The sequence below is a fragment of the Thalassophryne amazonica genome, chromosome 1, assembly GCF_902500255.1.
Source record: "Thalassophryne amazonica chromosome 1, fThaAma1.1, whole genome shotgun sequence".
In the NCBI taxonomy this organism is placed as follows: Eukaryota; Metazoa; Chordata; class Actinopteri; order Batrachoidiformes; family Batrachoididae; genus Thalassophryne; species Thalassophryne amazonica.
The window spans coordinates 57118795-57190883 of NC_047103.1; the positions used below are offsets into that span (position 1 = coordinate 57118795).

General features: G+C 41.3%; 2 protein-coding genes across 2 annotated transcripts; one reads left to right on the forward strand and one right to left on the reverse strand.

Annotated features, from left to right (window-relative positions):
* Window positions 1-14535: 14535 nt before the first annotated feature.
* On the reverse strand, window positions 14536-17404 carry cbln2b (cerebellin 2b precursor). The gene is made up of 4 exons (XM_034170412.1): window positions 17035-17404; window positions 16115-16653; window positions 15726-15845; window positions 14536-15615 (listed from the first exon to the last, which is right to left on the reverse strand). Exons 2-4 carry the CDS (start codon window positions 16400-16402, stop codon window positions 15418-15420), a joined length of 606 nt encoding a protein of 201 aa, XP_034026303.1. The 5' UTR covers window positions 16403-16653; window positions 17035-17404; the 3' UTR covers window positions 14536-15417.
* Window positions 17405-22207: 4803 nt separating this feature from the next.
* Window positions 22208-48920, forward strand: fbxo15 (F-box protein 15). Its single transcript, XM_034159668.1, has 9 exons — window positions 22208-22308; window positions 23527-23631; window positions 23834-24028; window positions 35916-36113; window positions 36213-36342; window positions 36433-36515; window positions 37831-37976; window positions 44207-44331; window positions 48654-48920. Exons 1-9 carry the CDS (start codon window positions 22208-22210, stop codon window positions 48918-48920), a joined length of 1350 nt encoding a protein of 449 aa, XP_034015559.1.
* Window positions 48921-72089: the final 23169 nt, after the last annotated feature.

Below are 72089 nucleotides of genomic sequence, written 5' to 3' on the forward strand. Positions count from 1 at the left end.
AAAGAAATTTGTCTAAGTTCCCCACAAGTGTGGCTTTGGTGTGTTCGCTGAGAACTGACAGGAGATGTGGCTATGACAGAAGCAGCTGTAGTGATCTGTCATTCTGGACATTCCAGCTGGACAACACCTACTGTGTTTGGACAGACATAGACTAACAACTGTCCACTGTGAGGCGCGTGTGTCTGATTGCTGTACTTACGTGGACATAAATAAAAACATACATCACCGTGGTGACAAGCTGCAGCGAGCGAGTGTGGGCACGGAGCAGACACAGCCTGCCAGGTTGAAACGGACTGTCAGATCAGAACACATAGTGGGCGATCTGACGTCACATCACCCACATGAGCTCTGTTCCACATGATGTGGTGTCTGTGCTGTGGCGTGCTGTCCACAAGACATGCATGTCGGACAGAACACGCACACGGCCGACTGGACGCACCGGACCAGTAGATGTGGACATCAGAGCACACTGCTTCTCATTTATGTCATTTCATTACTGTATGTCTGTGACCATGGGTCATCTACAGAGGAACAGACACATCATATTTGTATTGCTCGCTTGATAAATGATGTGCTTTTATTTGGTGTGTGATTTTTATTTTTAATACTTCCATGTCCTTACAGACATGAGGCAGATTCCCGCAGCTTTCAAAGAACAACTCCATTGCTCAGTGGTAAAGTTGCTGGTAATCAGAGCTTTTGGAAGGCGTGGGTTTGACTCCAGTGGGTGGTATGTGTTTTTCTTTTTTTTTAATTTATTCCATATAAGCGGTGCGATGTGGTCCCACAGGTACTGGCTGTTTTTTTTTTTTTTTTATTCTACATAAGCACGCGATGTGGTACACCTCGCACTGTTCCTGCTTGAAAGACACCATCATGTGCATAAGCTCTCGCACCAGGATTGTGCACGCCTTCCCATCAGCGCGATGTTTCGTGGTGCGCAAATTCGAAATGTTTCACGCTGTTTCGCCGTATTTGTCCAAATGTCTAAACTGTGTGTGAAGGGGTTTTACCAATTGAAACAACTTTTTAAGTTGGTTCTTTTTTCAGTGTTGGATTTTTTTTTTTCTTTTCGAGTTGAGCAACCAACCAAGTTATGTCACACTGTCCTCATGCTGCCTTCACTGGCAGCTGCTGTGTCACATTCCACAGCATTTTCATAAAATACATATCTATTTTGGCCCCGTCTAGCTGGTGATGTAGGGACCACATGTCTCTTGTTGCCGTAAAATGCCCATACTGATTGAACATGAATGACAGCTGCTCACTTTGCCTCTGTCTGTGATGTTTCATGTGCTTTGAAACCCTAAATCACTGAAGAAGAAAACTAATGTGTGCAATGTTTTGAATCACTTTCTAATGTTGGTGGTTCACAAAGCACACAAACACACACAAGCTTTACTTCTGCTGCCAAATACTTCAAATGGGGTATACGTTTGAAATGGCTTCATTTAGCTACTTGCATGTCAGTATGTCTCGGTTAATAGTGGTTAAAGTAGACAAAAACAACACCTGGTTTTCAATTGGCTCTTACAGTGACTTAAAAAAGTTGTGGCTTGTGTGAGATTACGTAAGCAACACTTGGATTATCTGCCATCAGACGTCTCCTATTTCCTGTTCCAAACATGGCAAAGATAACTTTTTTAAACTCACTGTAAGTCTAAAGTGATCCAGAGCAGAATGCACACTTCCACCTGGAACAATGTTCTCATTACCTGCTCTGTGAGTTGTGCATACAGTCGGCTTCATAGTTTTGTGTGTATCAGCTCTTTGAGCTGAGGTGCTGTTTTTCCGGCATTAATAACCGTGCTTAAATTGATTAAGTGTCGGATCTGAGAAGGCTGAATCAAACATGTACACAGACGCTGTCACATCATGGAGCCGTTGAAAGGAGGTGTGTAAGCTATGGGTGCTGAGGGGTGGGCTTGGACATGCTTGTATTTCCTCTGGGGAACGGCGTGTTTCAGCATTATGGATATCTCTGACTGTGGCAGAAAGAATAAATAGGCTCTTTCTTTCTCATATTTGCTCCTGTTTCTTCAGGGATGGCCCTGCTCACATAGGCAGTTCTGTGATTGATGTTTGTCTGCGTTATATGTGTCTATTATTTGTTAGCCAAACAAATGCATTATTAACAAGTCAGTGCCAATGTTATCCTCCTGCTGTATTCTCCATTTGCATCATTGTCTTTATGCTCAAGTGCAAATTAGTCAAGTTAACCCTAACCCTAACCCTAACCTTCTACAGGTACATATTGCTTGGGTTTTGGGCTCCAGAAAAAAATAAATAAATAAATAACATTCGCAGTGATGCTCATTTCAAGTAAATATAATTAAATGTCTTGAGCAAAACGTCCTGCCGAATGACACCAATAATGACAAAGTGAACTCCTGTTCCCGTGTGCTGCCACCACAGATACGGTTTCCAGCCAGACAGCTCACACTGGATAAACAGAACATAAACAATAACAGCGACTGATGCTATAATTCACATTGCAGCAACAGCAGCATCACATCCAAGACACCAAATTAATACCTGCTCATGGTAAGTACTATACAACATTACAAGTACCTAGAAGGATCTAATGCCAAAAAAACTCTGTCTCACTCACTCGCACCATTTGACTGTCTTTCTGTACTTTTAGCAGATGGCATTTTCAAACAAAAACAAAATATACAAGAATGATAGGCTAAAGGATCAGAATGCTGCAATGTCAGAAAATTCCATTCATATTCTGTGAATGCAGCTCAAGATGCACTACAAAACATGTTTCAACTGTAACAGCTGCCAATAAACACTGCAGCTGTTTTATCACAACCATTTCACAACATATTGTCAAACATGTTGTCCTGAATAAAACACATCCACAGCAAAAATAATTGTCATTATACGAGGGCTGTCAATAAAGTAACAGTCCTTTTTATTTTTTTCAAAAACTATATGGATTTCATTCATATGTTTTTACGTCAGACATGCTTGAACCCTCGTGCGCATGCGTGAGTTTTTCCACGCCTGTCAGTGACGTCATTCGCCTGTGAGCACTCCTTGTGGGAGGAGTCGTCCAGCCCCTCGTCGGAATTCCTTTGTCTGAGAAGTTGCTGAGAGACTGGCGCGTTGTTTGATCAAAATTTTTTCTAAACCTGTGAGACACATCGAAGTGGACATGGTTCGAAAAATTAAGCTGGTTTTCAGTGAAAATTTTAACAGCTGATGAGAGATTTTGAGGTGATTCTGTCGCTTTAAGGACTTTTCACGGTGCGAGACGTCACTCAGCGCTCTCAGGCGGCGTCATCAGCCTGTTCAAGCTGAAAACCTCCACATTTCAGGCTCTGTTGATCCAGGACGTCGTGAGAGAACAGAGAAGTTTCAGAAGAAGTCGGTTTCAGCATTTTATCCGGATATTCCACTGTTAAAGGAGATTTTTTTAATGAAAGACGTGCGGACGGATCCGCGGTCGGGACGCAGCCGACGCGGTGCGGCGGCACAGGAAAAACACCTCTGTGTTGATAACCATTTGTAAAATCCAGGCGGCTTTTGATGGCTTTCAGTGGAGTGAGTATATGAGAAATTGTTTAACAGGCAGGACATGTTCCAACTTGTCCTTAAGGCTTTCAACAGAGGTGTTTTTCCTGTGGCGGAGCGCCGCGGCGGCTGCGTCCCGACGCGCGGACCCGTCCGCACGTCTTTCATTAAAAAAATCTCCTTTAACAGTGGAATATCCGGATAAAATGCTGAAACCGACTTCTTCTGAAACTTCTCTGTTCTCTCACGACGTCCTGGATCAATAGAGCCTGAAATGTGGAGGTTTTCAGCTTGAACAGGCTGACGACGGCGGCTGAGAGCGCTGCGCGACGTCTCGCACCGTGAAAAGTCCTTAAAGCGACAGTCTCACCTCAAAATCTCTCATCAGCCGTTAAAATTTTCACTGAAAACCAGCTTAATATTTCGAACCGTGTCCACTTCGATGTGTCTCACAGGTTTAGAAAAAATTTTGATCAAACAACGCGCCAGTCTCTCAGCAACTTCTCAGACAAAGGAATTCCGACGAGGGGCTGGACGACTCCTCCCACAAGGAGTGCTCACAGGCGAATGACGTCACCGACAGGCGTGGAAAAACTCACGCATGCGCACGAGGGTTCAAGCATGTCTGACGTAAAAACATATGAATGAAATCCATATAGTTTTTGAAAAAAATAAAAAGGACCGTAACTTTATTGACAGCCCTCGTAAAAGAGAGACCGGGTGCATGGTGGGGTGGAGGTCAAAAAGTGACAAAATGTCTGCACTAAGTAATTAATAATTGCTAGATAGATTACAAGTTGTCTACGACAGCAGACAAGCTAAGATGTGATTACTTCCATTCGCTCTTCCCTTCTCCTTCTCAGACACACGTGAGCCAGCGGGTGCACTCTGCACTGCTTGATATTGCATTATGTAGCGTAAATTACAGCATTGGTGGAATGTTTTCTTGATGTTCCAGTGTCTATCCTCTTCAGAAATGTGGATTAAAGAAGAAAACTGTGGTGCTCTGTGATTTGTCCTTGTCTTGTTATTGTGTTGTCCTTGACTTCTTCTCTTTTGTCTGTTAATTGTTGTTGTTTCTGGTGGTTTTGTGACAATTTTTCATGTGTTTTATTCTTTAGCCATTTTTGAGTTCCTCTTTAGTTTCTCTTCATGAGTCTTGTGTTAGTAATTCATTTTTGGTTTAAGTTACAGTAACTCTGGGTTATTCATAGATTGATGTTTTATTCTGCGTGTCAGTCTGTTTCTGTGTGTGTTTGTAGGCGTGGCCCCATCACCCCATGTACCTCAATAGCTGTTCTACATCACAATCACGACGCCTGTGGCTGTTTTCCTCATTACATGTCACTAGTTCAGCTTGCCACAGTGCTTATTTCATTGCTGGATGTGTTCTGTCTCTCAATGATGTGTCATTGAAGGTTCTTTTCACTTGTTAGTTATTGTGTCTTAACACGTATTGCTGATGACACCTTTCCACACTTCACATGTGGCTGACTGTTGGCATTTTGGGTTCTATATAGCACAAATCATACAAAATATACTGCACTTCAATTGTATGGATCCATCACAGCTCAGAGCCATTAGCTTTTTTTCTGCAGGCCAGGTTTGTGTTGTTAAACACTGCATGCTTTTGCTGGCTGGGTGTTGAGGATTGACTCTCATGACAGGTCAGATCTGTGTGGGTGTTTAAAAAAAACCTGATCGGCGCATCATGGCAACAGGAAAGATAAGGAAAAGCACACACACACACACACACACACAAACACACACACACACTTAAAGAAGGGAGATGTTTGCCTTACTTTATTTAAAGAAAAGCTCACATCACAAACGGGTTAATCACAGTTGTTCACATCTGCTGTCATTTGCTGAACAGTTGGTATAAATGAATAATCCACCTTAATCATGCTGATATCTGCTGTCATCATCTTCATAGTCACTTTTTACTCAAGATTTTCAGAAAACTCTGTATTTACATCTGCTGTCATTCATCAAACAGCTGGAAAAAAAAATAATAATCCTGTGTTTTCACTACTTGGTGCTAAGCTGCACTTGATATATTCTTGATGTTTTCTTTCTGACCTGTTTAACTTTTTTCCTTCAGTATAATTTATGTTGATAAAAACAGTCATGTATAGAAGTCCGAAGTCCCCATCTGTTGCTCAGAAGAAAATGATACAGCTGATTTTTACATCTTATGCAGGTTATGCCTCCGTATCATTTGTCAAGAAAATGCAACCATGGCCATTGCCTGTGAAATAATCAGGGGCCAATTTGTAACGAAATCTATTGAAGATGGATTTAAAATGACACAAAGAGATCTGAACTTTCCAAACCGGTGATAAATTGTGACATTTAGTATGCATTTCCTTTTAGCTTGCAGCCACATTAGATATGAGACTGAGTGGGTCCCTAAGTGTCATCTCACACCCAAAAGGATCTGCCTGTAGCTTTGCCTGGGAACAGCTTGAATAAAAATAATGGTGCGAAAAGCGTATTCACACTCAAATTCACACTTAAGGCAATTTCAGCCATAACAGAGACTGTATAGTAGAAAATGAATCTATAGCAAAAGGCACATTTTCTCTGGGTTTTTACCTCTCTCATGCATATCAATGTATTTAGCTCAACTGCACTATAAAAGGAAAGTTGGAAACTTCAGTTGGGTTTCTTTGTGATGGAATTGCATGTTCAGGAAATATAACGCGCATTTGGAAATCATTCCATCTTGTCAAAGAAATTAATGAAATACAAATCAAAGCATAACTTACAGTAATTAGTGCTACTGACACGTTTTGGGATAAAATCTTACAACAATCATATTATGCATGTTTTCAACAAGGTAATATTGACTATTACATAGAAAAAAAACAAATGATTAAAAATCCCGTTTCTGTTTCTTTAAATGGAAAGGAGCTGCAGGTAGACATGCCCCCACTCAGAAGACAGGGAAAGCAGACGCATCATAATGGTTATTTATTTATTTATTTTATTTTATTTTTTATTTTTTGATACCATAATGAATTGTGTCACATTTTCATGATACAGTCAAGTTTACTTCATTATTTTGAACCCTAACCCTAATCATAACCATAACCCTAACCACAACCACTGCACCCTCCTGCATCACCCCAAATTCTGTGATACCATCACAAAATAATTTTATGATACATCATAAAAATATAACATATTTTGTGACTGTATCTCAAACTAATAGATTAAATCACTTTCTGTGATGCCATCATAAACAGATGTGAACACATGCCATATTATGGGTATTTTAGAGTGCTGGTGGTGTGTGTGTGTGTGTGTGTGTGTGTGTGTGTGTGTGTGTGTGTGTGGTGTGTGTGTGTGTGTGGGGGGGGGGGGGGGGGGGTGTCCTCATTGGAGGGATTTTCTACATGCAGACATAGAATTTAAAGATATTCAGCAAACGTTCTCCAACATGTTCAGCTGCAACAACCCCTTTAACACTTTTTTCTGTTTGATTGATATCTAAACATTTCAAAGGTCAAACTCTGTATCGCATTTCTTGTCTCACACTGAAATTCTGTATTTGGCATGCAAGAGAAGCCACATGCCAGCAACATGTCTCTGTGACCTTAAATGTCTGAATGAACTAAATGCTGTGTTTGACTTTGGAGGTGTGTAAGAAGACCTCCTCCTCAGTGAAAAAGAAAGTAAATATGCTGCATGGGAGACACAGAGATCTCAGAAAAAAACAAAAAAACAAATACAAAAATAAAACCTGTCAATAAAGCATGATACACAGGAAATAAATACATCTATAAAATAATAATTTTATTATTATATGGTATGTGATTTTGCCAACTTCTAATTGGCCCATTCGCCACCTTCTGAGCTGTACCACATGCCGAGTTGACCGCTGGTAGAGCCGAGTACACCTTGCGTGCAGAGTAGTGCTAGCCAATCGAGCAACGCCTTCTATCGATAAAGACCAATCAGATAACACGATACAACACCTACTTTGGCCCACTTCGAGTTGCATCGTGCGTCGTCATGACGACGCTGTGTACACAATGCAGTAAAAACTAAGGGCACAGGAAAAAAAAAAAAAAAAAAACGCTGCTGGCTGCAGCAGCTCCTCGGTTTCTCTCACAAATGTGTTTAAATACAGTCCATAAAAGTCCTGCTCACAGACTGATTGACAGGACATGTCCATATCAAGTATAACTCCAGACATCTCCACATTTACTCACAGACGGTTTGTTCGCGTGCGTGCGCATGCGCATCTTGCGGTCAAAGTAGGAAAGATAAACTATAACAGAACTCAGAGCGCAGACCTGCAGCTCAGCACAAATATAAACGAAGATAAATCAGAGTGCACAGTCTGTCTGCAGCCAAACTGCACTCTGATTCTTCTGTGCAGAGAACCCGCAGGCTGGGTTCTCACCTTCTCTCTGTCCCCTGCTGCGTGCACCTGACGCAGACGTTCCTGCGTCGTCATGACACCACAGGAAGCTCAAGGCAGCCCCGGTGTGAAAGGGGCTTTAGAGATTGTGCTCATGAAGTATTTTGGACCTGTTGGTGCAGTATGACAGTAATAATAAAGAGCTGAAACCTGATATTGATTTTTCAGTTTTAGTATGTTTAACAAACTCCCAATTTTCTTGTTTACCATATAATAAAACAGTTATAGACTTTAAATTTCAGTGTACCCGTGATTATGCAGACCTGGTCAGGATGAGGTTCACCTAAGGCCTCGGTGAACCCCATCCTGACCAGGTCCACATAATCACGGGTACACTGAAATCAAAAGTCTATAATTGTATACGAGGTCTGTCCATAAAGTATCGTACCTTTTTATTTTTTTTTAAACTATATGGATTTGATTCATATGTTTTCACGTCAGACAAGCTTGAACCCTCGTGCACATGCGTGAGTTTTTCCACACCTGTCGGTGATGTCATTCGCCTGTGAGCACGCCTTGTGGAAGGAGTGGTCCCGCCCCGTCGTCAGATTTTCATTGTCTGGAAATGGCGGAATGATTTGGGGTTTTTTACCATCAGAATTTTTTTCAGAAGCTGTTAGAGACTGGCACCTGGAATCCATTCAGAAAATTTATCTGGCAGTGAAAATTTATCTTCGGTGAAAATTTTACGGGCTTCACAGAGATTAAGGTCTGTTAGTACAGCTTTAAGGACCCCTTTAAGGACGCTCGGCGCACCGCGCTCCGAGCTGCGATGATGCGGCACAAGCCACCGGACCATTTCTAAACGGATGGCTCTGTGGATACGAGACCGTCGTGTACTCTTTCTCTGGTTATCACAAGAGCTGGACATCAGCCATTTTCCAGCAGATTTCACTTTTAACAAGAGATTTTGTCATGGAAAGCCGCGCAGAGGCTTTGTGCATCACGACGGATTCGCTTTTGGAAGCGAGACAAAGGAACACCTCCGTTTCGGCGTGTCAGAGGACAAGTTTGAACATGTCTATCTTGGCTTTCAATGCTTACCAGTCCAGTAAGTATCAGTGAAATTGTGGAGAGCTGGACATGTCCAAACCGCGTTGTCGCAGCTCGGAGCGCGGTGCGCTGAGCATCCTTAAAGGTGTCCTTAAAGCTGTACTAACAGACCTTATTCTCTGTGAAGCCCGTAAAATCTTCACTGAAAGCCATATAAATTTTTCGAATGGTTTCCAGGTGCCAGTCTCTAACAGCTTCTGAAAAAATTCTGATGGAAAAAAAACCCAATCATTCCGCCATTTCCAGACAATGAAAATCCGACGACGGGGCGGGACCACTCCTTCCACAAGGCGTGCTCACAGGCGAATGACGTCACCGACAGGCGTGGAAAAACTCATGCATGCGCACAAGGGTTCAAGCTTGTCTGATGTGAAAACATATGAATCAAATCCATATAGTTAAAAAAAATAAAAAGGTACGATACTTTATGGACAGACCTCGTATAATAATGAACTGAATGTTACAACAAGCCTTAATACAAGTTTTAGTTATTTGACACTATAGAATTTGTTAAAATAACAAGATAAATAAGTCCTAATATCATGGCACAAAAGCTGATGAACATGCTTCATAAAGATCTAAATGATGATGAATATGGTTTATTTTGAATGTTTTGTTATTATTCTTCACTAAAACTAAATAAACTGTAACGATGGTTTGATATGACCATTTGGAGGAGCGCGGAATTCATCTTGTTTGCAAAAATCACAAATTAATTTTCTTTGTTACATTATTGTAGGTGGGGGTGGGGGGTGCGGCAATAAAAGATGACACTTTACCAGCCAAGTATCATCCTTTCCAAAAATGAACAAATCGCCCACTGAAGATGGGTGGTGTAATTGAATGTTTAGATATATTTAGAGTGTTTGCAGGAACATCAACGCTTTCTTGACCTTCAGCTTTCAAGCTTTAATAATTGCAGCTTTTTTTTTTTTTAAACAGCAGATCAGAGCTCTTATACTGTATGTTTGCAGATATGAGCATCATAGCTCAAGGCTGAATGAGCAAACACTGTGCCTGTAATGCGCATGTGCACAACAGTTTAAATGCAAATATACATCTGTGTAAATTATGTGCACGTGTGGGCCTGGATTGGCGTTCATGCGCACAAACAGCATCATTAATGACAAACTGACACGCTCTATGAGAGTTTGAAAAACGCTGATGACATCTGTCTGATGAGCATGTTACATAATGCAGACTGTAACGCATTAAGCAGGGCTGCACTTGGTTCCCGCGAGGGCCCGCCATCACGCCACCCCCCTCATCTGAATATACGTGTTCTCTTATGCTCAAAGCCACGGTGATTTCCATTTTCAAACGCAGCATAGATTCAAACTGCAGCAATGCGAACTAAAAGAGGGACATCACAAAGTAGGTGTTAGAATATAATCTTAAAAATTAAAGAAACACTCTGTGGAGAGCACACCTTTCTGAATAGCACACAGCTCCGTCAACCATATTACCAGGTCATATATGAAGCAACAAACTCTTTCAAAGGTAAAATTAGCTGCCTCACTCATACTGCTTCATGACAAATGTGACATCTTTTATAAACCATTTCTTAACAACTAGCTTTCAGAAATAATTAAAGGAATAATCCTGTATCGACCTTTGTAATGGATCTGCTACAAAATTGAAAACTTTCTTCAACTAAGGAGCTTGCACAAAAATAAGCCAACAAAAAACACAAGTGAAAAGTAAAGTTTGTGATGGAGGTAAGAAAAAGAGTGCTCACAGAAGGACAAATGTTACTCTAAAAAAGTTTTTTTTTAGTGCATCTCTTAGTTCTGTAATTACATATCCATGGCCCCCACTAGACAGTATAATGCCATCTGCACTTACATAAAAATGCCCCAATAGGGCATTAATTTGAAGAATGAATGCACTTTTGGGGGTGAACAAATTGCAAGTTTGTGCTGCGTTATTGATGGTGTTGGTGACTCTTTATAGGGCTGCTAACAAAAAACATCAAGTCAGCTTCCGTGTGCAGTGAAAGTCACATTATTTCTTTTTTATTTTTTTAAATATATGTTGCTCACATCTCATTGCAGTCTCTAATTTTCCTTCATCATCAGCTTTACTATCCCATACAATTTGGAAATAGAAAAAGATACAATAAGTGTCATTTAATTGGACACAATAACCCTCTAAAAACATTCTTTTCCCGCTTCTGATTTGGTCTGTGCAGTGACTATTTTTATTTATTTATTTATTTATTTTTGACTATCTTAATTATGTGAAGGTATAATCTGAACACAGACCTTTCAATCCATTATAGGCACAATTTGTGCTTTACATGCCAACTTAGTACACTCTCCAAAACACTGGTTTTGCTGGCACTTCTTGCTGCTTTGTGCAGAGCTGTCATTGGCAATGGTGTGCCATCAGCAGGTCTATTTCTTTGTTCCCTGCTGCTGCTTTCAGTCATACACTCACACATCACAACGGTATTACAGGGTGGAAGTAGCTATGTACATAGAAGAAACAAGCAGGCAAGGATTCCAGATGCTCGTGTATAGTGTTTCAATTACAAATGCTGTGTTTTTTTTTATTATTATTATCATTATTATTACTATTAGTTCCAGCAGCTGTTGGTTTCCAGCAGCTGTTGGTTTCCATTCTTATGTTTTGCTGTTTGAACCTGTAGTCAGTTTAGTGGCATCACAATGCATGACATCCAATGCTTCTGGCTCATTTTCATGACAACATACTGTTCATTCATCAGAGAATTGTGATGTTGCACTGAACCCACATTCTGTTTTGCAAGATCACATATCTTCATCAATTCAGTCAAGAGCCAACCAGACTGAAAAAAGCAACGAACTATGAAGTTTTTAGTGCTTTAGATTGTAGTTTCTGTTTCCACCAAAACTAAATCTACAGCTTGACCATTTGTCGATCCATAATTTCCTCTCAAGTAATATCGAATTTGTTCTTAGTACAGGAGTAACCAACTTTAGCATTTAACAGTTCACAGATTGGAGACAACATATCAGTTTATTTTCCGGTATCAGTGTAATTTCACACTGCTCCCCTTCTAGATGATATTGAGTCATTGTGTAAGTGAGAAAGTGAGAAAATGTAAAATTTCAAATGAAGCATATGTGATGTCTGTATTTTCATTTAACAAAACTCCATGTCCAATCCATTTGATAGACAATCCTGTACTTATTTTAGGTCATGTTGTGGCAATTCATAGCATTAACTCTCTCTCTGTCTCTCTCTCTCCTCTCTCTCTCTCTCTCTCTCTCTCTCTCACACACCCACACACACACACACACACACACACACACGCACCCACGCGTCTTTCTTCACAAGCTCAAAGGTTGCCTTTTTGACTTTTCTTTAACTGCTTAATCCACTATTTACAACATACAGGGTGGGCCAATAAAATGTTACCACTTTTTGATGATACACAAGTTTTTGAAATGAGAACTTATTCGAAAATTTTATTTACAGACTTGTAACAGAAGGATCAAATTAACATTTATTAGCAAAGGTTTCCCACTCTATCTCTTGTTTTCCACACAGTTCAATAACTGATGACATGTTTAATCTACGCTCCTCTTCTTTGGATTACAGATGCAACAACGCACACTGAAGTTTGTGATGACACTGCCACACATCTCAAGAGGGATTCTCCGAATTTCTTGACGGATGCTGATCTTCAGGCCTCAGTGGTCTGTGGGTTGTTGTGGTACACTCTCTAATTGTACGAATTAAAAAAGTGGTAACATTTTATTGGCCCACCCTGTACATACATTACTTTGCAAAAGCATGAGTGGCACAGTGGCACAAACAGTTAGTGTCTCCTGAAAGGTCCCCTAGTCTGAGGGACCCTGAGCTGATCAACTTCTTATGTACAAGGATCATCATCCTTGTACATAAGAAGTTGCATCATGATGGGTATCTTGTTTAATGCCAAATCAACTTACAGATCCATAGTGAATCTGTGACCCCGAGCAAAACTGAGAAAATCCAGAAAAAAAAAAGCAAACACTAAAAACACGACAGAACTGTGCTAAAGATGTGCTAATTGTTGCCCCACCACCATCACTGGGTCAACTGAAAATCCAGTTTGATTTGCACAAAATATTCCAATTAAAAAAAGAAGTCAAATATAAGATTGTTTTTAAATGCCATTAAAAAAAACAATTATCAAGTTACAAAACTCATTTTCACCTTTTAAAAATAAATAAATTTATTTTAATGAAATTAAAGAGAGAAATTGGATATTTCTAGGAGAACTGGTCTGTATATGGCAACACAAAGTTGCCATTGATCATTGAATAATAAAGTATATTAAAAAACACTAGACACCAGAAACAAATTATGACCTATTATCACTTAACATAAACTGTGTTTAAAAATGTATATATCTCTTCATTATTATGAGATACTGCACATTTGTTTTTATTTCTTAACAATTTAGGCACCTGAAATGTGCCTCAAACATTTACACATTAATGCAGATATTTTGAAATCTGACAATTTTGACATGAATTAATGTAGACAAATTGGATATTAAATTATAAAGTAGAATAAAGGTGTAAAACAGGAGTACACCTTATTGTGTTGCAACCCACTGTGTTCCATCCACATCACACTTTACCCAAAACAGATTTCCACACTCATATGTCACAAAATATAACAATCAATATCAATAAGGTCACAAATCATCCACTTATATTCTTCTCACCACTGCATGTCATAAAAGCAAGATATTTTTGTGCATTTGTAATACAAACCTGTTGTTTTTTTTTGTTTTTGTTTTTTTTACTCCTCTGTACCTCATTTTTTTTTTCTTTTGAGAGCAGCATTCAGAAAGAATCATTCAATATAAAACTGACCAGGAGTGCCCTGGTCAATTTATATTGATGATTCTTTCTGAATCTGACAAGGTGAGGTCACTTTTTTTGTTGTTATAGTCTCCTGAATCATGTTTATTTGGATGTGGCCTTGAATTTATCATTGTGAGTGGTGTGTGTGTGGAAGGGGAACTTCTTTGGGGGGTGGGCGAATTGAAGGAGAGAGGTCAAGAGGCAGAGGGAGGGGAATTGTGGTGTCTCTGAGCAAAATATCCTCCAAAATTTGTTTTGTTTCTCCTCCTAATATTTTTCCCAGATTGTGTTATGTAGAAAAAAAGGCACTGCATCCAGTCTACAGTGTAGGAGCTTCCTAATTTTAATCACAACCATAATTATCAAATGTGTTTGATCATTTCTCTGTGGATTCTATTGGCCTGCGCAAAATGCAGCTTTTTTGCGACCTACTGTACACTGACGCATTAACAAATCTCATTAACATTATTTACAAATCAGCTGACAAACATTAAAAAACATATTCAGTCATTAGTTTAACTCTGATAACGTAGTTTCCAGTTGCAATGTCACTTTTTAATCGACACAGAGTGCTGCTGGAGGACAGTATATTTCAGCACCACGGACAGCGCCGTGAATCTCACTTAACGTACAAACACGTATCACTCCCAAAGCTGCATGAATAAAAAGTGAAAGACGCGCTTAGCCTATACAATACAATATATTTTATTAAGCGGGACATATAGGGATTCTTCTATTATTTTTCACAATGTACATTTGGTGAGCAACGTCACTGAACATTAAATCAGTCAAAGCTACGCAGATCCGAAATGTAGAACACACAATAATGTGAATATGTACTTTATAAATTGGATAATTATCTTTTTTTTTTAATAAAATGGATTTAGAAGTGGTCTCCGGTGGCTGAGATATGTCGTCTTTTTTTCCTTTGTCTCTTTTCATAAAGTCGTCTACGCCCTACAGTTTGGCGTTTTTTCAACATGTTCAGCATCCAAACGCAACACCATTGACAGCACAAAACAGAAAGAAAAATCGTCCATTCGTGCAAAAAAAGAGGAAAAAAAAAATAATGTCTTGGGTGTAAAAGCACTTCTTCTCTTCATGTCCATAATTCCATATAATTCATTTGAAACCACATAAACTCTTTAAGGCTATACAAACATAAATAGAGCTTTACGCACGCGGCCATGTCCAAGGCTTCAGTTCTTCCACGTGTCAACTCCTCCCTTGTCTATTTTTTTCCACCTGATAGTCTGATGGCAAAGTTTGTTTCCCCAAACAAGAAAGAAAAAAAATCCAAATACCCGACAAGCACTCACCATTAGCCGATCAATACGTTTAATCATCCAGATTGCGTAAAAGTTGATTGATGGTTTTGAATATGTGGAACTCCAAGGAAACGTTCATATTTGACTAGATAGTAGACGAGTGTAGATATACAGATATTCGTCGGCTTCCTTGGCTGACAGTTATTAATGTTGAAAATATTATTATCATCATTTATTATTATTTTCTTTTGTTCCTCAACCTAAAAGCAGAGTCCAGTGCGACGTGGATCGGCGCAGATTATAGAGGAAAGACTAGAAAGCCTGAGAAGGTGGAGTATTTCCATCCGCCCATTAGGGTGCCTCGTTCCAGCTTCAGGTAGACCCGGTCGTCCCGTTCGACCATCAGCAGTACTCCGTTACTGGCAGCCTCTCTCGTTACGTCCTGGTCGCCGGCGAATGCCGATATAACCGGATAATCGTTCTGCATCAGGTTCACCTGCGGGGTGTGGCGGAGAGGTGGAGGGGGGAGAGGAGAGAGAGTTTTAACATTTGGCGCAGAGACTTTTTTTTTTGTGGGGGGGAAATTGTGATGGCAGAGCTGCTCACCTGTATGGTTTGTCTGTTGTAGACTTTCACCACGTGAAAGCTGAAGCTATAAATCCCCCTCCGAGGTGCCTGGAAAACGCTTGCCTTGAGATCGAAATGGTTGCCGATGTTCACTAATACCTGTGGAGAGGAGGAGAAAGCGCACGTTGCAGATGAAATGTTTTGGATGTTTTCTAGTTTTGATGAACGTATGGTGATGTAAACATCAACACAATGTAGTGAATTCTGCTGAGGCCTGTGATACTGTATATGCGCATGCATGGATGGCCATTCCTTTTGGAAGCGCAAATTACGCACAGTAAATGACCCGTTCCGCTTTAGCAACTTTTTGCGCAAATTGTTGCAATGAATAGAGTTAGTATCTGATTAAACACTCGTCGTGAGCTGACCTGGTCGAAGTAGATGGTCATGGACGTGTTGCTCATCTCTGACGGCTCGTGGTTGGTTCCGCGCACGGCGGAAAAAGCCACCTTTGCGCCAGCGGAGCGCACGGATATGCCGAGTGAGGAGGTGACGGCTCCGTCCGAAGAAGGGTTCGAGTCGCACACCACCAGACACTTTCCTTCGAGTACGATGGGTTCCGTATCGTTCTGGCCAAGACAAAACGCCACGCCGCATCCCAAGAGGAGGTTGAGCGCTAGCATGGCACAGGGTGCCGGACAGCGCGCTGGCGCCATGGTCGAACCGCTGATCCTTTTTGCGCGCTGATATAACCCAAAGCCCCTTGGAGGTTTGGTAGCAGTCGATCACCTGGTCCAGACTTACTCCTTTCTTTCTCCACTCTCTCTCTCCTCTTCTATCTGAGATGCTCCCTCACTCTTCCGAACACCCTCTGACACACAGGCGCACCCAGATTCTCCGGCTCCCCTCCCTCCTGCGCGTCTTAGTTGATTTAGGAAGATAATTCAGGCAACTGTTGTTGTAAATCCTGATGATATCAGAGAGAAAAAAGAAAGTAGTTATATCAGTTAGTAACGGAATACCTCATTCACACAGTTAAGTATTAAAAGTTGAGCGTATAGCGTGTGCGTAAAAGTGCATCGCGCGCGTAAAATGAAAATCAACGGTAAATATTAAAGTTGTGGACACTCATGTTTATTTTCCACGCGTGTGTTACTGTTTAAGCACTCCACGCGGGCTATTGGTGTCGTGTTTCATAACAAAATAAACCCCGAAACACTTCGATCCAAAAGATAATTCCATGGAATATAAATGTATTCATCCTGCGCTCTTCTTCAAGTTACCAGTTACCTTGAAACAAGCACTCTACGGGGATATTTGCAGAGAAAAACATAAATCAGGACCTTACCTGTGCAATCCATCCCGCCGGTATGTTCGATCAAGACTGAAGTGAGCAAGATCGTGAGCGCCAAAGGAAAAAAAAAGGAAAAAAAAAAAAAAAAAAAAACAGTTCTTGGTTCCCTTTTATGGGCAACTTCTGCGCATTCTTTTTTTCGATACAGTGCAATAAAACGCATTCAAATGTATCCCATCCTTTAGAGCACAGGCGTGGATTAATGTCAGTGTTTACATATTAATCAACTCGGTACTGTGAGCTCGTGGCCCCTCAGGACGGCGGAAATCACTTGCTCTCAATGTCTGTCTTTTATACGCTGTGGGTTTCTCATGATTAATGTGCAATGAAGGGGAGCTGCCACGGACAATCTTGCAGTTGTATGGCAGATTCAGCATGCATGTATATGTCACTAATGTGAGTCTTAAAGCGGCATTTTTTAGGAGTCCAATACAGATACTTGTGCGCCATCCAGTGGCAGACAGGTCTCACAGTGCTATTATGTTGGTGCTGCCTTTCAGAGATCCACACAAATGGTAATCCCGCTGTTGGGCAAACTCAGTATATTTTATGAAACCTCATGAGTGGAAGACAGGTGCCTGAAAAATATTCACTTCAGCCACAGCTTTAACATCACGGCCTTTCTTTTTAGTTCCTGACCTGTCATGTTTCTTTGAAGAGGTTCTGATCAGTGGCTCCACACCTCTGAAGACTCTGAGCCTCAGAAGTGCTCAACCCTAATATTAAACATTTAATGAAATGTCATTCTCCTTGACTTAAAGATATGCAAACCAGCTTAATTAAGCATGGTGCTCACACTCAGACAAAGGGAAGTCAGCTTCAAGTGCTTCAGGAAGTAGATGGTGACTGTGTGGCTTAAATACTCATCCATCCATCCATCCATTTTCTTCCGCTTTATCCAGAGTCAGGTCGCGGGGGCAGCAGCTCAAGCAAAGCCGTCCAGACCTCCTGATCCACACACACCTCCCCCAGCTCCTCCGGGGGAACCCCAAGGCGTTCCCAAGCCAGCTGAGAGATGTAGTCCCTCCAGCGTGTACTGGGTCCCTGGGGCCTCCTCCCAATGGGACGTGCCCGGAACACCTCTCCAGCGAGGTGTCCAGGGGGCATCCGGAAAAGATGCCCGAGCCACCTCAACTGGCTCCTTTTGACGTGGAGGAGCAGTGGCTCGATTCCGAGCTCCTCCCAAGTGACCGAGCTCCTCACCCTATCTCTAAGGGAGTGCCCAGCCACCCTGTGGAGGAAACTCATCTCGGCCGCTTGTACTCGCGATCGGCCCCACCCTGGCCTGGGGTTGCGGCTCGCGAGGGCCTGGTGGTCGGGCCTTAGCCCATGGGGCCCGGCCGGGCTCAGCCCGAAAGAGCGACGTGGACCCACCCTCCTGTGGGTTCACAACCTGCAGAGGGAGCCATGGGGGTCGGGTGCAGAGAGGATTGGGTGGCGGTCAAGGGCGGGCGGCCCGGCGGCCCGGTCCATGCTCACAGCCCCTGGCTGTTGGGATGCTTAAATAATCAAATTGCTTAAATGCAATCATATGCATATATAGAGGTGGGTTTAAGCCCATTGCCCATCTGCCAAATGATTGAATGAATGAATGCTTCAGAATACACAAACAGCAAATGAAACAATTGCTTCAGATAATAATTCACGGTTTTGAAATGCACAAAACACCAAATGAAGCAATGACTTTTAAAAAATACTTAAAATGCTGTAACTGGAAGATCTAGAAGAGCATTTCTGATGGTTGCAAAATTGATTTGTCATTTCTCGGGATGTCCAGATCCAATCAGTATCGACCTGACCAAGACATTTTATGCACGTTCCCTGTGATTTGCTTTCAAAGCTGGATGCCAGCGCAAATGGACCCCTGCTTGCGGCTTCACTACAGAGCCATGGTGTATGTTTTAAAAGCAAATTAATTCTCTTTCACTACCAACAAGCCTATTTTATTCACACAGATCATCATTGAGCATCAGTCTGCCTCTGTTTTAGTGCTCACTACTGCCATGGTGACAGTTTCAAAAACCCATTTCACATCATTTCAGATACACACCAAGTCTGTTTCTGATGGACAGCGAGTGTGATATGATCTCCTTACCATCAGGCAGATAGCGATGAGTTTTTCTGCATGGTCATAACTCTTTAACTCCTGTTTAGACATTAGAGGCACATAGCCAAAGGAGTGAGTTGAAAGGCCCCACCTCTCTCCACCCCATGCTATAGTGTTAATGTCTACTTTTGAAGACAATTTTTTACATACAACAATGATGATGATGAATGCATTTTTAAGAATCAGTTACTATTACCCTGAGTGTCCTAATTTTACTACTATAATTTTGCACTTAGTGGAATTGATGTGACATTTAAAAATCAGTTTACTTAAAGAAACATAAACAAATACAAACATTAAGAAGAAAGTGGTTCACTGTTATGAAATGCAGAATGAGCCAAATGCTTTAGAAAATGAGAATGTGTTTTGAAGCAGCTGAAACACAATGACTGTAATGACCTCCCCAAAAAAAGAAAATGTTTTACTGAGCCCATCAACACACTGTGCACTTTTATGAGCCACATCTTTCTGTACAAGTAGATGATTTTAGATCGAATCATAGTGTTTCTTCCTTCTTTTTTCAACCTTTTGCTCTGTCGGAGATGACTGACAAACCATGTGGAAGAGTGACATCAGGTATCCAAGAGCTATGCCTGACCACAGCTGGGCCATCAGAAGGACACATAGCAACAGAAAATATCAAATGTCAAATAAAAGGGACTTGCAAGTTAAAGGGAAGTGGCTTACATGGCATGGACATACCAGGGGCCGCCGTCCCCTTAAACAGGATAACAGTTCCATCAGGCAAGCTGATACGCTTATGTTCCCTGACAGCTAGCAAAGCCTACTGGCTCCCAGGAACAGGGAGGTCGATTATGTTATGGTCTTGAAGCGAGCCATCTGCTTTTGTAGAGAAAAGGACAGTTTGCTCAGCTTTGTTATTATTTGCACACATCACATCAAGCAAGAAGCACTAATTGCATAAATGTACTAATCTTACAATTTCTGTAATGAGCTGTTGTGGAGCTAAACCTTTTCCTTCTAACTGTTCATCCACATTGCAATACGAGGTCTGTTAGAAAAGTAACGGACCTTTTTATTTTTTTCAAAAACTATATGGATTTGATTCATATGTTTTTACGTCAGCCAAGCTTGAACCTTCGTGCGCATGCGTGAGTTTTTCCACGCCTTTCGGTTGCGTCATTCACCTGTGGGCAGGCTTTGAGTGCTTACCAGTCGAGTGAGTATGAGAGAAATTGTGGAGAGCTGGGCATTTCCCAACTTGTCCTCTGGCACTCCGAAACGGAGGTGTTCCTTTGTCTCGCTTCATCAGTGAATCGGTTGTGACGCGCGAAGCCTCCGCGCGGCTTTCCATGACAAAATCTCTTGTTAAAAGTGAAATCTGCCGGAAAATGGCTGATGTCCAGCTCTCGTGATAACCAGAGAAATTGCACACGACGGTCCCGGCTCCACACAGCGATCCATTTAGAAATGATGTGGTGGTTTCTGCCTCTCGATGGCGGCTCAGAGTGCGGCGCGCCATGCGCCATTGTGGGCCGTCCTTAAAGCTGTAGTAACACTCCTTATTCTCTGTGAAGCCCGTAAAATTTTCACCGAAAGCCAAATAAATTTTTCGAATGGTTTCCAGCTACCTGTCTCTAACAGTTTCTGAAAAAATTCGGATGCAAAAAAAGCCCAAATCATTCCTCCATTTCCTCGCAATGAAACAACGACGAGAGGGGTGGACCAGTGCTCACTCAAAGCCTGCCCACAGGCGAATGAAGCAACCGACAGCCGTGGAAAAACTCACGCATGCGCACGAAGGTTCAAGCTTGGCTGACATAAAAACATATGAATCAAATCCATATAGTTTTTGAAAAAATAGAAAGGTACGATACTTTTCTAACAGACCTTGTACACAGGAAGAAGTCACACTTGTGCGTGGAGTATCTCCTATTGGTAATTTGTACTACAGTGATCAAATGACATAGTTTTGGCTTGATCCCTTTTCAAGATAAATTATGAGATAATCAATGAAGCATGTTTGTTTTTTTGTGTTATGATACTGTATTTGAAAATTAAAACTACAGCCAGCTGTGTTGCTGACCTAACCATATCACACTGGGGTTCACTTAGAATATTAGCATTCCTGCTTTCAAAATTTAAACCTGGAAGGGCTAAAATTTATACAGGCTAAATACAGACGTGTTATAGATGTAAGTATATGACTAAGAGCTAGTGGATAGCATTAATAAAGCAAAGGCTAATGGGTGATAAAAATTTCATTTATTAATACTTTGTTCTGTAAAGTAGGTGGTCCTTTGCGGGTCTTAAAATTGATCATGCTCACATTTGAATGCACATGAGATACTTTAATTTGAGATGTACAGTTCAAATTTGGTGAAAGTCAGAGACATATTGTTCAAGTTATCATGTACACAAGAAAGTGTGACTCACGTACAATACTCAACACTGTTCAGTAAAGTGGGCATTCCTTAGAGGGCCTTGGTGAAACCTGATCATGCTTAGATTCAAAGTCGTCTCAAAAATACATGTTAATAAAGTAATCATGTAACTAAAAATTATGCTTGACAAATGCACTGGTGGACAGATGAGTGTCAATTTTATGTCCACCTTCTGGGCCTTATAATTGGCAGGGGAATCCTACACATTTACACACCTCTACTGTTGTAAAAATGCAAGAAACATCTTAAAAATCACAGGAGTATTTTGGCAACGAGTCCACCCCATGGGTACTCATTCCACCATATGGCATGTGAGGTCTAAAATACCCGCTTTAAAAGTTTTTTTTTTCTTTTTTTAATTGCATATCTATGTGTCTGCTCATCTGTGTGCTCATCCATCTGTGTTTGGCTGCTCTCTAAATGTGTGAGTGTATGTCTGAAATAAGGTCATTCAGAGGTTCTGTCACTTCATCTCTTAGCAATAGATAGATAGATAGATAGAGCCTAGAAATGATTAATGATTGTTCTGCATTATGGTATAAATGTTGACTGGTCTCTCAGACAACACTTTAGACTTATGACCTTAAAACACCTTGAAAATATAAATTATGTTGTATCTGTCTCATTGTAGCCTGGGTCAAGACCAGTGAAATCAATGCCAGTATCAAAGCCAGCTACTTTCAGCAGGTGGGCAGTGAGAATGTCCAGAAGAGCTGACAAATCATCTTCAGCATCCCCTCAGAGCTGTCTGGAAAGGTAACGTGTCAGATGGTGCTCATATTTTATCCATGTGGAACTCAACACCTCACTCAGACAATGTTCACAAACTGTGCCAAGTCAAGGCTTTATGGTTCTATAAGTGAAAGATTTATGGAGAGCATAGAAAAAGAAAATAAAACACAAAATAAATCAAGTCACACTTAAGACACTTTACTACGTGTTCAGGATGTGCAATCTGATTACAACAAATTCTGCTTTCTCTCACTTTTGAATGAAGGAACTAAAGGCACTGAGGAAACTGCGACAACAGCACTCATTTACCTTCCTCACTTTATAACAAATATAAAATCAGATAATATATTGCATCCTTAACCAAGTTCAGTTTTCACAGGGGGCAGACCTTTAAGCATTGTTTGTGAAGGTACACTGCTGTCAGTACATCAGTAACAGCCTTTTGCTTTTACACAAAAACACAGTTCAAACATTGCTCATACAGTCCAGTGTTAACAGAAAAAAGAACAACTCACTCAACGTATGTAAATCAGAGCACAGAATGCACAGAGTGAACAGTTCTTACCTTACAAGTAATAGTGCTGCTGCGACGTGTTAGTGTGGACATGTTGTTTGTAATCCTTCCATTAATTCAATCAATGCATGGTGGTTGGTGAATAATCTTCAGCTCAGCTACTGTGGATACAGGGGTCAGTGCATTTTGAGAGCCGCTCCCAATTCTAGATAAAATGAGGAGGGTAGCATCAGGAACAGCCCAGTCTCACACTTTGTTTTCCTGCTTCGGTCATACAATGAGTCACAACTATTTTTAACCCTACCCCTTCCCCAACCCCAACATCACTTCACATTTTGTAATATGTAACAAAATTAATTTGTGGCACCTTCATGAAAATGTGACACATTCCATGACAGTATCTTGAACCAATACTTTAATTCATTTTTCATGATGTCATCACAAATTTTAACCAAGTGTCGTTACGACAATCTTGACTGTGATTGGCGCATAAGAAAGGTTTATTTCACATTTACATTTTAAAAAATAATGAAATGAATAGTTATTTTGTTGAAAATCTGCAACCTGATGAGTTTGATGTGGATTGTTTTGCATTTTAAACTGTATGGTAAGAGCCCAACGACAGTACGTTTGTCTGGTAATGGAAACAAATGCACGCTTCAACAACAGGTAGCATGAAAACATCGGTGACACTTCCTTCCAGTGATGTGTAATTTCCTTCTGTGCAGACTGCCATCTGAGATCCTCATTAAGATACTGTCATACCTGGATGCTGGCGCTCTTTTCAGTATCAGCCACGTTAATAAACGCTTGTATCATCTTGCCAGTGATAAGTGAGTATGATTACAGGCTTGTTAATGCGACATAAACATTACGTTACACTGACAACAAGATAAAAAAACAAAAAAAGAAACAAGTCCAGTGTGAAAGAAAGGACAGTTTTTATGTATTTAGAGTATGAATTTAAAAACTACATGCATTTTTCTATGCACAGTACTGCTGTTACTCTAAGTACTGTCTTGCTTTTCACTGTAGTAATCTGTGGAAAGAAATATACAACACAGAGTTTGGGAGGCACAGGAAACTAAATCCCAAAGATCAGAGGGTGAGCTGCTGGAAGCTGAAGTACATGAGGACTGTGGCTCTATGTGACCTCAACAACTGGGACATGCATCTTCGACACATCAGCCGTTACACCGGGCTGCCTGCAGACACCGAGATGATCCTCAGGTAAGAGACACAACCCTTCTAACCAGTGGTGGAATGTAACGAAGTACAAATATTTCGTTACTATACTTAAGTACATTTTTTCCCATAACTGTACTGTACTTAAGTAGAATCAATACTGCATACTTTAGACTTTTATTCAGTTGCATTTTGCAACAGGTATTTGTACTTTCTACTTTGCTCCATCTCTACAGTACATTCCGTTAAACCCCGGTCACATGGCACTAATGAAGGACAACAAAGCCCAAACAAAACAAGAAATCAGGACTTTTGTTGGCTTTCGGAGGCATCGTTTAACCTTCATCCAGCTTCGTTCCTGTAGCTTTGTTTCATTCATTTTTCTCGCTATTGATTCGCAGGCTTCTCAGTGATGGGAAAGGTGCAGGATCTTTCCTCCACCTTTTCTTGATGATTTGTGATTTTTTTTTTTTACTTTTTATCCTTCGTCCAGCTATCATCATGTGGCCGGGCCCTTACGCAGTGTGAGACCATCCTGCTCTGAACCAGTCAAGTATGATCCTTCCAACAGCACCATTGGGTGATAGCGCCTATAGGCTAGTTCAAGCGGCAACAGCTTGCACTCGCTCATAGCAGACATGTCTGAAGCAACTGAATCAATGAACCACCCATGGCCCTATTTACAGTGGTGGGCACAGCTAACCAAAAAGTTAGCTTCGATAATATTTAATCCATTAACTGAAAAGTTATCTTTTATAAAGCTAAACTGATAAACCCCTAAAAAAAATTTAGCAGAAGTTACAGATAAAAGCTAAACTGATAACTTTCATTATTGATTTCAGTACACTAGCAGCTACTGACATAACAACGAGCCAGGGCTTCTGTGTCAGATTAGCTTTCTGTCAGCTGACCGAGGAGGAGGAATAATAAAGACAATTTCTCTTTATACCATACAGACTCAACAGTATATCACACAAGTCATCAACAGGCATACAGTTTTAACTTATGGTTAAAATTTTAACCAAACTAATTCTAGACAAGTTATTTAAATTAACGTCACGGCTGACGTTTTATAAAGTGAAAATATCAGCTATATGTTTTAGTTTTAAAATAATGCACTAATTTTGAAGGTTTTAGTGTTTGGACATACACACATGCTGCAGTGCATTATGGGTAAAGTTTCAGGACAGGAGAAATGCATTGAGACACTCTGATCAATCAATCAATCAACAGCTTTATTAATCCCACAAGGGGCAATTTCATTTGAGCAGTCTGTTAAAAAAATAATAATAATAATATATAACAACAGTAAAACTAATAAAAACAAATAAAACAGACTTAAGAAGTTAAAATGAATAGCAAGAATAAATAAATAAAATGTCAGGCTGGACTTTAAATGCTGCACATGGACAACAGCATTAAACTCTTTGTATATTGTGCCTAAAATGCTTGTGAATATATTCTCTGGGTTTATAGATGTTGTTATTGTGTTTGATTTATGTAAACATGCCATAAACCCAGGTTATGTGAGCTGTGATCGTTTCCTGTTCATGTAATTCTGGGGGAACGTGAAGTTTGCTCTTTAACACCCTGTTTATTGTCCTTTACAACACTGTTTGTCCTCTTTGTTCCAGAGTAATATATATAAGATGTCTGAAATTCGGTCTGCGTTTATTAAATTCCACGCAGATTAAACGTAGCAGATACGGATTATTTGGAATATTTGTTTTAGCAAGTTTTCAGGGTCTCTACTGCCATCTACTGGCCAGATCACAGATCACATAACCTGAGCTTCCTTCTGCTCTGAAGCGGTGTTTCACCAGAATTGGTGAAACACCGCTTCAGAGTAGATCAAATCCCACTGGTGTCACTTTACACCAGGAAGCAGTTCTGTTTGGCACCATGGAAACTCTTTCCCTATTTGTGCTTAATGCTGGAAAGTAAAACTTTCCAGATCTCCCCCGGCTGTGAAGACACTTTAAGGTTAGACACTGGAGGGCAGGTCAAGCTGCTCGCAATCACAAACAAAGCATGGTTTGTTTTTCATATTGCACTTAATGACACTTATTAAAGGTGAGAAAGGAGGCGTCTGTTTGCATGATGTGCTCAGGGGGATGCCGGCACACAGGAGAAAGCACCCTCACTGTCTCTGCCAGTTTCTGCTGTGATTTTATAACCTCTGATTAGAGACTGTGAAGTACAGTACTCAATTTTGAGTTGTGTGTCAGCTGCTGTGGTAGAGACAGGAAGTAGAAATAATTGTGTTCCTTGCAGAGCCTGTCAGAATTGTTGAAATAAATTACTTAGCTCCCACAAGCCCCCATCCGTACCAAACATGCACAGCACCCTTCTCCTCTTAATTCCCTGTGGGTGTTTGTATGTTAGAAACCCTCAGATGCATGCAGTTTATACCTTAGTACTAATCATTTCACAAGACATCAGACACACAGACAATGCAGTGATGTCCCTTTGGTCATGTGGGGCTTCCTTGGGCTGCTCTAAATTTTAGCTAGTTTCCCCTGCTTAATTGATATTGGATGGTCAGGCTGCTTCCATCACAGCTGGGGCATCCCTGAATCACAGTCCTGAATCACAGTTTCGACAGAACTGGATCAAGAGACTTATCACGGAAGCTGTGGATTCATTTCATTCTGTGCATATCATTTCATTATCAAGAACAGTTAACAGGAGTCACCGTGCAGCTGTCACAATAAAGGCAGAGACACTAAATCCACAGTTTGCATGACTTAAGGACTAAGGATGTACCATAAGAAACCCTCCAATTACTGTATTTGTCTTGATTTGACTTCAAATAAATGCTTGGAGTTTTGTTTTAGAACTGCCACATGGTGTCCCGATGTGGCTGAATATTAAATGTGCTGTTTCCCAATTTAAAAGGTTGAGGACCTGTTGATTTCAGCTTTGCAGGTCATGAATTATCTGCTGGGGAAGAGTTCTCCTTCTCCTCTTCATCCTCCTTTCACCATTCCTACATAACTGAAAGCCTGGAATCAGATGGTATAAACATGATGCAAAATGTCAAAAACAGTTTCTAATTGTGGTTGTTGGTTCAAAAACAGCAATGCTCAAGAAAATTTGCAGATGCCCTTATTTTCATGGGACTCACTCACATGAAGAGGTTTAGTGGAATAAGGAGTTGGGCAAACAGTTATGTAGATGTGGATTTGATTCATGGTCACATTACCTCTCTATGTCCTTGGACAAGACACTCTAGCTGTATTGTTTCAGTCCACCCAGGTGTAATTGGGTACCAGCCTTGGCTGGAGAAGTAACCCATGATGGACTGGTGTCCTGTCCACAGGGAGTTGTAGACTATCATGTTTGGAAAACAATACAGTGTGACATCACTTTTTTTAAGTAAAAAAAAAATCTCAAACACTCATAATGTTCTCCAATGCAATTATACTTAACTACTTTTATTTCCACTCAACATTGGGACATGGTTGGTTATCTAATTATTTTTTCTGCATATAATGCAGAAAGTCTGGCATCACAAACATTTCTATTTAACAACAGTAACTTAAAAAGCACAGGTGCATCTGTTGTTCTGTACAAACTCAAAATCTGTAACCTCGTCGAATGAATTTCGAACAAAGAAAACACAAAAAAGAAAAAAAATCCACAAGAGAAATATGTCAACCAAGAAACGGTGCTCGAAAAAGAGCACCTAGTTTCCCTCATTCACATGGAGGTGCATATAGTGTCACATATATAGCGTAAAAATACATCTCATTTGAGTCAATGTGATGCTCACACATCAGGCGACAATGCGCGTCAGCATATGGTAATGTGTGTTGACATCTCTGCAGTATTTTCACGCCATCAACACAATGCTACACCTGTGGCATGGAGGTTTCAAATATCATTGACAGTGAGTTCAGGATGTGTATGCAACAGTAGAAATTTGTTTCAACTGAAGTGAAACAAGTAAAAATGATTTTGAATCAACAGCCCAAAATTCACCTCAGATAAACTGTTAAGAGTTCCTCAGCACTGATTCCCTCCCTCATATTAGTACCCATCCTGGATATAATGGCAACATTCTGTGTAGTATTTGCAGATTTTACTTAAACCGCAGGATACTGAATGCATCTCATGAGCACAGTTCATTGCTACCACTATACCACATGGTGTCCTGCAGAGTGCGAACTCCCTATACAGCTAACGTAATGCTGCCGTGCCTACATGGGTATGGCAGCATACCCATGCCTACACCAGGACGGGCCTCAGAGTGAATGAGGCCTATCTATTACAGTTTGTGCCAACTGCTTACACCCAAAAAGCAAATGCTTAGACTAAAACTTCAAATCCAAAACTTCTTGTAACAGTAGCTAAAACACAATGTGACAATACCTTAAACACATTTTCTGCTTTGTACTTTGCTTGCAATTCTTCAACACAGTTGTTGCAGAACATTACACACAATTTCCTACATTAGACACTGAACTCAAAGATAAAATGCCTTTAATAAAAATGCAAAAGACATCTGGTAACTGGAAAAACTTATGCACACATCTGAAAACACTCACACAGAAAACTCACCACCAATCAGCCTGACATTTGGTACAACTAATAGAGCTCAGGTAAAAGATTTAGTTAAATTTGCAATCATGGAGGCCATAAGACCCAGAGAAAGAGGCAGAGGAAGACAAAAATAAACAGATATACATGGACAAGGACAAAGACAAAGAAGACCAAGAAGGAGAAATGTTTCAGATGAAATTCTAGCAACTTTGGTGGACCATGTGATGAACATACTGAGGGAAGCTGCACTCTAAAAAAGGTGCTGCCTCAATGAGAAAAATTGATGTAACAATTTGCATATATTTTTTCTTTTGTGATTTCAATTTAGTTATTTCATTTTAATGCCACAAGACTTCTCTAGTTACATAAGTTGAAATAACTTTACGTAGTGAAGTTATAGTAAAATAACTTAAGAAAATCTATGCAAATTCTTACATCACTTTTTGTCATTGAGACAGCGGTTCATTTTTTAGTGTGTGGACAAAGGGTCAACTCAAACCTCAGCCAGCACACAGTGGGTAGTACTGTCAAGTGCAATATCATTTTGATGTTACCGTGCCATGTATGTAAACTACAGTACTGTAAACACTTGTTTTCATTGTTTTGATTTGTGTTTTGAATGTGAACTGTGCAGCACTCTATCTTTTGTTAGGTATTTGTAAGAAATTTCTATTTCTTTATAAAAAAAAAAAAACAGGGAAATAACACTTTTGTTGCTAAATACTGTAGCTTTCAGCTCATTTCAGAAAAAAGTAAATAAAAATATACAGTTGTATGTAAAAGTTTGGGCACCCTGATGATTTCTGTGATTTTCCTTTATAAAGCATTCGTTGTTTGGATCAGCAGTTTCAGTTAAATATATCATTCGAGGTCTGTTAGAAAAGTAACGGACCTGTTTATTTTATGCAAAAAAATATATGGATTTGATTCATATGTTTTTACATCAACCAAGCTTGAACCTTCGTGCGCATGCGTGAGTTTTTTCACGCCTGTCGGTTGCGTCATTCACCTGTGGGCAGGCTTTGAGTGAGCACTGGTCCACCCCTCTCATCGTTTTTTCATTGCGAGGAAATGGCGGAATGATTTGGGCTTTGATCCATCAGAATTTTTTCAGAAACTGGTAGAGACAGGCAGCTGGAAACCATTCGGAAAATTCATTTGGCTTTCGGTGAAAATTTTTTGGGCTTCACAGAGATTAAGGAGTGTTACTACCGCTTTAAGGACGGCCCACAATGGCGCACGGCGCGCCGCGCTCCGAGCCACGATCGACAGGCAGAAATGACCATTTCATTTCTAAACAGATGGCTGTATGGCTCCGGGACCATCGTCTGAAATTTCTCTGGTTATCACAAGAGCTGGACATCAGCCATTTTCAAAATCTCTTGTTAAAAGTGAAATCTGCCGGAAAATGTCTGATGTCCAGCTCTTGTGATAACCAGAGAAATTGCACACGATGGTCCCGGAGCCATACAGCCATCCATTTAGAAATGAAATGGTCGTTTCTGCCTGTCGATCGCGGCTCGGAGCGCGGCACGCCGTGTGCCATTGTGGGCCATCCTTAGGGCCCTGTCCCACTGCCGTGTAGGAGGATTCGCGCATGAAATGAGGAGACAAAAGCTGAGCGTCCGCAACAAAGGTGGGCGGAAATGACAGATGTCCCGGGGTGGGTCAGCGACTACATGAGGAAGAAAAGCAGATATAACAGGGAACAGAAGTGGAGGCGCCCACATGAGGGGCACAGCGGCCGTGATGCACTCCCGTTCACTCTCGGCTCCCGAGTCCCGTTCACGCGCACGATTGTAAGCAATAACAATAATAATAAATTAAACTCTGCTGCCTGCTGTGGTACTGCTCCTCGCTCTTCCTCCCAAAACTCTGTCATAATTGTGTTTATAAACAAGTCACCATTTGTGTTGTTATACATCTGTGTAGTTAATTACTAAAATATTCTCCACAGACGAACTCGCTCTCGCACGTACGTAAAAAAAAACTCCTCTCCCCCTGCTGTGGTGCTGCCGCTCGCTCCAAAAACTCTCTCATAATTGTGAAATAAAGGACAAAAGAGACATAGGCCCTGTCCCACTGGCGTGGGCCCTGTCCCACTGGCGTTTAGGAGGATTTGTGGATGGAATGTGCACAAAAGTGGCCCACGTCCGCCAAACAACCGCACGCATGTCTGCAGCACGCATGTCCGCAGCAGGATTTTGAGCAGCTCAAAAATCCTGCTGCGGATGAGATCCGCATCACTGCCTGAACACATACTGAAGATATATGCAGGACATATACAACCAACGCGCCACATATCTCCTGTCATCCGCTGATATCCGCAACCAACGGGTTGGCGCAGCTTGGCGGCGGACCGGGACAGCGTGCAAAACAGATATGACGCGTGCCCAGCACGGCCACATCACGGTCACAAATGGTATGTCGCGCATGCAGACGTATGTCTCTTTTGTCCTTTATTTCACAATTGTGAGAGAGTTTTTGGAGTGAGCAGCAGCACCACAGCAGGGGGAGAGGAGTTTTTTTCTACGTGCGCGCGAGAGCGAGTTCGTCTGTGGAGAATATTTTATTAATTAACTACACAGATGTATAATAAAACAAATGGTGACTGGTTTATAAACACAATTATGACAGAGTTTTGGTGGGAAGAGCGAGGAGCAGTACCACAGCGGGCAGCTGAGGTTCTTTTTTTATTATTATTATTGCTTACATGCGCGCACGTGAACGGGACTCGGGAGCCGAGAGTGAACGGGAGTGCATCATGGCCGCTGTGCCCCTCATGTGGGCGCCTCCGCGGTCGCCTTCGCTTCTGTTCCCTGTTATATCCGCTTTTCCTCCTCATGTAGTTGCTGACCCACACCAGGACATCTGTCATTTCCGCCCACCTTTGTTGCGGACGCTCAGCTTTTGTCTCCTCATTTCATGCGCGAATCCTCCTTAACGGCAGTGGGACAGGGCCCTGATGCGGATCTCATCCGCAGCAGGATTTTTGAGCTGCTCAAACATCCTGGCTGCGGACATGCGTGCCTCTGCGGATGATCCCGGATGTGTTCAGATGGCGGCCAACTCATACAGAAATGTTACACGGTTATCGCGGTTGTTTGGCGGATGTGGGCTGCTTTTGTGCACATTCCATGCGCAAATCCCCCTAAACGGCAGTGGGACAAGGCCCTTAAAGCGGTAGTAACACTCCTTAATCTCTGTGAAGCCCAAAAAATTTTTACAGAAAGCCAAATGAATTTTCCGAATGGTTTCCAGCTGCCTGTCTCTAACAGTTTCTGAAAAAATTCTGATGGAGCAAAGCCCAAATCATTCCGCCATTTCCTCGCAATGAAAAAACGACGAGAGGGGTGGACCAGTGCTCACTCAAAGCCTGCCCACAGGCGAATGACGCAACCGACAGGCATGAAAAAACTCACGCATGCGCACGAAGGTTCAAGCTTGGCTGAAGTAAAAACATATGAATCAAATCCATATATTTTTTGCATAAAATAAAAAGGTCCGTTACTTTTCTAACAGACCTCGTATAGCAGACAAACACAGTAATATTTGAGAAGTGAAATTAAGTTTATAGGATTTACAGAAAGTGTGCAATAATTCTTTAAACAAAATTAGGCAGATGCATAAATTTGTGTACCCCAACAGAAAAAAATACATCAATATTTAGTAGATACTCCTTTTGCAGAAATAACAGCTTCTAAATGCTTCCAATGAGAGTCTGGATTCTGGTTGAAGGTATTTTGGCCCATTCTTCTTTACAAAACATCTCAGGTTTGTTGGTTTCCGAGCATGGACAGCCCGCTTAAAATCACACCACAGATTTTCAATAATATTCAGGTCTGGGGACTGAGATGGCCATTCCAGAACATTATACTTTTTCCTCTGCATGAATGTCTTAGGAGATTTTGAGCAGTTTAGGTTCGTTGTCTTGTTGAAAGATCCAGTCCCAACGCAACCTCACTTTGTCACTGATTCATGAATATTGTCCTCAAGAATCTGCTGATATTGACTGGAATCCATGTGACCCTCAACTTTAACAAGATTCCCAGTACTGGCACTGGCCACACAGCCCCACATCATGACAGAACCACTTCCAAATTTTACTGTTGGTAGCAAGTGTTTTTCTTGGAATGCTGTGTTCTTTTTCAGCCATGCATACCACCCCTTGTTGTGTCCAAATAACTCAATTTTAGTTTATCAGTTCACAACACCTTATTCCAAAATGAAGCTGGCTTGTCTAAATGTGCTTTAGCATACCTCAAGCGACTCTGTTTGTGGCGTGTACGCAGAAAAGGCTTCCTCTGCATTACAGCATCATACAGCATCTCTTTGTGCAAAGTGCGCTGTATAGTTGAATGATGCACAGAGACACTATCTGCAGCAAGATCATGTTGTAGGTCTTTGGAGCAGGTCTGGGGGTTGACTATGACTGTTCTCACCATCCTTCACTTCAGCTTATCTGAGATATTTCTTTTCCTGCCACTTTGGGCCTTAACTAGTACGGTGCCTCCGGTCTTCCATTTCCTCACTATGTTCCTCACAGTGGAAACTGACATCTGAAATCTCTGAGATAGCTTTTTGTATCCTTCCCCTAAACCATGATGCTGAATAATCTTTGTTTTCAGGTCATTTGAGAGTTGTTTAGAGGCTCCCATGTTGGCACTCATTAGAAGAGATGCAAAGAGGGGAAACATTTGCAAATGACCACCTTAAATACCCTTTCTCATGATTGGATTCACCTGTGTAAGGAGGTCAAGGGTCAGTGAGCTTACTAAACCAATTTTGTGTTCAAATAATTAGTGCTAAATGTATTTAAATCAATAAAATGACAAGGGTGCCCAAATTTATGCACCTGCCTAATTTTGTTCAAATAATTATTGCACACTTTCTGTAAATACTAGGAACTTCATTTCACTGCTCAAGTATCAGTGTGTTCGTGTGCTAGATGATATATTTAACTGAAATCTCTGATCCAGACAACCAATGATTTATAAAGGAAAATCAAGGAAATTATCAGGGGTGCCCACAGTTTTGCATACAACTGTACCGACTTCAGTGTTTTGTGTAAAACACATCAGTGTGCTGCTGTTGATTTGAAAGTGTTTCACAATGGTGCATGTGTGTATCATTTTGTTGCTAGAATGACATTTTTAGAAGAGATTGTTAGGTTTTGACTGTAGGGTTTCATTTTGACAGAGCTGTGAGGTGTTTTACACCAAGTGTTGTGTCTTATCTTGCTTGTGTGTAGGGTTTGGACAGTGAGCCAAATTTTGCAAAATGTCTGTAAGCAGTTGGCAAAAACTGTAATATTAGCAACAGGTTGATTGTCATTGGTGGTGTGCCACAGCAGCCTATACTCAGTGTTCTTGAAATGAAAGAATATTTCCAGCTGGCGGATATTAACCATTAATGCAGTTTTGTCTTGTAAATTCTGTTCCAAATATAGAATGTACCTTGTAACTAGAGTTGTCAATAAATACCTCTTAATCTATCGCTCTGACTACCTATCTATCTTATATTTATGTTAAAAATACCTAAACTGTTCTGAACAACTGACTGCAGAATTTCAAATTTGGCACTTCTCACTGAAATTCTGTTATTATAATCCCCAACTAGAGCACCACGCCCATAGAGTGCAAACCTCCGCCGACACTAGTTTCCAGTTTCACACATTTTTACCTTGGAAAAATGTTTTAAGGTCAAAGTCCTATTAGAAGTGACTTTTCGTAAGCTAAAATATAATACAAAATATAGGTCAAAAGAGCTTTTCAATGTTAATATCAAATATCCGCTATATATCAGCAGTACGGATCAGATGCGGATCAAACTTAGTCTATTCATTGAGAGTGCCAGCATGCACCTCATTTTCACAAATGAGAGTGATTGAGGCACTTTTGATTGAAATATAATGCAAAAATGGGCACCAAATGGGCTTTTCAATATTAAATTCAAATGTCCATAAAATCCACAATCCAGATCCGATCTGCATCAAACTTTGTCAGGTGACAGTGAGTGCCAGTCTACACCTCACTTTCAAATATGAGAGTGATTGGGGCATGGTTGATTAAGCTATAATGTAAAATATACATTAAAAAGGGTTTTCAATGATAAATTTAAATGGCCACAAAATCTGTAATCTGGATCAAATACAGATCAAACTTTGTCAGTTGAGTAAGGACAGCATCCTACATAACACTTTCAAATACAAAAGAAATTTGATCTTTTGTTAAGATCGATGTTAAAGATAGGGATTTTTTCCAAATTTCCAACATTTTTCCTGACTTTGCCCATTGACCTGTGACCTTGAAAGTTGAATCACTTCTTGTCTATTAAGATATGAATCTTCAGTAAAAATTTCATAATGATATATGAAAAATTGTGGACTCCAAACTGTTCACAAACAGACAAAAGCTGTTGTGTGGGCCGCTGAAGAGGAGGTACTGCTGGCCCACTACCACCAGAGGGCGCCCTGCTTGGAGTGCGGGCTCCAAGCACGAGAGGGCGCCAGACCCAGAGGAAGTGACAGCTGTCACTCATCCTCTGCACCAGCTGTCACTCGTTTATCATCACCACCATATAAGCCGGACTGCAACTCCACCTCCCCGCCGAGAAATCGACTACCAGTACTAAGGTAATTTCTCTGCTGAATTTAAACTGTGACTTACGTCTGATATGTTTGCAGCCGTTGTCCTGTGGTGCCCTTTCAACTGGGTTGGCGGTCAGTGAGAGAAGCGACGTCTTCGCCTCTCACTCCATCCAGATAAGTGGTTACAGGAGCTGCTAGTGTGTTCCTAGTTTGGAGGTGGAGGAGCTCCCTCCTAACTGTGTTTGGACTGCGAATTACTGAGTGTGCGGACTCACACTCACACATCATCTTTCTGCTTTCTGCCAGCAGTACCAGGGTCGACAGCCGAAGACAGAGGCCACCTGGGGACTCGGGACTTGGCGGCTCCGGTGTTCTTCAGGCCGTTGGTGGTGGAAGCCGTGTGGGACGCGGCTTCTCTCTCGTCGGGCGTCTTCTATCTTCGAGCCTGCCCACACGTCACCTGGTGTTTATTGACTGTGAAAATTAAGACACGTTTCGTTGTGTAATATCACAACATTAAATTGTTACCGTTTGGCTTACTCATTGTCCGTTCATTTGCGCCCCCTGTTGTGGGTCCGTGTTACGACACCTTCCCAACAAAAAGCAAAATCATAACCACCTCCAACTCTGTTGACAAACGTAATTAAGGACCAACAGACAAGTGGAGCTTATTGTCACTTTACTTTTCTCCTGCATACATGCACCACAGTGTTGCATTATATATTACAGTAATGTATACACGAACTTCATTGCAAAAACAGAATTATTGGTTGTCTTACTGATTTTATCTTATTAAAGAAATCTGCAAATCACCTGGGAGCTGACAGCAACTGACAAGTCAGGGCGTGAAGTTTCACATGAACAGAGCTGGTCCCAGTTCTTTGAGACCTCTGTTGTTCTGGGCTGGAACGGAGCCTGTATGCCTGACTCCCAGAGGATTTCCACTTTACAAGTCCACGGTGTCAAGAATATAAGCCCGATCAGCTCTGTTCACAGGTAACACGACAGCCAGCATCCATCACCATTCTTCATAAATAAAGAGCAGACATTCACGTGTCCTCTCACTAAAACCTTTTTGTTTTCTTGCTCTGTCAGAGTTGCTTGGAGGTCTCTCATGGTGAAGTTAGACATGACAACTGTCTCTAAAAATCCACAAATTATCGGTGAGGACAGCGTCGTTCAACTGGTGCTGCTACATCCTGGCATCATCACAGGAATCTGGAAGGTAATTCCTCGATAGGTGGCCACACACCTGCAGCAAAATGTACAACAAGAGAAAATTGTCAGGTGCCTGACAGCTTCTTTTTTTTCATAGGAGAGGCCCTCCATTGCATTTGTCATTGTTTGCCTCCACCTCCATCAGCTGGTAGAAAAAAGCATCTTGGGATCCTTTGTTAGGTAGGCTGCCCTTACACATCAATCCATTATCCATCCATCCATCCATCCCGATCTGTTTTTATACACCTGTTCAACAAGTTCATGTACTGCTGTCTATGAGACACAGGAGGTTCTACCACACACACACCGAGATGACAAATCCTATAAACAAGCAGTTAAATCAACAACAACACCAATAATAAATAAATATTCCTACTACACTGAAAAAAGAGAATGTTTGAACCAACTCAAAAAAGTCTTACAATTTGTAAAAACCCAAATTAATTGTTTGGACTTAAGTTTGAAAGTTAAATCAACTCTAACGTACAAACTTAAGTTCAAACAACTTAATTCATTCAGGTTTTTACAAATTGTAAGACTTTAAGTTGGTTCAAACATTCTCTTTTTTCAGTGTACTACTACTATCACTACTACTGCTACCACTACTACTACTACTACTACTACTACTAATTTCCGGCCTCCAAGATTACATTTACACCACTGCAGAAAATTTACCTTTCAAGGTATTTTCCTTTAAAAGGTATAAATGATGAGGACTGAAACACATGATGCTTTCAGCCCAGTCTCATGTTTTTTTGTTCATGCCCTCATCACAAAAAGCACACAATATTGGTAACACATTTTTATTTATAATCCTCCCCTTCTCCTACCTCGTACCATAACCACAGTGTAAGTGTCTACCCTCCCTTAACCCTAACCATTCCCCCTGTCATCCCACATTTGCACCCCCATTATGAAAAAGCCCCATGTTTGTGCCCCCTGTCACAAACCCATACATGAATGTACTTTTCAGAATTCCATCACAAACTGCCATGAGACTGGGTTGGATGCTTTATAGAGTGTGAATTGAAGTGCCAGTATCTCTGCCTAGATGCCAGGATCACAAAGGATGATGTGAATCAAGTTAACACATTTATTCTTTAACATGCAGCCTTATATTTCACAGCCAAACTTAAACTAAAAATCAACTGGGGAATTTGCACTGACTGTCTTTTGTTTGGATTTAATGTTGCTTTGGTTATAACACTTGGTTGACAGTCAAAGTAACACTTGCATTTTAATTTCTCAGCATCAAGCAACAACTTTGTGCAATTTCTGAAAAAATAAATCCAAGAATATGAGCTGCGCTGGTGCAGTTGTGTTCTTGAAGGGAACAGGTGAATACTCTTCTGATTGTGATAATAGCCCCCTCTCCTGTTTTGTAGTGAGAATACATGATTCCATAATATTAACAACTGCAACCTCCAAAAGATATGAAGCTATTAAAGAAATAATTAATCTTCTGTTTTGCCTGTTTAATTGTGTCATTTTCCAGCCCCTATGTGAACCCAGAGGTCAAAGCTCCTTTTGATGACCTAGACCCAGGATATGGTCTCCATGGCTACCAACTGCACATTGTTCTCCACAACACTGTGCGAAACATCATGACAGATTCATATTCCCAACTCTGCTGTCGGAGAAGTAAGCTATTTTTACTCTAAAAGTTGATCCTGTCCATACTTGAGGTATCTGTGGGTCATCAAAAACTAAATGTGCACTCAGTAGAATAGAATAGAATATAACAGAATAGAATAGAATAGAGCCTTTATTGTCATTGCACATACATGCAACAAAATTTGTCCATCCTAATTACAGTTAGATACAATCCAACCATGAGGAGCAGCAGGCAGCCACAGACCAGTGACCAAGAGAAAGGAGCACACCTTAAATAAGCGTGTTTTTGATTGGGGGGGGTACCCAAAGGACACCCTCACAGACATGGGGAGAACATGCAAACTCCACACAGAAAGGGGGGAAACGATCCCGTGACCTTCTTGCTGTGAGACACCACCAGTGCTAAGCACTAAGCCACCATGCAGCCCACTAAAGAGACTATCCACTAATCATTTTAGTGACTATAACGCCACCCTCTGGTGATTGCATCTATGTGCAAATATGTCATACAGGCAATGAGTCACATGCATATTTGGCTTTTTATTTTTTATTTTATTTAATGTTTTTATTACAAAACTGAATTGATTAGCTTTGAAATAAAGGATCTCTTTTGTAACGTATGTCAACAGGGTGTTCAGCGAATTGGTCAAGTGGGGCTTTTTTATTTACCACACCCACAGTTACCCCGCTGATCCCATCTGTTTAGAAAGACTGCTTCTTTCATATTTCTTTAATATTTCCAGTTCAGGGTAGTTCAGTTTATTATTAATATGGATATGTCACAGGCATGAATGAGCGAAGCTCGTCAGCATCTCACCATGTCATTTAGGTCCTTCAGACTTTGAGTAAATGCTTCAGGGGAGCATTAGCATGGCAAAAACCACCTTTTTAAGCATTTTTCTTTATTTGGCTCTCACATGCCTGGAAAAGCTCCTCGCCATCTAACCATGTCCTATAGGTCCTTCAGACTTTTTTCAGTAGCATGGTTCTTGGTAGCGTGAGCAAGATTAAAACCTTTCAGCTTCTGGGGGGGGCTCCACTGCCCATACTCCCCACCTTTTAAAGCATTTTTTCTTTTTTTGCTTTTTTTTTGTTTTGCTTTTCAGCTGACCATATTTCAATATTGTCATATAAATTGTCATGTAAATGTCACTTATATACAGTAGTGTTCAGAATAATAGTAGTGCTGTGTGACTAAAAAGATTAATCCAGGTTTTGAGTATATTTCTTATTGTTACATGGGAAACAAGGTACCAGTAGATTCAGTAGATTCTCACAAATCCAACAAGACCAAGCATTCATGATATGCACACTCTTAAGGCTATGAAATTGGGCTATTAGTAAAAAAAAAAAAAGTAGAAAAGGGGGTGTTCACAATAATAGTAGCATCTGCTGTTGACGCTACAAACTCAAAACTATTATGTTCAAACTGCTTTTGTAGCAATCCTGTGAATCACTAAACTAGTATTTAGTTGTATAACCACAGTTTTTCATGATTTCTTCACATCTGAGAGGCATTAATTTTGTTGGTTTGGAACCAAGATTTTGCTCGTTTACTAGTGTGCTTGGGGTCATTGTCTTGTTGAAACACCCATTTCAAGGGCATGTCCTCTTCAGCATGAGGCAACATGACCTCTTCAAGTATTTTGACATATCCAAACTGATCCATGATACCTAGTATGCGATATACAAATATAGGCCCAAAACCATAGTAGGAAAAACATGCCCATATCATGATGCTTGCACCACCATGCTTCACTGTCTTCACTGTGAACTGTGGCTTGAATTCAGAGTTTGGAGGTCGTCTCACAAAGTGTCTGCGGCCCTTGGACCCAAAAAGAACAATTTTACTCTCATCAGTCCACAAAATATTCCTCCATTTCCCTTTAGGCCAGTTGATGTGTTCTTTGGCAAATTGTAACCTCTACTGCACATGTCTTTTATTTAACAGAGGGACTTTGCGGGGGATTCTTGCAAATAAATTAGCTTCACACAGGTGTCTTCTAACTGTCACAGCACTTACTGGTAACTCCAGACTGTCTTTGATCATCCTGGAGCTGATCAATGGGTGAGCCTTTGCCATTCTGGTTATTCTTCTATCCATTTTGATGGTTGTTTTCCGTTTTCTTCCACGCGTCTCTGTTTTTTTTTGTCCATTTTAAAGCATTTGAAATCATTGTAGATGAACAGCCTATAATTTTTTGCACCTGCGTATAAGTTTTCCCCTCTCCAATCAACTTTTTATTCAAACTACGCTGTTCTCTGAACAATGTCTTGAATGTCCCATTTTCCTCAGGCTTTCAAAGAGAAAAGCATGTTCAACAAGTGCTGGTTTCATCCTTAAATAGGGGTCACCTGATTCACACCTGTTTGTTCCACAAAATTGATGAACTCACTGACTGAATGCCACACTACTATTATTGTGAACACCCCCTTTTCTACTTTTTTTTTTTTACTAATAGCCCAATTTCATAGTCTTAAGAGTGTGCATATCATGAATGCTTGGTCTTGTTGGATTTGTGAGAATCTACTGAATCTACTGGTACCTTGTTTCCCATGTAACAATAAGAAATATACTCAAAACCTGGATTAATCTTTTTAGTCACATAGCACTACTATTATTCTGAAAACTACTGTACATGCTGTCCATATTATTGAGCCGCTTAGGTGGGTAGGGAGAGTTCCCATGGGATAAAAAGCTTTTCAACCTACCATCCCTGGTTCTCAAGACCAGGCACCTAAGTGGCTCTACTCTCTTTTTTTTTAAGATATTTGGGTGTACCTTAGTAAACACTAGTAGAGTTCCACCTTAATTTGGAATGTATAATAGAAGATATACCTTACTGAATTTTCATATCAATATGATATACAATATGACTATGATTTGACACAAAGTGCAGCATCATAAAGTTAGAATACTGTGCCCTACAAAAGTACTGGAACACTTGGAATTGCACACATTTTAATTTGTTTATGCCATTTTAAATACAAGAAATACAAAAAAAATGAAGAATAAAAAGTTATAAAATTATCTTCCTCAAACTCAAACTGAAAGCAAATCTCTAAAATTTGATAAAACCTGTAAATAATAATCAGTTTTATTGCCAGTTTTCTTCAGACAAGTCAGGGGATGGAAACATGAACATTTCCAAGTCACTGAATATGTCTTGGACTTTATTTACATCAATTATTAAGAAATACAAAAGTTTCTTTCACCAAAACATCAAATCTAGGCTTTCATCTCAAATGTACATTCTCTTAAACTGTAGCTGAGCTTTCAGGTCTTCTTTTTAAGAAAATCCTCCTCTACACCACTTCATCAGGAAGCTGGATTTTATATTTTTAATTAATTTATATCAAGTTGTAGAGATTTGCTTTCAGTTTGAGTTAAGGAAGATAATTTTAGAAAAAAATGTATTTGAAATGAAATAAACAAATTAAAATATGTGAAATACCAAGGTCATTTTCAGTTTGTACAGGGGTCAAAAGTTAAAATTGCTCCATTATTTTTTTCCAGCTGTATTTGTGCTGAATTTGATGTTTGTATCACCATTTGAAGGATTGTTTCAGTTATCTGCTGCACTAATGAGCCAACAGAGCATGAACCAGCTGTGAGCTTAAACACATGAATATAAGTCAACCTGAATTAAAGGAGAAATGCTGCTTTTAACAACCTGGACCTCATTTCTGGCATAAAATACGGTCGTTTACTCACCAATGTAAGTTTGGTGTCATTAGAAGTCCATAGTTCAAACGACGTGTTCAGTTCAAATCTGAAGCAAACATTTTTCTTCTTCTACTAAGGTGGATTAGAACTTTTTGTGGTACACAGCACAAACTACTGGACAGGAGGAACCTAGCAGTCAGTGTGACTCACTATTTCAAAATGCAGGTCTTTCAACCAGACGTGTGGTGCCGTGACATGTCAATCATCTGTGTCCAATCAGATTTCAGGGGAGTCCAGTGAAACCCCGGCCTCTCACTCCACCCATGCCAGGAAGTGTTCAACATTGGACATTTCCTGTTTCACTGTAACTGAGAATTCGGCACTTCCTGTTTAAGTGTGAGCTTGCCACTGAGTTCCCATGAGATTCCATGTGATCTCGTCTGTCAATCCAGGAAGTGTTTGACATTTAAACATTTCCTGTTTTACTGTGGACTTGAATTTTGGCACTTCCTATTTAGGACGCCCTGTACCACGAGTGAGCTTCATGCCGCTGCACGACACTTCGCTCATATTATTACCTTCACCAAGGAGGTTATGTTTTCCACGGCGTTTGTCTGTTAACAGGATAACTCAAAAATCTTTGAACGCATTTGAACCAAATTTGGTGGAATGATGGGAAATATGTCCAGGATCAATCGATTAAAATTTGGTGATGATCTGGATTAAACTCTGGAATATAGCATAATGTTTTAGTTTGTCCTTTTGTGAATCCACATCCTTCATTATTGATATGTGGTGTGGTGGAGGAATGCGCTCTACCGAGTGCCCTTCTAGTTATTATTATTATTATTATTGATCTCTGATTAGTTTAACCATTACGCCTTTTTGTTTTTGTTTTTTTTTTTTGTTGTTTTTCTCGCAGAAAAGTGCTGAGTGCGTGTCCACAAACACTTTCTTCCCAACGATTTCAACATTTTCATTGTGTGTGAAAAAAAAATGCTCCTCATGACCTGGTCCTGTGACAAGAATAAACAGCTAGAGACTAGCTTATGAACTCTTTCAGGAAGCCATAATTCTTTGTACGCACAGAATGGTTTCTTTTTTCAGCCTGCATTCACTTAGCTCTGAACTGATGCGTGAAAATCAGTCTCTTAAAACTTTCTGAAGCAACACAGGTGTTAAGTCATTATAAGAAGTTAAGTTGGACTCAATTAACTTCATAGAGATCATTCAAAGTTCATTGACATCCAAAAATCTGCTTTAATTTCTGTTTTTTCAAGTACTGGACTTTCAACACTTTCATGCTTAAGCAATGGTAATTTTAATATTAACTCTAATTAGCACAGCTGTCAACCTGTGCTAATTCAGAGTGTCGGCTCCCCCCGCAACACATGTGCCATGCGTGTGAATCATGCGTGTGTTGTGCCACCACCACCACCACCCCCCACAGATGGTGGGGGAGTGGAATCACTAAATAGCAGTTAAAATAACAAAAAAGAAATGATCACATAACACAAAGTGACACGTTGGTGTGTGCCGTGAACTGACAGGGGGTGTTGCCACCGACAGCCGCAGCTGTTGAGTTCTCTGGTTCTGGACGTCCCAGCTGGGGAACATGAACTTACAACTGTCCACTGTGACACTTGTGTCTGCTTGCTGTCCTCACATGGACATACATAAAAACATATATCACTGTTGCAACAAGCTGCAGCAAGCAAGCGCACGGCAAGCACATTGACAGGCCCTGCTCCATTCATGTCATTTCATGACTGTATGTGTCATCTACAGAGGAACAGATAATTCATACTTGTATTGTTTGCTTGATAAGAGGGATTTAGTAAAATGCAGTGTTGTTTTTATGGTGTGTGGTTTAATTTTTTTTATTTACATCTATTTCCTTGTTGATTTCAGGCATTTTTCTGCAACTTTCATAGGACAGTGATTGTAGCATAGTGGTAAAGTTTGCAGGTTCGAATTCCATGGGTGGCATGTATTTTTTTTTTTCATGCAGCCGTGCAATGTGGTTACACATGCGCCAGCTGCTTGCACTGTGTTCCTGCTGCAACGGTAATGTGCAGGGGGATCGCTCACGCTTGCCCGACCACATGTCCCTCCCAACGTCGGCTCAATGTTTCCATGGTTTGCTCATACGAGCTGTTTTGTCATGATTCACCCTGATTTGTACTTATTCGTACCATATGTGAAGGGGCCCTAAAACATATTCACCCAGAGTAAAGAAACAAGTGTCTGTTCAATCTGCTATCAGATGATTTTTTTGCCTCTGTTGTGATGGAGTTTGAGTAACAAATCAACAAAAATCATCGTCTCCACTTGTTTGCATGAACAGGTGCTGCAGTGTAGTCACAGTGCCTTTCTGAAATGTTGAGGGATTTTCAAATTAAAGCGCTCTGAACTGACACACAGAAAAAGTGGTCCATTGTGGCAGTGGCCTGTGGCATTCTCATTTAAAGAAATTGAAAAAATAAACTGGTGCACAGAAAAAAAAAAAAAATCTATGGACGTGGGGCCTAAACTGTGAGATAACATTCTGTTATGAACTTTGTTGCTGTGTGGTGTTGTCGTTCACCAGCTGAAGTCCACGATGGAATTATTGAGCTGATTGCCGTGAGCAGGACAGACTTGTCAAAGCACACAGCTCTGTCAGGAAACATCATTCTGCCTTGGAGGTGTGAAGTTCTGAGCGGTACAGTTGAGGTAATACAAACACACTGCTGTTACATTTTTTAAATGAAATGTCAGCAGAAGAAATAGATGCAAGACAACATATAAAATTTTACATTGACTGATGAAGGTTTTCAGTTATGTATAGAAATCTAGCTGTTTGCTCTACAGCTGGGTTTATTGTTGGCTTTAAAGGTATTTGCCATTTATCCAAGTGATCTATTCAGTTTTTCAAAATATGATATTTTATCCACAATACAGTGCATCCGGAAAGTATTCACAGTGCTTCATTTTTTCCACATTTTATTATGTTCCAGCCTTATTCCAAAATGGATGAAATTCATGTTTTTGTCTCCTCACAATTCTACATACAGTATGCCATAATGACAATGTGAAAAAAAGTTTTGAGATTTTTACAAATGTATTAAAAATAAATAATAATAATAATAATAATAAATTAAGAAATCACATGTACATAAGTATTCACAGCCTTTGCCATGAAGCTCAAAATTGAGCTCAGGTCCATCCTGTTTCCACTGATCACCCTTGAGATGTTTCTACAGCTTAACTGGAGTCCACCCGGGGTAAATTCAGTTGATTGGCATGTTTTGGAAAGACACACACCTGTCTACATATAAGGTCCCACAGTTGACAGTGCATTTCAGAGCACAAACCAAGTATGAAGTCAAAAGAATTGTCTGTAGACCTCTGAGACAGGATTGTCTCAAGGCACAAATCTGGGGAAGGATACAGAAACATTGCTGCTGCTTTGAAGGTCCCAATGGACACAGTGGCCTCCATCATCTGTAAATGGAAGCCGTTCAGATCCACCAGGACTCTTCTGAGAGACAGGTGACCAAGAACCTAATAGTCACTCTGTCAGAGCTCCAGCATTCCTCTGTGGAGAGAGGAGAACTTTCCAGAAGGACAACCATCTCTGCAGCAATCCACCAATCAGTCCTGTGTGGTAGAGTGGCCAGATCGAAGCCACTCTAAAGCCCACCTAAAGTTTGCCAAAAGGCACCTGAAGGACTCTAAGACCATGAGAAACAACATTCTCTGATCTGATGAAACAAAGATTGAACTCTTTGGCGTGAATGCCAGACGTCATGGTTGGAGGAAACCAGGTACTGTCCCTACAGAGAAGCATGGTGGTGTCAGCATCATGCTGTGGGGATGTTTTCAGTGGCAGGAACTGGGAGACTAGTCAGGATTGAGGGAAAGATGAATGCAGGAATGTACAGAGACATCCTGGATGAAAACCTGCTCCAGAGTGCTCTTGACCTCAGACTGGGGTGCAGGTTCATCTTTCAGCAGGACAATGACCCTAAGCACACAGTCAAGATATCGAAGAAGTGTCTTCAGGACAACTCTGTGAATGTCCTTGAGTGGCCCAGCCAGAGCCCAGACCTGAATCCGATTGAACGTCTCTGAAGAGATCTGAAAATGGCTGTGCACCGACACTTCCCATCCAACCTGATGGAGCTTGAGAGGTGCTGCAAAGAGGAATGGGCAAAACTCCCCAAAAATAGGTGCACCAAGCTTGTAGCATCATATTCAAGAAGATTTGGAGTTGACAAAGGTGCATCAACAAAGTATTGAGCAAAGGGTGTGAATACTTATATACATGTGATTTCTTTTTTATTATTATTTTGAAAAAATGCAAAAATTTAAAAAGTAACTTTTTTCATGTTGTCATTATGGGGTGTTGTGAGTAGAATTTTCCGAGCAAAGGGAATTTAGTCCAATGTACAATAAGGCTGTAACATTAAAAAAATGTGGAAAAAGTGAAGTGCTGTGAATACTTTTTGTACGCACAGTATGCACCCCCAGACAGACAAGGGCTGTATTGTAAATTACAGTCAATCAGTTCAACAAAGAACGAAAATCAAATGGACTACCACCACTGAAAAAAGTCAAACTTTCAATCAACTTCAAAAAAGTATTTTCTGACAATAATTTAATTTTTGTTATATTTATTATTTCATGAAACCTTAAATTTTAGATTTCTTTTGACAGCACCTAGTACATTTATGTGTGACAAATTAGTTTTATTTGTTTTATTATTTATTTATTTTATGGTGTGTCTATGGTGCTTTTCATCTAATTCAGATACCCAAAGTGCCTTACCTTTCATTTATTCTATCTGCATGTGCGTCACGGTGGCAGTGGTCTAAGCACCTCGAGCAAGTACTGTAACTTCTCCTGGGGGATCCCTCAAACCAGCTGGGAAATATAATCCCTCCAGTGTATCCTGGGTCTTCTCCAGAGCCTCCTCCCAGTTGGACATGCCAGGAATACCTCACTAGGGAGATGGCGAGGCTGCATCCTCATCAGATGCTTTTTTTTTCCAATGCGAAGTATCACCAGCTATACTCTTGAGTTTCTCCCAGATATCTGAGCCTCTCCCCCTGTCCAAGAGTGTAAGCCCAGATATAAAACAAAGGAATCTCTTTTCTGCTGCTAGTATCCTTGATGTTGTGCTTTCGGTCATCACCAGTTTTAAAATTTTGCCTCCTATTCACACCCGTGTCAGGGTGCCTCCATACAAGGTGACCAACTGCACAGAGAAAGCAACTTGGAGACTTAGAATGTTTCCTGTGAGCTTTGTGACTTTCTGATGTGGACAGGGCATTGAAGCTCTGATCCTCTGGTCACCAGCCCACCAATCTAACCTCCTGGTCACTACCACCTGCTCACAAAATCTCAACAGTTTGCCAGGTGAGGTCCATATATGAACTCATAATTCAGAGACCATTTCTGAACTGATGCTGTGCAGTCCAGTGCCACTCACAATTTTTTCAGGTGATACACCTTACAGTGGAGTATGTCAAACACCTTGTTATCGCAACGGTTCATCTGGTGTGCTAGAACCTGAGCACTGCTGGTCTACATTATAACAGTTTCTCATGAGAGATATTAAAGAATAGTTTTCTCCAGAGGACCATTGGGCTGATCTCCCTGAAAGTTGTGTGAAGGATCCTTAATCTTCTTTGGCAGTGATGAAACAACCACATTCTAGCACATTGTGAGTGGCAGAGCCCCCATTGCTTGAAGACTTTTTTAACATATATGGCTTCTCTTACATCCCTTTAAAGCAATCTATCCACTGTTTCCAGTATGTGCACCTTGCTAATCTCAAAACAGTGTCTTCTGACTTATAGATGATAGTAAACTGCAGACTCCTAACCTGAGGTGCATGACCCCCTTGTGCTGGGTCAAAACATTGTGCTGTGGTTGTTTAGATTATCCACAATAGAAGTCTGGGCAATTCTCACTGCATCAAACAGCATACACAGTCTGTTGTGTTTTCAATGGATTCTTTCAAACTTCTTGCACACACATATGAAGTAATAAAAACCTTCCTTTTGTCTTACACTTATTCAACTGTTCTTGCACTGCCAAGTGAATTTGGACAACCACGTGTATTCCAAACCTTCTTTAGATGAACACCTTTGCCCTGGATTTCAAAATTAACAGAACCATTTCAGGAAGGCCTTCCTGCGTCGACCGGCCAACCACTTTTTGCTTAATGATGACGTTATCAGCAAGCGACAGGCAGCCAGTCTGCTCCGTGGCTAGAAACACACAACTAATGGACTAAAATGTTTGATTTTAGGGTTTACAAATGTTTTTGACCGTTAAACTTTACCAGCAAAGAAAATGTTATCGGACTGAAAGTTATCGGAACTAAATTTATCGGAAGATAATTGGTCCGATGATGGTTTTAAAACCTATCTGAAAAGGTAATCCGATAGCAAAAACATTAGCTTAGATAATTATCTGCTATCGGATTAGCTGAACTGTGCCACCACTGGTTGCACCTTGGTCAAAATCTTCATACATAGCAGTGGATGCTCCTGGTAATATCTCACCTGTCATAGCAGTCACTCTATTTTTCTGTATTTTGTCTCTTCTACCTTGTGAGTCAGCACAATATTGAAATGTTCCTTTTGCCCAAGAAGAGATGAACAATATAAGGCGATAAAGCAATATAGATTGTGATAGTACCGGCAAGAAATTAAAACTACTTTCACCCCTGGATACAAGTCTGTCACAGGTTACATCCCAGCCAAGGCGGTACCCAATTACAGCTGGGTTGACTGGGACAATGCGGATAAAGTGTCTTGTCCAAGCACACAGACAGGTAGCACATCCAGGAACTGAATCCATGTCTAAGTATTTGTAGTCCAACCCCTCATGCCACTGAGCTACCTACTCTGCACTGACAATATCTCTGTGCCCTATATAAATGCAACAGTTATAGACCACACAGGAAAAAAATTCTGACAACTGTTTGCTATTTCTTTTCATCCCTCAAACCCCCAACCTCTATTTTCATATTTTCATGTCAGAATTGCTGCATCATCAGTGGCACTCTGCTCGACGAGTTCCATAATCCCTTCTGGTGTTTCACTGCTCCTGTTTCGATGAAGCTGATGGAAAAACCTGTTTCCTATGACTATGACGGGGATCATTTCCTGATCCACTATCAAGACTCACATGGCCAGGTGAAGATGGCAATCGTGTGGTTGAAGGAGCAGAAGCAGTTTTACCTTGTGAGCCTTGTCGTCTACTTGTCCATACACAAAGTCAACGTGCATTTCGGCAGAAATTACTGAACCTGCAGGATTCACGCCTTTTTCCACCTGCAAACAAATATTTTCAATCATTATGTCACTTTCTTTCTTTTTTTTTGACAAATCAATTACATAATATAACCACTTTTTAATACAAATAGGTCCAAAAATAAAGTTTTTGCTATTTCAACATATTACATAAAAAAGGGTGTTAACTTGAGGTAATTGCATCCACACGTGCACTGCAATTTCAAAGGATCAAAAGTTATTAGATGCTAAGCTGCTAGGCTGTATTACAGCTACTATGTGTTATTTTCTCCTTATTTTAATAAAAATTGAGTTGATAAAAAAACTCCAGTTTTTACAAGGGTTATATATTTGTTGGAATTCATTTTAATGAATCATAAAGAAATTAAAAGTAAGTAAGCCTGCACCCGTGACAACTATGAAAGAGTGAGGAACTGTTAGAGAGATTAGAAATCTTGGCTAAGGTCTGCCACATGCCTTTTTGCAAAACAGCTTACATTTCATGTATTTTCCTTTGAAACAATGACATTCTCTGTTACTGAGCCTGTGAATGGTGAAACAATACACACCATTTTTTTTATATTCAGTATTTGCATTCAGCTTGGAAGTACTATAACAGCTGAAAACAAACAAACAACAACAAAAAAATCAGTGTCCAAGCATTGTTGGATCTTACTCCCACTTATTCATATGATGTCTGCAACTTGTGTGTGGGTACCACCAGGTTCATATTAAAATGTGCTGAATTATAGTTGTTATTACTTTATACACTTGATTTTTTTAAACTCTAACTGACATAAAGCAAAACAAATGTGTAAAAGGAGCAAAAGTTTAATTGTTTGTGTATGTGACACTAATCAAATTTGCTTTAATGCTTCCTCTTATCATGGCAGTTACACTTTAACACCAGCATTACCCCAATCACATTGGGAGTCATTATGAAATCACCTTTAGATAGAAATTGAGTTTAGCGTCCACATACTGGGTGAGTGTGGATGTGGAGATAGAATTAGTGTGAAAGCGATTGTTGGAAACAGCCAGACCACTCATGGGCCAACACTGCTGATGGCTAAATAAGGCACACCTGGTGGTAATGGGATTTCAGAGAGTGAGGGTCTGCATGAGGGTCATCATCACCTTGAAAAGATGCTTATTTTACCAAACACATTGGCAGTAGATCTAAAATTATGTGGGGAATGTGCCAGGGGGTGAATGTAAGGCAGCAATGTGTGTGATGAATTGTTTTATTCTTGGTATAGCTTCACGATTGAATGGAAACAAAGTTATACATTGTGTGCATCATGAGGACTCCAAAGGTTATCATATTTTATATATTTTATATTTTATACAGGCCTCTAACTGCAGCCAACAATGATCCACAGCTTTCAAGGCTGTAGAATGGTTAAACATGGGCTTAGAGCCACATAGAACCTCATTAGATTGTTGACTCAGAACCTTATCGCACTGAAAAATGATCTGACATAAGCATTACATCGACTGAATGATACGTACTAGGTATGACTATCAGACTGCTGCACATTTCCATCAAAGCTACCTTCACGCCAGAGTTTGCTGTCACTTTTAATAATGGCCAATTCTTCATTCTGAGCATATAATCATTAATGTCAAAGCCACTATCCAGAATGAAACAAGCAACACCTAAGCGTACATCAAAAAGCAACTCCATGGGATCTACCAGCAGCAGATAGAGGGGATGGCTGACATCACAAAATCCTACAAATGGCTGGCAAAGACTGTGCAGAAGGACAGTGCAGAGGCTGTGATCATTGCAGCACAAGAACAGGCCCTGAGCACCAACTCCATAGGGGTTGACCATGGGAAGACAGCACCCAAGGTGCAGGTTGTGCCAAGATACTCCTGAGACAGTCCAGCACATAGTGGCAAGGTACAAGATGCAAGCATACATGGATAGGCACAACCAAATAGGTGGGTAGTATACATACCATTTTTGCAAAATATTGACTGGAAGTACCAAAGTCCAAATAGAGGGCACCACCAAAGATGGCTGAGAACAGAAGAGCTAAGGTGCTGTGGGACTTCAAGTTCCAGACAGACAAACAGTTGCTGTTCAACCAACAGGATATATAGTGGGGGAAATAAGTATTTGATCCACTGTCAATTTTTGCAGGTTTTCCCACCTACAAAGAATGGAGAGGTCTGTATTTTTTTTATCATAGGTACACTTCAACTGTGAGAGACAGAATCTAAAAAAAACAAAAAACAAAACCCATAAAATCACATTGTATGATTTTTAAATCATTAATTTGCATTTAATTGCATGAAATAAGTATTTGATCCCCTACCAACCAGCAAGAATTCTGGCTCTCACAGACCTGTTAATTTTTCTTTAAGAAGCCCTCCTATTCTGCACACTTTACCTTTATTAATTGCACCTGTTTGAACTTGTTACCTGTATAAAAGACACCTGTGCACACAATCAATCACACTCCAACCTATTCACCATAGCCAAGACCAAAGAGCTGTCTAAGGACATCAAGGACAAAACTGTAGACCTGCACAAGGCTGTGATGGGCTACAGGACAATAGGCAAGCAATTTGGTGAGAAGGCAACAACTGTTATGATTATTAGAAAGTGGAAGAAACACAAGATGACTGTCAATCTCCCTCGGTCTGGGATTCAATGCAAGATCTCACTTTGTGGGATAAGGATGATTCTGAGAAGCTCAGAACCACAGGAGGACCTCATCAATGACCTGAAGAGAGCTGGGACCACAGTCACAAAGATTACATTAGTAACACATGATGCCATCATGCTTTAAAATCCTGCAGGGCAGCAAGCCCCCCCTGCTCAAGCCAACACATGTCCAGGCCTGTTTGAAGTTCACCAGTGACCATCTGGATGATCCAGAGGAGGCATGGGAGAAGGTCATGTGGTCAGAGGAGACCAAAATAGAGCTTTTTGGAATCAACTCCATTTGCCGTGTTTAGACAATGAGAACAACCCCAAGAACAACGTCCCAACCGTGAAGCATGGGGGTGGATACATCATACTCTGGGGGTGCTCTTCTGCAAAGGGGACAGCACGACTGCACCATATTGAAGGGAGGATGGATAGGGTCATGTATTGTGAGATGGATCATGGCTGGGTCTTCCAGCATGACAATGACCCCAAGCACACAGCTGGGGCAACTAAGGAGGGGCTCCATAAGAAGCATTTCAAGGTCCTGGAGTGGCCTGGCCAGTCTCCAGACCTGAACTCAATAAAAAAATCTTTGGAGGGAGCTGAAACTCCAAACCTGAAAAATCTGAGGAAGATCTGTATGGAGGAGTGGACCAAAATCCCTGCTGCATTGTGTCAAAACTTGGTCAAGGACTACAGGAAACGTCTGACCTCTTTAATGGCAGACAAATGTTTCTCTACCAATTGTTAATGTCTGCTTTTCTAGGGGATCAAATACTTATGCAATAAAATACAAATGAATTATTAAAAAATCATACAATGTGATTTCCTGGATTTTTTTTTTTTTTTTTTTTTTTTTGAGATTCTGTCTCTCACAGTTGAAGTGTACCTACAATAATAAAAAAAAACCTCTCCATTCTTTGTAGGTGGAAAAACCTGCAAAATTGATAATGGATCAAATACTTATTTCCCCCAATGTAGCGGGGACTGACAAGGAGCAGAAAGTCAAGAAAGCAGAAACTTGTGGTAGGTGTGGCAATTCCAAGTGATTGCAATATTAGAACAAGAGCAATCAGAGATTTCTGACATCTGCCACTCCGGACCCAGATCTCCTCCAAAATTTAATGGAGTCTTCCATGCCCTAATATCTATCGGTGTTGCAAATTTGGTGAGAGTCCCTGAGGTAGTTTTGACGTAATCCTTCAAAGACCACATAAAATGAAACGATCCAGAATCCGGATCCTGAACTAGAACCAGACTGTCATTGGAAGCTATAGGAAGCGTTTAGAGGCTGTTATTTCTGCAAAAGGAGAATCTACTAAATATTGATGTATTTTTTCTGTTGTTAAAGAATTATTGCACACTTTTTGTAAATCCTATAAGCTTCATTTCACTTCTCAAATATCACTGTGTTTGTCTGCTATATGATATATTTAACTGAAATTGCTGATCCAAACAACCAATGATTTATAAAGGAAAATCATGGGAATCATCAGGGGTGCCCAGATTTTTACATACAACTGTATCTGTGGTGCACATTTGGTGAGAATCCATGAATTACTTTGATGTAATCCTTTAAAGCCTATATCAAGTGAAATCTTGATCCAGAATCTGAATCTGGATCGGGATCACCTCCAAAAGTGTAGTCTTCCATGCCCTAATATCTATCTGTGGTGCACATTTGGTGAGAATCCATGAAGTCGTTTTGACGTAATCCTTCAAAGCGTATATAAAGTGAATTCTTGATCCAGTATCCAGATTCAGATCCAGATCACCTCCAAAATTTAATTAAGTCTGCCATGGCCTAATATGTATCCATAGTGAAAATTTGGTGAGAATCTGTAAAGTAGTTTTGGCGTAATCCTTCAAAACCTACACTCAACAAAAATATAAACGCAACACTTTTGGTTTTGCTCCCATTTTGTATGAGATTAACTCAAAGATCTAAAACTTTTTCCACATACACAATATCACCATTTCCCTCAAATATTGTTCACAAACCAGTCTACATATGTGATAGTGAGCACTTCTTCTTTGCTGAGATAATCCATCCCACCTCACAGGTGTGCCATACCAAGGTGCTGATTAGACACCATGATTAGTGCACAGGTGTGCCTTAGACTGCCCACAATAAAAGGCCACTCTGAAAGGTGCAGTTTTATCACACAGCACAATGCCACAGATGTCGCAAGATTTGAGGGGGCGTGCAATTGGCATGCTGACAGCAGGAATGTCAACCAGAGCTGTTGCTCGTGTATTGAATGTTCATTTCTCTACCATAAGCCGTCTCCAAAGGCGTTTCAGAGAATGTGGCAGTACATCCAACCAGCCTCACAACCGCAGACCATGTGTAACCACACCAGCCCAGGACCTCCACATCCAGCATGTTCACCTCCAAGATCGTCTGAGACCAGCCACTCGGACAGCTGCTGAAACAATCAGTTTGCACAACCAAAGAATTTCTGCACAAACTGTCAGAAACCGTCTCAGGGAAGCTCATCTGCATGCTCGTCGTCCTCATCGGGGTCTCAACCTGACTCCAGTTCGTCGTCGTAACCGACTTGAGTGGGCAAATGCTCACATTCGCTGGCGTTTGGCACGTTGGAGAGGTGTTCTCTTCACGGATGAATCCCGGTTCACACTGTTCAGGGCAGATGGCAGACAGCGTGTGTGGCGTCGTGTGGGTGAGCGGTTTTCTGATGTCAATGTTGTGGATCGAGTGGCCCATGGTGGCGGTGGGGTTATGGTATGGGCAGGCGTCTGTTATGGACGAAGAACACAGGTGCATTTTATTGATGGCATTTTGAATGCACAGAGATACCGTGACGAGATCCTGAGGCCCATTGTTGTGCCATACATCCAAGAACATCACCTCATGTTGCAGCAGGGTAATGCACGGCCCCATGTTGCAAGGATCTGTACACAATTCTTGGAAGCTGAAAATGTCCCAGTTCTTGCATGGCCGGCATACTCACCGGACATGTCACCCATTGAGCATGTTTGGGATGCTCTGGACCGGCATATACGACAGCGTGTACCAGTTCCTGCCAATATCCAGCAACTTCGCACAGCCATTGAAGAGGAGTGGACCAACATTCCACAGGCCACAATTGACAACCTGATCAACTCTATACGAAGGAGATGTGTTGCACTGCATGAGGCAAATGGTGGTCACACCAGATACTGACTGGTACCCCCCAATAAACAAAACTGCACCTTTCGGGGTGGCGTTTTATTGTGGACAGTCTAAGGCACACCTGTGCACTAATCATGGTGTCTAATCAGCATCTTGATATGGCACACCTGTGAGGTGGGATGGATTATCTCAGCAAAGGAGAAGTGCTCACTATCACAGATTTAGACTGGTTTGTGAACAATATTTGAGGGAAATGGTGATATTGTGTATGTGGAAAAAGTTTTAGATCTTTGAGTTCATCTCATACAAAATGGGAGCAAAACCAAAAGTGTTGCGTTTATATTTTGTTGAGTGTATTTTAAGTGAATCCAGGATCCGATCACCTCAAAAATTCAGTGGAGTCTTCCATGGTCCAATATGTATCTGTGGTACAAATTTGGTGAGAATCTGTGAAGTAAATTTGACATAATTCTTCAAAGACTGTATAAAGTGAAACTTGAGCCAGAATCCGTATCTGGATCCAGATCACCTCCAAAACTTAATGATGTCTTCCATGGCCTAATATGTATCTGTGTTGAAAATTTCGTCAAAATCCTTGAAGTAGTTTTGATGTAATCCTTCAAAGACTATATAAAGTGAAACTTGATCCTGAATCCAGATTCAGATGTGGATCACCTCCAAAATGTAATGGTATCTTCCATGGCCTAATATGTATACATGATGAAAGTTTGATGAGAATCCATGAAGTCGTTTTGACGCAATCGTTCAAAGCATATATAAAGTGATATCTTGATCCAGAATCCAGATTCGGATCCGGATCACCTCCAAAATTCAGTGGAGTCTTCTATGGCCTAATATGTATCCATGGTGAAAATTTGTGAGAATCCTTGAAGTAGTTTTGATTTAATCCTTCAAAGACTATAAAAAGTAAAACCTGATCCAGAATTAGGATCCGGATCAACTCCAAAATTTTATGGGTTCTTCCATAGCCTAATATCTATCTGTGGTGAAAAATTTGTCAAAATCTGCACTCGTTTTGATGTAATCCTGCTAACAGACAGAAAGACAAATTAATAAACGCAAATGATTTTATATGTCCTTGGTGGACGTAATAAAGGAACATCGGAAGATTTAGAAATACCAGGGGCTGAAAGAACAACTACAAAAGATATGGACGTTAAATGCCACAGTGGTCCCAGAGGTAACAGATTTCTCTGTGATGCCCCCTAAACTCGCATTCCAGGTGCATCATCGTAGATGTCTGTCCAGAACAGAGAAGTCCCAGGAACAGCTCAGACTACTTACTGTATCTGCTGTGGCATACACTATTACAATTACAAATGAAGCTTGGCGTGATTGATAATAGTATGGGAAACAAACAGTCCCCCAGCAGATGGCACCCTTCTGTAAATAATAAGATAATTCACAGCTTGTAGTTTCTATATTAGATTAGATAATATATTAGATTTCTATATTAGATTTTGCTTCAGAGATTAATGCAATATCTATTTTTAAATTCCTCATTATGAACATAGATAATGTGCACTGCCACTGTGGTTTTCTTTCCTGAGTAATTTCAAGTTAATCAAAACTTTAAAGCATTTAACACCATTGATGAAGCTACAAAAAAAAAAAAGACAGCTGAATGGGTAAAGGTAGTGACATAAAGCTTTATTAAAATCATTTTACTTAGCTTTCTCAGAGTCTAATATTAGAAGAAAATTACTTCCATTTTGAGGCTTTAATTCTGTCCCTTGTGGGTGACTGACTGGGTCTGCAAACTATTCAGCTGCAGAAACAATACAGTCTTATTTAGTTCTGTCATTTGAGGAGAACAATCAACTTAAAATGAAAGTCATTCAAGGCTGTGTTTGATTTTAGGTGTGTGTGTGTGTGTGTGTGTGTGTTGTACATGTTGTGGGGACATACAGTGCATCTGGAAAGTATTCACAGAGCTCCAATTTTTCTATTTTTTTATGTTACAACCTTATTCCAAAATGGAACAAATGCATTTTTCCCCCAAATTCCTCAATAAATAAATAAATAAATAAACAAAGAAATAAAAAGCACCTCATAATATGATGTCACAAGTTTGGTGTATAAATCTTTAGGCAGTTTTGCCCATTCCTCTTTGCAGCACCTCTCAAGCTCCATCAGGTTTGATGGGGAGCGTGGGTGCACAGCCATTTTCAGATCTCTCCAGAGATGTTCAATCAGATTCAGGTCTGGGCTCTGGCTGGACCACTCAAGAACATATACAGAATTGTCCTGAAGCCACGCCTTTGATATCTTGGCTGTGTGCTTAGGGTCACTGTCCTGCTGAAAGATAAACTGTTGCCACAGTCTGAGGTCAAGAGCGCTCTGTAGCAGATTTTCATCCAGGATGACTCTGTACATTGCTTCATTCATCTTTCCCTCAATCCTGACTAGTCTCCCAGTTCCTGCCACTGAAAAACATCCCCACACCACCATGCTTCTCTGTAGGGACAGTACCTGGTTTCCTCCAAACATCTTCTTTCAACTTCATTCACACACATACACACACACACACTCATCTTCAACCGCTTAGTTCAATCAAGGGTCGCGGGGATGCTTCATTCATTCATTTTCTATACCCACTTAAGCGTATATACTCCTACACTCCATTTAAGGGTCACGGGAGAAAGAAACATACACATAGAAAATAATTTTAATGATTTTATGATGCATTTACTCTGACTTGAACTCCTGCTCTTCCATCTCCTCAAATTGATGCTTATTGCATTTGTGTGATGTGTTAACTTTACTTCTTAGTGTTTAAGCTCCAACAAGAAAAAAAAAAGTTTGATTTTAGGGTTTACAAATGTTTCTGACCAATTAATTTATATTTAAAAAATGTTCGCTGAGTTAATTTAGTGGTAGCTAATTGGTCCAATAATTATTTAAAAGATAGCTGAATCCACTCATGAAAAGTTAGCTTGGCTAATTAGCTGTTAGCAGAGTAGCTGAACACCACAGCCAAAATCTAAGAGGTTTCTTAAAAAAAAAAAAAAATCTATTCAAAACCTTTCAAGGAATTGTGCTAATTTGAACAGGCAAATGGGGCAAAAAAAAAAAAATCTTCTGCAGTGGAGTAATTGCAGGAAAGAGGGTGATGACTGTCAGCGAGACCAAAATCTCTGCTGCCATTTAAAAATAATTGGCTTACCACTGTTTCTCCCCCAGTCCCTCACTGTAGTTACTGAGTGTGCCAGAGATGCATGAGTCAGCACAGTAAAGAAGCAGCTACATTACTGACACGGTCACATTTGGTGTATGCCTGGTCTCAGAGCAGCCATTTGTAAGGAGGTACAGTCAAAATTTCTTTGTGATCCTGCTGGTCTATAATTTTTATTTCTAAAACTGACGGAAATGCCCCACAAAAAGCTCTAACGCCAAATCACTTCCATGAAAGGTGCTTACTGCTCCTCTACTTCAACACAGAATCACCGAGCCACAATCACTCTGTGCTTCTGCCACATCCTCTCTGGTCCTGTAGCAGTTATGTCCATCTTAATTTGCCATTTCAACAGTGCAGCTTTGTGTGAATAAAGCAGTTGCTGGTTTCAGTTTTCCTTCCACCTGAAGGCATGAACACCTGTATTCTTGCATTATTTACTTTCTTCGCTGACTGTTTCCATTTGTAGCTTCACAAAATGTCAGTTTAATATCTGACATGACAACAAATGGCAAAGAACTTTTGGTGGAAGTGGAATCAGAATGTAGGAAAGGCGTCACGCTAAATACCAGAAAGGCAATAGTTGTGGTCTTCAAAGCTGAAGATGCTAAAGTTACTAAAGTTACCCTCGTAACATGAATAATAGAGGTACCTTGGGTGTTCGTATTAGACATTATCATATACCTATAAATGATACGCCAATATGATTGGATAAAACACTAAAGAATAAATAGCAATACACCCTTTTCGCGGACGGGTAATATTTTTCATACCACGCGAGTAATCAGCCAATCGGGACAGCGGAGCGGCGCCACGACGAAGAGGTGCGGTCAGAGGAACTGTGAAATACTGGTGAGTCACTATTAATAATTTCTTACGTGTCCAACCTCGTAGGTTGATCGTTAAAATTAAATTTGTTAGTTCTAAAAGCCATTCTAATTATTTATAGGAAAACGTTCTGGTTTTTTTTCGACTATGGTTTGAACTTTGAGTGTTTACACAGGAGAGAAAAGTGAGAAAATGTTAATGCCTGTTTGAGAAAAGTGTATAAAGTGTGTAGTGAGGGGTTTTACAGCCAACATCTATAATAATTGTAAAAAAATAACGCTGACTACTTCGCGGATTTCGCCTATCGCGGGTTATTTTTAGAACATAAGTCCCGCGATAAATGAGGGACCACTGTATATGATAAAATCGTTATCAAGTTGTACACCAATGAATATGGCTTTTTACACCCTTCAGAAAACCATACATTTATCATTTATAGGTATATGATAAATGTATGGTTTTCTGAAGGGTGTAAAAAGCCATATTCATTGGTAAAACAACTTGATAACTGATAATATCAGAGAATGGAGGATGGGCCAAGTGAGACACTAGATATAATACCCTGAGATTAGTGCATACACAACAATCATGCAGGAACCAAGAATTGGCATTTTCAGAAGAGGAAGGAAGTGTGTGATATATGTGAACGCCATCAAGACAAATGTGGGTTTAACAGACATAAAGGAGCTCAGAAAATTAATCCCCTGAGAGGAATAGGTGGTAGATATCTATCCAGATATGGCATAAATTGTAATGTTAATGTATTGGTCTTAGTTTTCTGATCTCTGGCTTTCTGTTCCTTCTAGTGTTGTCTCCTGTGTGTTATATGTCTCCTGTTGTTTGTCTCTAAGTTAGTGTGTGTGCTATAATTCTCCTCATGCTTTTAATTTGGCAGTCCTGCTCCTAGTTCACATTGCTGGCTTTACTTCCTATGCACTCAGGTTTCCAGGTTCATGTGCATCCTTAGTACCTGATTCATTGGATTATATACTATCCAGCAGTCACAATTCAGCAACTCCAGTGATAGAATATCTCATGTGTATACCACCTTTCTTGCAATCGCCTCCAGTTCTTTGATCTCCAGTTACAGACCTCGGGCTTCTTATGGGCTTCTTATCAGCTGTTCTGGATCTCTGTAAAAAAAAACATAGTGGTGACATCTCACAGATTTTGGCTGGTATATATACAGTCTGAGATGGTAATGATTTGAGTGGACTAAAATGGCAGAGGGTAAGAGATAGTTATTTGCGCGAGTGGACACTTTATAAGACAATTTTACTAAATGCAACATTGAATAATTTTCAGGCTACTGGTGCTGCTGCTGGGTGAGTGCAACATTTTGTTTCAAGATAGATTTGGTGGGAAGTTGTCAGGGCTGCATTACGGTATCAGGATGCTACTGGTGGAGAGTTGTTCGGTGTCTTCAGACAGATGTGCCCTGATACTGATCAGAAAAAGCTAATGGCCAGGAATGACCAAGGCCCACTGGTGCCGATGCGTATCCCCAGATTCTATTGCATGAACTGGATGACAGTCGACAGCTTCCCATGGATGGGATGCCAGCCTGATTATTTCAAATCCATCAATCAACATTTATTTCTATAGCCTTTTACAGCAGCCAGAGGTGTCCCCAGTGTTTTACAGTAAAATCAAGATCAAGAATTCACAAAAATAAAACCAAGCATACAATGGAGTTAAATTGGCACATAAAAACAAAACATGTCATAGTACCACTAGGCATTATTAAAGCTAGTTTAAATAAATAAGTCTTGAGCTTTGATTTAAAAAGTGCTAGGTCAGAAATAGTGCATAAATCAGGAGGTAACTGGTCAGCTACCACAAAACCACAATCACCCCAGATTTTTTATTTTGACCTCTGAACATCTCAGTAAAGGTGACCAGACGCCTGTAAAGTCCCACTGTAAGTGCAGAGGTTAAACTTCAGACAAGTAGGAAGGTGCAAGTCCATTAATAGCTTTAAAACAAACATTAAATCTTAAAATCAATTCTAAAATGAACTGGAAGCCAGTGGAGTGAGTCAAGTACAGGCATCATATGCTCATATTTGGAAGTGTTTGTTAAAAGAAAGCAACAGCATTTGCACAAGTGTGGAAGAGGAGACTAACACCAAGGTAAAGTGTTGGGGAAAGTGTAATGCACGGACCCACAACAGGGGGCGCAAATGAACGTCAATGGATAATCCAATAAATACAATTTATTGCGGCAAATGTGCACAACAGGTCGAATACTGGTTTTAGACAGTCGATCACAAAATACAATAAGTGACGTGTGGGCAGGCCCGAGGGTAGGAGACGCCTATCCGAGAAGAGCCGGGGGCCCACAAGGTTCCGCCGCCAACGAAGACCTGCAGTATACTGAAGCCGCCAAGTCCCGAGTCCCCAGGTGGCCTCTGCTTCCAGCTGTCAGATCCGGTACTGCTGGCAGGAACAAAAACAGGTTAAGGGTGGGTGTGTGGACACCCAGTAAGCAGTCAGCAACACAGGTGGGAATTACACCTCCACCTCCGCAATTATGAACACAGCGTCTCTACAGATCTGATACAAACACCTGTCTGCACGGATCGGGAAGGGTGCGGGCTTATCACCCTGTCGTCCACGACCAGCTCAGCCTCCCACTAACACAAGCTACCAGAACTCCTGTAAGGATTAGACACAAATACGTGCGATACGCAGCAGATTTAAGGCTGAGAATTACCTGTGTGTAAACTGATATCTCGGCAGAGATGTTGTGTCTCCTCCGGCTTTTAATGGTGCAGTGATGATGATTGCTGACAGCTGGCAGTCCTGGCTCCTGGGTGGTAACTGCGCCCTCTGGTGCCTGAAACCCGACTACAGGCAGGGCGCCCTCTGTCATTGGCCAGCAGTACCCCTCTTCGGCGGGCCCACACAGGACCCCCCCTCAACGGCCGCCTCCTGGCGCCCGACCAGCGTGTCGGGGTGGTCGCTGGTAGAACTCTGCCAGGAGGTCCGGACCCAGGAGCGTTCTTCAGGTCGCATACCCTCCCAGATCCACCAGATACTGGAGACCCCGACCCCTCCGGCGAACATCAGGAGCCTGTGGACTGTCCACGCAGGCTCGCCGTCGATGATGCGGCAGGAGGCGGCGCTGGTCCGGGGGTGCAGAGGTCCGAGGTGTGGTATGGCTTCAATTTGGAGACATGAAACACGGGATGAATCCGCAGTGAAGCTGGGATTTATCAGCTTCACTGCAGCTGGACTGATGACTTTAGTGATCTTGAAAGGTCTGATGTATCTGTCCATGAGTTTTGGTGACTCCGTGTTGAGAGGAATGTTCTGGTTGACAGCCAGACCTCCTGCCCGGGCTGATAGTCTGGGGCCGGGGTGTGTAGGCGGTCTGCATGGCTCTTCGCCCGTCCGGGCTTTCAGCAGGGCAGAGCGGGCCATTCGCCACACCCGACGGCACCTCCTGAGGTGTGCCTGGACTGAGGGAACCCCGACCTCTCCCTCCACAGCCGGAAACAATGGGGGCTGGTACCCCCAAACATGCTTCAAATGGGAGAGGCCGGTTGCTGATGAAACTTGACTGTTATGAGCGTACTCGATCCAGGCCAGATGGTGGACTCCAGGCCGTCGGGTGTGCGGAGGCAAACACTGTGGGGCCTGTTCTAGCTTCTTGATTAGCCCGCTCTGCTTGTCCGTTGGTCTTGGGTGGTACCCGGACGAAAGGCTCACGGTGGCCCCAGTTCCCTACAGAAACTCCTCCAGACTTGCGAGGAGAACTGGGGACCACGATCCGAGACGATGTTCGCAGGGATACCATGCAGACGTATGACGTGGTGGACCAGGAGGGTCTGCGGTCTCACTGGGCCGTCGGAGCTTCGGGAGGGCCACGAAGTGGGCCGCCTTGGAGAACCGGTCCACTATCGTCAGGATGGTTGTCTTTCCCTGGGACGCAGGGAGACCCGTGACGAAGTCCAGGCCGATGTGGGACAGGGGTGACGAGGCACTGGCAACGGCTGGATGAGTCCCTTCTCTGGTTGGTGGACTGCCTTGCCCCTGGCACAGGTGGTACAGGCCCGGACATACTCCCGGATGTCGGCTTCCAAGACGCACCACCAGAACCACTGCAGGACAACTGCCACAGTCCTTCGCACCCTGGATGGCAGGTGAGCTTAGAACCATGACGAAGTCCAAACATGCAGTCCTAGCGTTCTGGTTGGGACGTAAAAAACGGTTAGGTTGGTCCACCGCTGGGGCCCGGGTGATGCATCAGGGCCTCCCTGACGATGTTCTCCACGTCCCAAAGTCGTGTGGCGATGATAGTGACTCCGGGATGATTGTTTTCAGTGGATCCGACAGCTCCGTTTTGACTTCTTCCTCATGCACACGGGACAGTGCATCTGACCACTGGTTCTTGGTCCCGGGGCGATTGCTGATCCTGAAGTCAAAACGTCTAAAAAGAGAGACCAACGGGCTTGCCTGGGGTTCAGACGCTTAGGGGTCCGAATATACTCCAGGTTCCGATGGTCGGTGAAAACCGTGAATGGAACCACAGCTCCCTCCAACAAGTGTCTCCACTCCTCCAGGGCCTCCTCCACCGCCAGGAGCTCCGATTGACGACGTCATAATTCCGCTCTGCTGGGTCAACCTGCGGGAGAAATAGGCACAGGGGTGGAGAACCTTATCGGACTCCCCGCTCTGGGACAGCATGGCTCCTATCCCTGAGTCAGAGGCATCAACTTCCACAACAAACTGGCGGCTAGGATCAGGCTGCACCAGAACTGGCACAGTAGAGAACCGGTGTTTCAACTCCCTAAACGCGGCTTCACACCGATCCGACCAGGTGAAAGGAACTTTTGAGGAGGTCAGGGCTGTAAGGGGACCAACAACCTGACTATAGCCCTTGATAAACCTCCAATAGAAATTAGTGAAGCCGAGGAACTGTTGCAGCTTCCTACGGCCTGCCGTTTGGGGCCAATCTCCACTGCCGCTACCTTGGCCGGATCAGGGGCGACGGAGTTGGAGGAGATTATGAACCCCAGGAAGGACAAAGAAGTCTGGTGGAACTCACTTCTCGGCCTTCACAAACAGCCTGTTCTCCAATAACCGCTGCAACCTGACGTACATGCTTAACATGGGTCTCAGGATCCGGGGAGAAATGAGGATATCGTCTAGAATACGAAGACGAACCGATGCAGGAAGTCCCGCAAGACGTCATTTACCAATGCTTGGAACGTCGCGAGGGGGTTAGTGAGGCCGAACGGCATGACCAGGACTCAAAGTGACTAATGGGGTGTTAAATGCCGTCTTCACAGGCAGCCAGTCTGCTCCGTGGCTAGAAACACACAACTAAGGACTAAATGTTTGATTTAGGGTTTACAAATGTTTTTGACCGTTAAACTTACCAGCAAAGAAAATGTTATCGGACTGAAAGTTATCGGAACTAATTATCGGAAGATAATTGGTCCGATGATGGTTTTAAAACCTATCTGAAAAGGTAATCCGATAGCAAAAACATTAGCTTAGATAATTATCTGCTATCGGATTAGCTGAACTGTGCCACCACTGGTTGCACCTTGGTCAAAATCTTCATACATAGCAGTGGATGCTCTGGTAATATCTCACCTGTCATAGCAGTCACTCTATTTTTCTGTATTTTGTCTCTTCTACCTTGTGAGTCAGCACAATATTGAAATGTTCCTTTTGCCCAAGAAGAGATGAACAATATAAGGCGATAAAGCAATATAGATTGTGATAGTACCGGCAAGAAATTAAAACTACTTTCACCCCTGGATACAAGTCTGTCACAGGTTACATCCCAGCCAAGGCGGTACCCAATTACAGGGGTTGACTGGGACAATGCGGATAAAGTGTCTTGTCCAAGCACACAGACAGGTAGCACATCCAGGAACTGAATCCATGTCTAAGTATTTGTAGTCCAACCCCTCATGCCACTGAGCTACCTACTCTGCACTGACAATATCTCGTGCCCTATATAATGCAACAGTTATAGACCACACAGGAAAAAATTCTGACAACTGTTTGCTATTTCTTTTCATCCCTCAAACCCCAACCTCTATTTTCATATTTTCATGTCAGAATTGCTGCATCATCAGTGGCACTCTGCTCGACGAGTTCCATAATCCCTTCTGGTGTTCACTGCTCCTGTTTCGATGAAGCTGATGGAAAAACCTGTTTCCTATGACTATGACGGGGATCATTTCCTGATCCACTATCAAGACTCACATGGCCAGGTGAAGATGGCAATCGTGTGGTTGAAGGAGCAGAAGCAGTTTTACCTTGTGAGCCTTGTCGTCTACTTGTCCATACACAAAGTCAACGTGCATTTCGGCAGAAATTACTGAACCTGCAGGATTCACGCCTTTTTCCCCTGCAAACAAATATTTCAATCATTATGTCACTTTCTTCTTTTTTTTGACAAATCAATTACATAATATAACCACTTTTTAATACAAATAGGTCCAAAAATAAAGTTTTGCTATTTCAACATATTACATAAAAAAGGGTGTTAACTTGAGGTAATTGCATCCACACGTGCACTGCAATTTCAAAGGATCAAAAGTTATTAGATGCTAAGCTGCTAGGCTGTATTACAGCTACTATGTGTTATTTTCTCATTTTAATAAAAATTGAGTTGATAAAAAAACTCCAGTTTTTACAAGGGTTATATTTGTTGGAATTCTTTTAATGAATCATAAAGAAATTAAAAGTAAGTAAGCCTGCACCCGTGACAACTATGAAAGAGTGAGGAACTGTTAGAGAGATTAGAAATCTTGGCTAAGGTCTGCCACATGCCTTTTTGCAAAACAGCTTACATTTCATGTATTTTCCTTTGAAACAATGACATTCTCTGTTACTGAGCCTGTGAATGGTGAAACAATACACACCATTTTTTTTATATTCAGTATTTGCATTCAGCTTGGAAGTACTATAACAGCTGAAAACAAACAAACAACAACACAAAAAATCAGTGTCCAAGCATTGTTGGATCTTACTCCCACTTATTCATATGATGTCTGCAACTTGTGTGTGGGTACCACCAGGTTCATATTAAAATGTGCTGAATTATAGTTGTTATTACTTTATACACTTGATTTTTTTAAACTCTAACTGACATAAAGCAAAACAAATGTGTAAAAGGAGCAAAAGTTTAATTGTTTGTGTATGTGACACTAATCAAATTTGCTTTAATGCTTCCTCTTATCATGGCAGTTACACTTTACACCAGCATTACCCCAATCACATTGGGAGTCATTATGAAATCACCTTTAGATAGAAATTGAGTTTTAGCGTCCACATACTGGGTGAGTGTGGATGTGGAGATAGAATTAGTGTGAAAGCGATTGTTGGAAACAGCCAGACCACTCATGGGCCACACTGCTGATGGCTAAATAAGGCACACCTGGTGTAATGGGATTTCAGAGAGTGAGGGTCTGCATGAGGGTCATCATCACCTTGAAAGATGCTTACTTTTACCAAACACATTGGCAGTAGATCTAAAATTATGTGGGGAATGTGCCAGGGGTGAATGTAAGGCAGCAATGTGTGTGATGAATTGTTTTATTCTTGGTATAGCTTCACGATGAATGGAAACAAAGTTATACATTGTGTGCATCATGAGGACTCCAAAGGTTATCATATTTTATATATTTATATTTTATACAGGACCTCTAACTGCAGCCAACAATGATCCACAGCTTTCAAGGCTGTAGAATGGTTAAACATGGCTTAGAGCCACATAGAACCTCATTAGATTGTGACTCAGAACCTTATCGCACTGAAAAAATGATCTGACATAAGCATTACATCGACTGAATGATACGTACTAGGTATGACTATCAGACTGCTGCACATTTCCATCAAGCTACCTTCACGCCAGAGTTTGCTGTCACTTTTAATAATGGCCAATTCTTCATTCTGAGCATATAATCATTAATGTCAAAGCCACTATCCAGAATGAAACAAGCAACACCTAAGCGTACATCAAAAAGCAACTCCATGGGATCTACCAGCAGCAGATAGAGGGGATGGCTGACATCACAAAATCCTACAAATGGCTGGCAAAGACTGTGCAGAAGGACAGTGCAGAGGCTGTGATCATTGCAGCACAAGAACAGGCCCTGAGCACCAACTCCATAGGGGTTGACCATGGGAAGACAGCACCCAAGGTGCAGGTTGTGCCAAGATACTCCTGAGACAGTCCAGCACATATGGCAAGGTACAGATGCAAGCATACATGGATAGGCACAACCAAATAGGTGGGTAGTATACATACCATTTTTGCAAAATATTGACTGGAAGTACCAAGTCCAAATAGAGGGCACCACCAAAGATGGCTGAGAACAGAAGAGCTAAGGTGCTGTGGGACTTCAAGTTCCAGACAGACAAACAGTTGCTGTTCAACCAACAGGATATATAGTGGGGGAAATAAGTATTTGATCCACTGTCAATTTTTGCAGGTTTTCCCACCTACAAAGAATGGAGAGGTCTGTATTTTTTTTATCATAGGTACACTTCAACTGTGAGAGACAGGAATCTAAAAAAAACAAAAACAAAACCCATAAAATCACATGTATGATTTTTAAATCATTAATTTGCATTAATTGCATGAAATAAGTATTTGATCCCCTACCAACCAGCAAGAATTCTGGCTCTCACAGACCTGTTAATTTTCTTAAGAAGCCCTCCTATTCTGCCACACTTTACCTTTATTAATTGCACCTGTTGAACTTGTTACCTGTATAAAAGACACCTGTGCACACAATCAATCACACTCCAACCTATTCACCATAGCCAAGACCAAGAGCTGTCTAAGGACATCAAGGACAAAACTGTAGACCTGCACAAGGCTGTGATGGGCTACAGGACAATAGGCAAGCACTTTGGTGAGAAGGCAACAACTGTTATGATTATTAGAAAGTGGAAGAAACACAAGATGACTGTCAATCTCCCTCGGTCTGGATTCAATGCAAGATCTCACTTTGTGGGATAAGGATGATTCTGAGAAGCTCAGAACCACAGGAGGACCTCATCAATGACCTGAAGAGAGCTGGGACCACAGTCACAAAGATTACATTAGTAACACATGATGCCATCATGCTTTAAAATCCTGCAGGGCAGCAAGCCCCCCCTGCTCAGCCAACACATGTCCAGGCCTGTTTGAAGTTCACCAGTGACCATCTGGATGATCCAGAGGAGGCTGGGAGAAGGTCATGTGGTCAGAGGAGACCAAAATAGAGGCTTTTTGGAATCAACTCCATTTGCCGTGTTTAGACAATGAGAACAACCCCAAGAACAACGTCCCAACCGTGAAGCATGGGGTGGATACATCATACTCTGGGGGTGCTCTTCTGCAAAGGGGACAGCACGACTGCACCATATTGAAGGGAGGATGGATAGGGTCATGTATTGTGAGATGGATCATGGCGGGTCTTCCAGCATGACAATGACCCCAAGCACACAGCTTGGGGCAACTAAGGAGGGGCTCCATAAGAAAGCATTTCAAGGTCCTGGAGTGGCCTGGCCAGTCTCCAGACCTGAACTCAATAAAAAAATCTTTGGAGGGAGCTGAAACTCCAAACCTGAAAAATCTGAGGAAGATCTGTATGGAGGAGTGGACCAAAATCCCTGCTGCATTGTGTCAAAACTTGGTCAAGGACTACAGGAAACGTCTGACCTCTTTAATGGCAGACAAATGTTTCTCTACCAATTGTTAATGTCTGCTTTTCTAGGGGATCAAATACTTATGCAATAAAATACAAATGAATTATTAAAAAATCATACAATGTGATTTCCTGGATTTTTTTTTTTTTTTTTTTTTTTTGAGATTCTGTCTCTCACAGTTGAAGTGTACCTACAATAATAAAAAAAAAACCTCTCCATTCTTTGTAGGTGGAAAAACCTGCAAAATTGATAATGGATCAAATACTTATTTCCCCCAATGTAGCGGGGACTGACAAGGAGCAGAAAGTCAAGAAAGCAGAAAACTTGTGGTAGGTGTGGCAATTCCAAGTGATTGCAATATTAGAACAAGAGCAATCAGAGATTTCTGACATCTGCCACTCCGGACCCAGATCTCCTCCAAAATTTAATGGAGTCTTCCATGCCCTAATATCTATCGGTGTTGCAAATTTGGTGAGAGTCCCTGAGGTAGTTTTGACGTAATCCTTCAAAGACCACATAAAATGAACGATCCAGAATCCGGATCCTGAACTAGAACCAGACTGTCATTGGAAGCTATAGGAAGCGTTTAGAGGCTGTTATTTCTGCAAAAGGAGAATCTACTAAATATTGATGTATTTTTTCTGTTGTTAAAGAATTATTGCACACTTTTTGTAAATCCTATAAGCTTCATTTCACTTCTCAAATATCACTGTGTTTGTCTGCTATATGATATATTTAACTGAAATTGCTGATCCAAACAACCAATGATTTATAAAGGAAAATCATGGGAATCATCAGGGGTGCCCAGATTTTTACATACAACTGTATCTGTGGTGCACATTTGGTGAGAATCCATGAATTACTTTGATGTAATCCTTTAAAGCCTATATCAAGTGAAATCTTGATCCAGAATCTGAATCTGGATCGGGATCACCTCCAAAAGTGTAGTCTTCCATGCCCTAATATCTATCTGTGGTGCACATTTGGTGAGAATCCATGAAGTCGTTTTGACGTAATCCTTCAAAGCGTATATAAAGTGAATTCTTGATCCAGTATCCAGATTCAGATCCAGATCACCTCCAAAATTTAATTAAGTCTGCCATGGCCTAATATGTATCCATAGTGAAAATTTGGTGAGAATCTGTAAAGTAGTTTTGGCGTAATCCTTCAAAACCTACACTCAACAAAAATATAAACGCAACACTTTTGGTTTTGCTCCCATTTTGTATGAGATTAACTCAAAGATCTAAAACTTTTTCCACATACACAATATCACCATTTCCCTCAAATATTGTTCACAAACCAGTCTACATATGTGATAGTGAGCACTTCTTCTTTGCTGAGATAATCCATCCCACCTCACAGGTGTGCCATACCAAGGTGCTGATTAGACACCATGATTAGTGCACAGGTGTGCCTTAGACTGCCCACAATAAAAGGCCACTCTGAAAGGTGCAGTTTTATCACACAGCACAATGCCACAGATGTCGCAAGATTTGAGGGGGCGTGCAATTGGCATGCTGACAGCAGGAATGTCAACCAGAGCTGTTGCTCGTGTATTGAATGTTCATTTCTCTACCATAAGCCGTCTCCAAAGGCGTTTCAGAGAATGTGGCAGTACATCCAACCAGCCTCACAACCGCAGACCATGTGTAACCACACCAGCCCAGGACCTCCACATCCAGCATGTTCACCTCCAAGATCGTCTGAGACCAGCCACTCGGACAGCTGCTGAAACAATCAGTTTGCACAACCAAAGAATTTCTGCACAAACTGTCAGAAACCGTCTCAGGGAAGCTCATCTGCATGCTCGTCGTCCTCATCGGGGTCTCAACCTGACTCCAGTTCGTCGTCGTAACCGACTTGAGTGGGCAAATGCTCACATTCGCTGGCGTTTGGCACGTTGGAGAGGTGTTCTCTTCACGGATGAATCCCGGTTCACACTGTTCAGGGCAGATGGCAGACAGCGTGTGTGGCGTCGTGTGGGTGAGCGGTTTTCTGATGTCAATGTTGTGGATCGAGTGGCCCATGGTGGCGGTGGGGTTATGGTATGGGCAGGCGTCTGTTATGGACGAAGAACACAGGTGCATTTTATTGATGGCATTTTGAATGCACAGAGATACCGTGACGAGATCCTGAGGCCCATTGTTGTGCCATACATCCAAGAACATCACCTCATGTTGCAGCAGGGTAATGCACGGCCCCATGTTGCAAGGATCTGTACACAATTCTTGGAAGCTGAAAATGTCCCAGTTCTTGCATGGCCGGCATACTCACCGGACATGTCACCCATTGAGCATGTTTGGGATGCTCTGGACCGGCATATACGACAGCGTGTACCAGTTCCTGCCAATATCCAGCAACTTCGCACAGCCATTGAAGAGGAGTGGACCAACATTCCACAGGCCACAATTGACAACCTGATCAACTCTATACGAAGGAGATGTGTTGCACTGCATGAGGCAAATGGTGGTCACACCAGATACTGACTGGTACCCCCCCAATAAAACAAAACTGCACCTTTCAGGGTGGCGTTTTATTGTGGACAGTCTAAGGCACACCTGTGCACTAATCATGGTGTCTAATCAGCATCTTGATATGGCACACCTGTGAGGTGGGATGGATTATCTCAGCAAAGGAGAAGTGCTCACTATCACAGATTTAGACTGGTTTGTGAACAATATTTGAGGGAAATGGTGATATTGTGTATGTGGAAAAAGTTTTAGATCTTTGAGTTCATCTCATACAAAATGGGAGCAAAACCAAAAGTGTTGCGTTTATATATTTGTTGAGTGTATTTTAAGTGAATCCAGGATCCGATCACCTCAAAAATTCAGTGGAGTCTTCCATGGTCCAATATGTATCTGTGGTACAAATTTGGTGAGAATCTGTGAAGTAAATTTGACATAATTCTTCAAAGACTGTATAAAGTGAAACTTGAGCCAGAATCCGTATCTGGATCCAGATCACCTCCAAAACTTAATGATGTCTTCCATGGCCTAATATGTATCTGTGTTGAAAATTTCGTCAAAATCCTTGAAGTAGTTTTGATGTAATCCTTCAAAGACTATATAAAGTGAAACTTGATCCTGAATCCAGATTCAGATGTGGATCACCTCCAAAATGTAATGGTATCTTCCATGGCCTAATATGTATACATGATGAAAGTTTGATGAGAATCCATGAAGTCGTTTTGACGCAATCGTTCAAAGCATATATAAAGTGATATCTTGATCCAGAATCCAGATTCGGATCCGGATCACCTCCAAAATTCAGTGGAGTCTTCTATGGCCTAATATGTATCCATGGTGAAAATTTTGTGAGAATCCTTGAAGTAGTTTTGATTTAATCCTTCAAAGACTATAAAAAGTAAAACCTGATCCAGAATTAGGATCCGGATCAACTCCAAAATTTTATGGGTTCTTCCATAGCCTAATATCTATCTGTGGTGAAAAATTTGTCAAAATCTGCACTCGTTTTGATGTAATCCTGCTAACAGACAGAAAGACAAATTAATAAACGCAAATGATTTTATTATGTCCTTGGTGGACGTAATAAAGGAACATCGGAAGATTTAGAAATACCAGGGGCTGAAAGAACAACTACAAAAGATATGGACGTTAAATGCCACAGTGGTCCCAGAGGTAACAGATTTCTCTGTGATGCCCCCTAAACTCGCATTCCAGGTGCATCATCG

What these genes read in the sequence shown, in the direction of transcription:
- cbln2b (XM_034170412.1), bottom strand. Translation starts at nt 16,402, where the DNA reads ATGGCGCCAGCGCGCTGTCCGGCACCCTGTGCCATGCTAGCGCTCAAC. An exon ending in TGACCATCTACTTCGACCAG is followed by an intron (nt 15,846 to 16,114) that starts GTCAGCTCACGA and finishes TCCTCTCCACAG; the next exon opens with GTATTAGTGAACATCGGCAA. An exon ending in ACAACAGACAAACCATACAG is followed by an intron (nt 15,616 to 15,725) that starts GTGAGCAGCTCT and finishes CACACCCCGCAG; the next exon opens with GTGAACCTGATGCAGAACGA.
- fbxo15 (XM_034159668.1), top strand. Translation starts at nt 22,208, where the DNA reads ATGCCAGTATCAAAGCCAGCTACTTTCAGCAGGTGGGCAGTGAGAATG. An exon ending in ATCTTGGGATCCTTTGTTAG is followed by an intron (nt 36,516 to 37,830) that starts GTAGGCTGCCCT and finishes GTCATTTTCCAG; the next exon opens with CCCCTATGTGAACCCAGAGG. An exon ending in CCAACTCTGCTGTCGGAGAA is followed by an intron (nt 37,977 to 44,206) that starts GTAAGCTATTTT and finishes GTCGTTCACCAG; the next exon opens with CTGAAGTCCACGATGGAATT.